The 72,089-nt window shown below is 54.9% G+C and overlaps 2 protein-coding genes across 2 annotated transcripts; both read right to left on the bottom strand.

Annotated features, from left to right (window-relative positions):
• Nucleotides 1–1,212: 1,212 nt before the first annotated feature.
• On the bottom strand, nt 1,213–14,265 carry WDR53 (WD repeat domain 53). The gene is made up of 6 exons (XM_032978565.2): nt 14,137–14,265; nt 10,719–11,029; nt 9,240–9,659; nt 5,178–5,543; nt 4,526–4,778; nt 1,213–2,520 (listed from the first exon to the last, which is right to left on the bottom strand). Exons 1-6 carry the CDS (start codon nt 14,138–14,140, stop codon nt 2,333–2,335), a joined length of 1,542 nt encoding a protein of 513 aa, XP_032834456.2. The 5' UTR covers nt 14,141–14,265; the 3' UTR covers nt 1,213–2,332.
• A 6,565-nt stretch (nt 14,266–20,830) lies between these two features.
• Nucleotides 20,831–66,371, bottom strand: IFT80 (intraflagellar transport 80; the record flags this gene model as incomplete). The annotated part of the gene is made up of 18 exons (XM_076054724.1): nt 20,831–20,971; nt 21,718–21,886; nt 24,185–24,357; nt 25,590–25,679; nt 26,922–27,093; nt 31,812–31,959; nt 32,893–33,049; nt 38,095–38,159; nt 40,768–40,949; nt 43,561–43,635; nt 45,803–45,921; nt 46,086–46,268; nt 47,021–47,158; nt 47,942–48,031; nt 49,248–49,357; nt 63,087–63,155; nt 64,050–64,160; nt 65,831–66,371. Coding segments are annotated over 18 exons (2,733 nt in total), but the record flags the coding sequence as incomplete, so codon positions are not given.
• Nucleotides 66,372–72,089: the final 5,718 nt, after the last annotated feature.

Below are 72,089 nucleotides of genomic sequence, written 5' to 3'. Positions count from 1 at the left end.
TAGCTCAGTGGGTCAAATAAAGCACAAAAACGCGTTGGATTTTGCGACCAATATCATCTATAACAGTTTTTTTGTTACATCGCGTAAACATATACATGTGTCGTTAAGCCCGCCGCCACCTGTACTTAAGACTGTAAATGTTGTGGATTTGCTCTCTAAAACACAACCGGTGTGTGCTTTAATTGGTGTAACGACGATTTGACACGCTTCTCTTGAGATGGCACTTCATTGAAGACACGTTGGCACTTGACATCAGGCGGAGACCCCCACTGCAACAGCCCCGAGTCTCCTGCACATCTCCCTTATGTTCCGACCGAGGCCACGCCCCCCTTCTCGATCATTCTCGCTGACTCTGTGATGCTCGCTCCACCGGCAGACCCCACCGTCCTCTTCCGTCACCTGACCGCGCTCCCTTCTCGAACATTCCCGTGGCCACCAGTCCCTTCGCACTCACAACTGACTCCCCTGTCATCACCTCCCGCGGCCACTAGTGCATTCGTACTCACAAATGACACCCCGATCATTACCTCCCATGGCCACTAGTGCATTCGTACTGTAGGCTGACTCCCCTATCATTACCTCCCATAGCCACCAGTCCCTTCGCACTCACAACTGACTCCCCTGTCATCACCTCCCGTGGCCACTAGTGCATTCGTACTCACAAATGATACCCCGCTCATTACCTCCCGTCGCCACTAGTGCATTCGTACTGTAGGCTGACTCCCCTATCATTACCTCCCATAGCCACCAGTCCCTTCGCACTCACAACTGACTCCCCTGTCATTACCTCCCGTGGCCACTAGTGCATCCGTACTGTAGGCTGACTCCCCTATCATTACCTCCCCGTGGCCACTAGTGCATTCGTACTGTAGGTTGACTCCCCTATCATCACCTCCCGTGGCCACTAGTGCATTCGTACTATAGGCTGACTCCCCTATCATCACCTCCCATGGCCACTAGTGCATCCGTACTCTAGTCTGACCTCCCTGTCATTACCTCCCGTGGCCACTAGTTCCCTCACACCGCATGCAGGCTCCATTGTCATTACACTAGTAACAAATTGGCATAACCTGTTTAGGTGACAAACCTTACTAATTGGTGGTGTCGGGTGGTGGTAGGTTTAATGGCACAACTTTTATATCCACGCGATCTAACCCGAAACATATCCATACCCATATCCATATCATGGAAGAAAAAAATAGTTTCCAGCACTTTTGTTCCGTCGCACGCAAAACTTTATTTACGGGCCGTGTCGGGCGGTGGAGGGGTCCACGGCACAAACATCGTACTTGCGTGGCGGTGATCCACCACAAAAAGGGAGGAAATTCCAATTAGGGAAAACGCCAGATGGGTCGCGAAAGCCCCACGCCGTGTCCGACAATTAGCGCCCGCACGGTAAGAAACATCCACAGCGATGGTGGTGGTGGTGGCAGTGGTGGTGGTAGTAGTGGTGGCGGTGGTGGTAGTAGTGGTTGTGGTGGCAATGATGGTGGCGGTGGTGACGGTGGTGGTAGTGGTGGCAGTGGTGGTGGTAGTAGTGGTGGCGGTGGTGGTGGTAGTAGTGGTGGCGATGGCAATGATAGTGGCGGTGGTGACGGTGGTGGTAGTGTTGGCTGTGGCAGTGTTGGCGATGTTGTTGGTGGTGGTGGCAGTGGTGTTGAAGGCAGTGTTGGCAGTGGTGGTGGTAGTAGTGGTGGCGGTGGCAATGATGGTGGCGGTGGTGGTAGTGTTGGCTGTGGCAGTGTTGGCGATGTTGGTGGTGGTGGTGGCAGTGGTGATGGTAGTAGTGGTAGCGGTGGTGTTGGTAGTAGTGGTGGCGGTGGCAATGATAGTGGCGGTGGTGACGGTGGTGGCAGTGTGGGCTGTGGCAGTGTTGGCGATGTTGTTGGTGGTGGTGGTGGCGGCAGTGATATTGGTGGTGGCAGTGGCGGCGGTGGTAGTGTTGGTGGTGGTGATGTGGTGGTGGTGACTGGGGAGACAAAGGCGGCCGGGTGTCTCTGTTGACTACCCACCCCCTCGTGTGCCAAAGTGCCGGCCTTCATAGGCACTGTTGCTACTCACGAGCAGCGCTTGCCCCAACAGTCTGTTGAGGGCACACGGGGGGGGAGGGGATCTTCGTCTTTGGTGGCAGCGGTGGTGGTGGCTCCGTGAAATCTCCGGCAGAGGTGTTGAAGGGGGGTGGTCGGGAGGGTGGGGATCAGGGGGTCGGGGTAAGTGTCCGTGTCTCCATGTCCACGTCTCCGTGTCGGCGTGTCCGTGTCTCCGCGTGTCCGTGTCTCCGCGTGTCCGTGTCTCCGTGTCCACGGCTCCGTGTCCGCGTGTCCACGTGTGATCACCCGCGCACCACGTACGCGGTGATCTCCTCCCCGCAGTCCGTCACCAGCACGGTGAGGCCCGAGGGGCCCCGGTGTGGGCCCCGCGGCAGCGTGGCCAGGCCGTTCACCTTGCCCCCGTGCGCCAGCGTCAGCAAGGGCCCGCGGCTCTCCACGGCCGCCGCGAGGACGCCAGCGGCCGCAGCCCCTGGTGGCGAGATGTTGACTACCTCACCCGGTGTGCAGGAGGTCGTGGGTTCGATCCCAGACCCTGATGATGCCTGCTGCTTGCTGTTGTATTATTTGGAGTCTGTGTCTCTCTCTATCATCATCATCACCACGGTGGCTAGGAAATGTTAACTACCTCACCCGGTGTGCAGGAGGTCGTGGGTTCGATCCCAGACCCTGGCGATGCCTGCTGATGTATATTTGGAGTCTGCGTAACTCTCTCATCATCATCACGGTGGTGACGAGATGTTGACTACCTCACCCGGTGTGCAGGAGGTCGTGTGTTCGATCCCGAACCCTGATGCCTACTGCTGCTGTTGTATTATTTGGAGTCTGCGTCTCTATCATCATCATCACCACGGTGGATAGGAGATGTTAACTACCTCGCCTGGTCTACAGGAGGTCGTGTGTTCGATCCCAGACCCTGGCGATGCCTGCTGCTGCTGCTGTATATTTGGAATCTGCGTCTCTCTCATCATCATCACCATCACGGTGGCGACGAGATGTTGACTACCTCGCCTGGTGTGCAGGGGGTCGTGGGTTCGTTTTCCGACCCGGACGCCTTTTGTATATTTGGAGTCTGCGTGTCTCCATCGCTCTCTCGTTGAGCTATCATTTCCGATAGCCAAGTCTACACAGCTAAGTGGGGCTTGCCTGGTAAAATAAAAAATGAATATTTTATAGCATAAACGCCCGGCCTGGTGAGGGAAGGTGGTACAGCAGGGTGTGTGGACTCATCTCTCTCTACTCTTTGGTTTGTTGCGGTTGCACCCGAATCAACAGCCGCATGGCTCACAGGGCTATCTCCATATATATAAAAGGCAAAGTTGTGATTGTGTGTGTCTGTTCAAAATGTTTAGCGTACTTCCTGACATGCAACAAACTTGAAATTTGCCATGTGGGTACTTTCCAGACTGTACACTGGGGGGGGAGCTCAATAATGCATATTTGTTTTGCACGGCAAGTGAGCTGTGACGTCAAATCTGTCACGTGACCCGCGCACGTGGAAGCGTAACGCATTGTAGTGTAGTGGTTAGCGTGCTGTCTGTGTGTATCTGTGTGTGTGTGTCTGTGTGTGTGTATCTGTGTGTGTGTATCTGTGTGTGTGTATCTGTGTGTGTGTATCTGTGTGTGTATCTGTGTGTGTGTCTGTGTGTGTGTCTGTGTGTGTATCTGTGTCTGTGTGTGTGTGTCTGTGTCTGTGTGTGTATCTGTGTCTGTATCTGTGTGTGTGTCTGTGTGTGTATGTGTCTGTGTGTGTGTCTGTGTGTGTGTGTCTGTGTGTGTGTATCTGTGTGTGTGTATCTGTGTGTGTGTCTATGTGTGTGTATCTGTGTGTGGGTATCTGTGTGTGTGTATCTGTGTGTGTGTATCTGTGTGTGTGTCTGTGTGTGTATGTGTGTATCTGTGTGTATGTATCTGTGTGTGTGTATGTGTGTCTGTGTGTGCGTATCTGTGTGTGTGTGTCTGTGTGTGCATATGTGTGTGTGTATCTGTGTGTGTGTGTATCTGTGTGTGTGTATCTGTGTGTGTGTGTGGGGAGCGGTAGTGTAGTGGTTAGCGCACTGCGCTATAAACCCGGCGACCCGAGTTCGATTCCCGCTCACGGCCACCACCGGTGACGATTATTTGAACCGATCCTGGGCCCTCCCCTAGGTCGACTCAGCCTCAAACGAGTAACTGGTGCGGTGTGTGAACATCGCCACTGGGGAGACAAAGGCGGCCGGGCGTGGTGAATCCAAGTCCCGGGCGAAGCCGGATAGTCAAGCTAGTACCTAATAAACTTGAAACTTGAACTTGATCTCCATCTGTTCCGTCTGTACGGGGATAGAGCCTTGCCCCCTAGCAATGCTCCCCACCCTCCCCCCATCCTGTACCCCCACCCTCCACCCCCACCACCCAACCTCCCCCCCACCACCCACCCTCCCCCCACCCTGTACCCCCACCACCCAACCTCACCCCCCCACCCTACCCCACCCCCTCACCTCTCTTGGTGCGCCGCCTCTCCTTGACCCTGCTCCCACAATGCCCCTGCGGGAGGACGCCGTCGCCCGCACCACCACCAGCACCACCACCAGCACCAGCACCACCACCACCACCAGCACCTCCACCACCACCACCAGCACCACCACCACCAGGACCCTCCCCCAGGTCCCAGAGGCAGACACGGCCGTCGTTTGCGCCCGACAGGAGACGCAGCGAGAGCCCAGCTGCAGAGACGTCGCTCACCAGGCACACCTGGGGGGGGGGTACACATGGGTGAGTGGTGGTGAGTGGTGGTGAGTGGTGGTGAGGTGTGGTGAGTGGTGGTGAAACACCTGGGGGGGGGTACACATCGATGAGTGGTGGTGAGTGGTGGTGAGTGGTGGTGAGGTGTGGGGGGGGGGGTGTTGGTCAGCGATGGTGATTGACAGTGAGCGGCGGAGGGAAGTCCGAGTCGGCTGGTGGATGAGGATCGGTGAGCAGTGGCGAGCCCCAGCATCGGTGAGTGTCGGCATCGGTGAGCGTCGGCATCGGTGAGTGTCGGCATCGGTGAGTGTCGGTATCGGTGAGCGTCGGCATCGGTGAGTGTCGGTATCGGTGAGTGTCGGCATCAGTTCGCGTCGGCTGGTGCCAGTGTTACCGGTGAGCACGTGCCTGCCCTACGGCGGAGGCGTGCGCCCCGGCGATCCTGGTGGTGGTCCACGCCCCCCCCCATCCCCTCCTCCCCCTCCTCCTCCTCCTCCGGCCGTCACCGCCACCGTCACCGGCACGGCCACCGGGAGGAGGGCGGAGAAGGTAGATGGAGCCGTCTCCGGCCCCACAGGCACACAGGGGCCCGGCGCCGCCGCCGCCGTCGGCCGTCACGGCCACGCAGTGCGCCAGCGGGGGGTTGACCAGCTGGCCGAGGGGACCGGTGGAAGAGGAGGCGGAGGAGGAGGAGGTGGAGGAGGCGGAGGAGGTGCAGCGTCCCAGGTCGACGCGCCAGCGCTCACGCAGGGAGCCCGCGTCCCAACAGGCCACCTGAGGGGCCACCGGTCGCACGTCAACGTCGTCATCGTCGTCATCGTCGTCATCGTCATCATCGTCAACGTCATCATCGTCGTCGTCATCATCAACGTCATCATTGTCAAGGTAATCATCGTCGTCAACGTAATCATCGTCATTGTTATCGTTGTCATCATCGTCATCGTTGTCATCATCATCGTCATCATCGTCATCATCGTCATCATCGTCGCCCTCACGTCACCCATTAGGGTGACTCTAACCCGAGATGCCGCTTGAGTACAAAGTCAAAGGTACCTCCTTGTAGGCTGTAACAGGCTGTAGGGGCAAGTGCTGCTGGCAACCAGCAGCGCCCATGAAGGCTAACGGAGGGGGTGGGTGTCCAGCACCACGCCCGGCCGCCTTTGTCTCCCCAGTGGTGATGTTTACACACCACACCAGGTACTCATTTTAGGTTAAGTCGACCTAAGGAAGGCACAAAACCGGCTCAAATAATCGTCACTGGTGTTGTCCCTGAGCGGAAATCGAACTCGCGTCACTGTGTTTTAGCCACCCGGAAGTCCGCTCGTTGTTGTGAGCATTGCTCCTCTGCCCTCCGTTATTGCTGGTGGCCGACTCCCTCCAACTACCCAGTAGCAGCATCCTTCAAGAGCCTCCTCCACAGAGGCCGATCTTGACACCGCTGGTACCAGTCATCGGCAAGTCCACTCAGCTCCACGTCCTCCTGTACCACATCACTCCATCTCTTCTCTAGCCCGTGCCGTGCCCGTTTAGCCCCCTCGAACCGGCCGAACAAAAGCTGTATAGGCATGCGGTGGCTGGGCATGCGGGCTACATGACCCAGCCAACGCAGCCTTGCCTGCCGGAGGAGCTCACCGATGGGAGCTTCTCACACAATCTAGGCAGGTTAAACCCAGGATGGATCGTAGACAGGCCAGCCTAAATGTTCCATTAGGGGGGTCCACGTTTCACAGGCATTAAAGAAGGGAGGGCATGACCGTAGCCGAGAAGACCCGAAGCTTCGTATGGAGCGACAGACCAGGAAGCTTCCACACAGCAGTGTTATGCAGCCCATGAAAAGCTAATGCCGCTCGACTTATTCGGAGTGAGCCCTTTGTTGTTAAACCGGAGCCGGTCATAAGCACACTGCCCAGATATAAAAAAAAAAAACTCTCCACTCTCTACACAACTGCCCCAACACCAATTGGGAATTGTGGGGTGGAGTATCCGATGGCACAAAATACCCAGGCAGGTGCTTAGTTTTCGAGCGGCTGATGGTAAGGCCCCATCTTTAAGTAGCACACTCCAGATTCAGCAGCAGTGTCTCCAACTCCTCCTCTGAGCAAAAATCACCAGATCTTTAGCAAACGTAACATAGTTGACCAATAGGGAGCCATCCCTTGACCGCAACCGGGCATCGATCAGCCTCCTATTGTATCTGTACCAAATGGAGATACCTCCGGTACAGTCATAGAAGGCTTCACAAAATATGTGGTGAAAAAAGAAAATAATGTGGGAGCCAGAGGACATCCCTGCCGCACCCAAAGGTGTACAGGGAATGGCTCTGACTCCCGGCCACGTAGTTTTTACCCGGGCCCGCTCACCATCATGAAGGTCCTTAATGATCGTGAGCAGAGGGTCAGGTACTCCGAAAGCACGAAGAACAACCCAGAGCCCAAGCCTACTGATGGTATCATAGGCCTTGACCAGGTCAAGAAAGCAGAGATGTAGGCCTTTTTGGAATTCCCTAAACCTCTGCTGTAACAGATGGACAGAAAATGTGGCATCTGTACAGGACCGCCCTTTCCTGAAACCGCATTGGGATTCTGCAATCCTCTCCTCAGCATGCCTAGCAAGGCGATGTTGAATAATCCTTGCCAGGACTTTTCCTGGCACACTGAGGAGTGAGATGCCCCTGTAGTTGTTACAGTCTGTGCGGTCCCCGTTCTTAAAGAGGGGGACCACCAGGGCATCCTTCCAATCCTGCGGAACCCGTCCAGTGGTCCAGACTGTTGTTATGATGTCATGTAGGTCAGTCTGTGCACAAACGCCACCCTCCCTCAGCATTTCGCTTGGGAGATTATCTCTGCCCGGTGCCTTTCCTGGTCTCAGACTCTGGATCACCTTCAGTACTTCCTCAACAGATGGCACCTCAGCCAGCCACTCACAGGCAGTGACTACTTCTTCCAATATTTGATGCACTACAGCCTCAGCAGGGTCATCCCTACTTTGCCCCATTATGTTTTCCAGGCTGAGGGATGTCCCCTCCCCCAAGAGCTCACAGAAATGCTCAGCAAATCTGCAAAACCTGTTCCTGGGGGTTGGAGATCGGATCACCGTTCTTTCCCCTAATGATGGTGATAGGTGTGGTGCTCAAGCTTATTTTTTGATGCCGTTAAAAAGTGAGGCAGACTCCATCTCCTCAGCAACCCACGACCACCACCCATCTTTGCAGCGCCTCACGGCTCTCCAAGCCTCTAATCGAAGGCTGCGGTAAGACTCCTCAATCTCTGATGTGGGATGCTGTAGACAGTGGAAGTGGGTCTGTAGATTTTTGTAAGCCAGCCTGATCACCTTCTCCGTCAGCCAGGATCTCTAGGGAGGTCTGGACCGTGTGCCCAAAGCAGCCATTGCAGGTACATAATCCACATTCCTAAACCTTGGCAATTTCCCCTCGGCATCAGGAAGAGTGCGGGACGATCCCAACCCCAGCTGGAAGCGATGATGAAATTCTCGCTTGCAACTTTCATCAGCTGAGACCAGGCCACTGTGGGTTTGAATGAGGTCCTGGGTGTACACCCACCACCGGAGTGGAAGAATGGCAGGCGCATCTTACAGATGACTAGTCGATGGTCAGAGGGCAGATCAGCTCAACAGTAGGTCCTGGTGTCAAGGACATGGGTCCACATCCGCTGTTCCCTTATTACATAGTCCAGCAGATGTTCTTGCTTGGACCCGGCGTGCATCCATGATGTTGTGTGGATGTGCCAATGCTTGAACAGCGTGTTGGTAATTACGAGCCCATGGGCTGCACAAAAGTCGAGCAGCCTCCTTTCGTTATAGAGCTGATCAGGCGCATGTTTTTCCAATCACTCCAGACCAGGTGCCAGCATCATGACCAACTCGGGCATTGAAGTCACCCAACAAACTGACTCTATCCCGAGGGGCCGCTTTAGCCAGCACCTGTGACAGGAGGTCATAGAAGGCATCTGACTCATCGGCTTTGCCTGCATCCCTCCACGGATGTTCGTCTTCGGTGGGGGCATAAGTAACCACGACCACCACTCCTCGCCTCCGGTTGATGGGAAGGCGAGCCCAAAGTAGCCTGGGGCTTACAGCTTCCCACACCTCACCGTCACGCTCCCACGCCCCCTCTTCCTTATTTTGTTCAGAAGAAGAGCCGCTCCCTGTTGTTTGCCCCGAGTATAGCACTGTCCACCACAAGCACACACACGCACACACACGCACACACATGCACACACACGCGCACACACACGCTCACACACGCACGCACACGCTCGCACACGCACGCTCACACACGCACACACACGCTCACACACGCACGCACACGCTCGCACACGCACGCACACACACGCACACACACGCTCACACACGCACGCACACGCACGCACACGCTCACACACGCTCATACACGCACGCTCACACACGCACGCACACGCACGCACACGCTCACACACGCTCACACACACACACCTGCATGTCCAGACCACAAGAGATGATGCTGTCTCTGTCGCCTCCTCTGTGACGGAGGAAACTGGCGTCCGAGCAGATGTTGCTGTGAGCCAGGACGGAGCGCTGCCACGCGTTGCCTCTCTCTACCTCCTCCACGTCCTCCTCCACCTCTTCGCCATTCTCTTCCTCCTCCTCCTCTTGTTGCTGCCGCCGCCACCCCCCATCTCCCCCGGGCCCCTCCCCGCTCGCCGCCCTGTCGAGGTCGACGACGCTGACCGCTCCGCGGTCGTCCCCGGCGACGAGGAGCCGCTCGTCCCAGCTCAGCGCCACCGAGTTCACCTCGTCCTCCTCGTCATCCTCATCGTCGCCCTCCCCTCCCCCTCCGAGCGGTCGTCGTCGCGGTCCGACGGCCGGGCGGCACAGCTCGTAGCGCGCCACGGGCTACGCACGGGCGGACGCGCGCCGGACATCGTCAGGACGATGTCCGTAAGCGGGCCACACCCCCAGTGGCAGCTGTCCCTGTGTGCCACAAAGTAGCTCAGCAACTGTGCCTGCCAGAGGACATCAGTCTGCTGCCAGGAGGGGGTGGCGACGACAGCCAGGGGGCAACGCCAGTGGCCGCTGCCCCTGCGCATCGCATCCATAACCACCACATCCAGCACCACAACCATCGCATCCATCACCACAACCATCGCATCCATCACCACCACATCCAGCACCACAACCATCGCATCCATCACATCCATATCCAGCACCACAACCATCACATCCATCACCACCACATCCAGCACCACAACCATCGCATCCATCACATCCATAACCACCACATCCAGCACCACAACCATCACATCCATCACAACCATAACCACCACATCCAGCACCACAACCATCGCATCCATCGCCACCATATCCACAACCATCACATCCACCACCACAACCATCACATCCATCACCACCATATCCACAACCATCACACCCACCACCACAACCATCACATCCACCACATCCAGCACCACAACCATCACATCCATCACCACCATATCCACAACCATCACACCCACCACCACAACCATCACATCCATCACACCCACGACCACAACCATCACATCCATAACCACCACATCCAGCACCACAACCATCACATCCATCACCACCATATCTACAACCATCACATCCAGCAGTACAACCATCGCATCCATCTGCCACCATATCCACAACCATCACATCCAGCACCACAACCATCACATCCATCACACCCACCACCACAACTATCACATCCATCACCACCATATCCACAACCATCACATCCATCACACCCAACCACAATCACCGCGCGCACCACATCCACCGCATCCACCACATCCACCACATCCACCACCACAACCACCATATCTACCATTACCACCACATCCACCGCCACCGCAATCATCGCGTACCACCACATCCACCACATCCATCGCCACCGCATCTACTACCACCGCAACCGCCGCCACCACTCACGCGGTTGATGTCGAGGCAGCGTGCGTCCAGCCGGGACACGCCGCCGCCATGCGCCGCAAACAGGGAGCGGCCGTCGCGCTCCGACACGGCCAAAGCCGTCACCGCGCCGCCACCCACCGCCAGGGAGGTCACCGCCACCGGCGAGCCCTCGGCGCTCCACAGGCACACGCGGCCGTCCTCGCCGCCGGACACCGCCGCCGCCACGCCGCCCCACGCGCCGCCGGCGTCACCGTCGCCGCCGGTGGCCGCCGTGGGGGTCACGCACAGCACCGCACCCACGTGGCCCCCGCTCCAGCGGCGGTAGCAATGCTCTTGTTGATCGGGATGGGTTTGGGGAGAGGTAAAGGAGTCATGGGTTAGGGGGTTCAAAGGTCACAAGGAGAGGCAGCAGGCTCACACGCAGACTCACACGTAGAGATCCACAGACTGAGAGAGCCACAGACTCACACAGAGAGCCACAGACTCACACAGAGACCCACAGACTCACACAGAGACCCACAGACTCACACAGAGACACACAGACTCACCCAGAGACCCACAGGGTCACAAAGAGACCCACAGACTCATCCAGAGACTCACAGGGTCAGAGACCCACAGACTCACACATAAACCTAAAGACTCACACAGAGACCCACAGACTCACACAGAGACCCACAGACTCACCCAGAGACCCACAGGGTCACACAGAGACCCACACAGAGAACTCCAGACTCACACAGAGACCCACAGACTCACACAGAGACCCACAGACTCACACAGAGTCCCACAGGCTCACGCAGAGACCCACAGACTCACACAGAGATCCACAGACTCACACAGAGACCCACAGACTCACCCAGAGACCCACAGGGTCACACAGAGACCCACAGACTCACACAGAGACCCAGACTCACACAGAGACCCGCAGACTCACACACAGAGACCCACAGACTCACACACAGAGACCCACTGACTCACACACAGAGACCCACAGACTCACACAGAGACCCACAGACTCACACACAGAGACACACAGACTCACACAGAGACCCACAGACTCACACAGAGACCCACAGACTCACACAGAGACCCGAACTCACACACAGAGACCCACAGACTCGCACAGAGACCCACAGACTCACACAGAGACCCACAGACTCACAAAGAGACCCACAGACACACACAGAGACCCACAGACTCACACAGAGACCCACAGACACAAACAGAGACCCACAGACTCACACAGAGACCCACAGACTCACACAGAGACCCACAGACTCACACATAAACACAGACTCACACAGAGACCCACAGACTCACACAGAGACTCACAGACTCACACAGAGACCCACAGACTCACACATAGACACACAGACTCACACAGAGACCCACAGACTCACACAGAGGCTCACAGACTCACAGAGACCCACAGACTCACACAGAGACCCACAGACTCACACAGAGACTCACAGACTTACACAGAGACCCACAGACTCACACAGAGACCCACAGACTCACAGGCTCACACACAGACCCACAGAATCACACAGAGACCCACAGACTCACACAGAGAGACCCACAGACTCACACACAGAGACCCACAGACTCACACAGAGACCCACAGACTCACACAGAGACCCACAGACTCACACAGAGACCCACAGACTCACACAGAGACCCACAGACACACACAGAGACCCACAGACACACACAGAGACCCACAGACTCACACAGAGACCCACAGACACACACAGAGACCCACAGACTCACACAGAGACCCACAGACTCACACAGAGACCCACAGACTCACACAGAGACCCAGAGACTCACACTGAGACCCACAGACTCACACAGAGACACACAGACTCACACAGAGACAGACAGATTCACACAGAGACACACAGACTCACCCAGAGACCCACAGGGTCACACAGAGACCCACAGACTCACACAGAGACCCACAGACTCACACAGAGTCCCACAGACTCACACAGAGACCCACAGACTCACACAGAGACCCAGACTCACACAGAGACCCGCAGACTCACACACAGAGACCCACAGACTCACACACAGAGACCCACAGACTCACACACAGAGACCCACAGACTCACACACAGAGACCCACAGACTCACACACAGAGACACACAGACTCACACAGAGACCCACAGACTCACACAGAGACCCACAGACTCACACAGAGACCCAGACTCACACACAGAGACCCACAGACTCGCACAGAGACCCACAGACTCACACAGAGACCCACAGACTCACAAAGAGACCCACAGACACACACAGAGACCCACAGACTCACACAGAGACCCACAGACACACACAGAGACCCACAGACTCACACAGAGACCCACAGACTCACACAGAGACCCACAGACTCACACATAAACACACAGACTCACACAGAGACCCACAGACTCACACAGACTCACAGACTCACACAGAGACCCACAGACTCACACATAGACACAGACTCAAACAGAGACCCACAGACTCACACAGAGACTCACAGACTCACAGAGACCCACAGACTCACACAGAGACCCACAGACTCACGCAGAGACTCACAGACTTACACAGAGACCCACAGACTCACACAGAGACCCACAGACTCACAGGCTCACACACAGACCCACAGACTCACACAGAGACCCACAGACTCACACAGAGAGACCCACAGACTCACACACACAGAGACCCACAGACTCACACAGAGACCCACAGACTCACACAGAGACCCACAGACTCACACAGAGACCCACAGACACACACAGAGACCCACAGACTCACACAGAGACCCACAGACTCACACAGAGACCCACAGACTCACACAGAGACCCACAGACTCACACACAGAGACCCACAGACTCACACAGAGACCCAGAGACCCACACAGAGACCCACAAACTCACACAGAGACCCACAGACTCACACAGAGACCCACAGACCCACACAGAGACCCACAGACTCACACAGAGACCCACAGACTCACACACAGAGACCCACAGACTCACACAGAGACCCACAGACCCACACAGAGACCCACAAACTCACACAGAGACCCACAGACTCACACAGAGACCCACAGACCCACACAGAGACCCACAAACTCACATAGAGACCCACAGACTCACACAGAGACCCACAGACTCACACGACTGCCACGCCCCGGGGCGTGAGGCCTTCATCCAGCAGTGGACTGATCATATACAGTAGGGAGTACAGTAGAAAGTGGCGTATAGTGTACAGTGCGGTAGGCGGAATAGCACAGTAGCTCGAGTACAGTGGGCAGTCATGTACTGTAGACAGTGGCGTGTACAGTACAATAAAGCGTGGTACGGGTGAGTAAAGTCGACAATATTGTACAGTTGACGGTACAGTAAGGGTATACAGTAGACGGTACAGTAATTGGAGGCCGCTCACCCATTGTTTGGTGCAGCGGCGGCGCGTGACGTCATCCGACTGCTTTCATGGTGCGCGTGACGTCACCCTGCGGAGTTAGTGAGCGCGTGACATCACCGAACTGCTAATGAAGCGCGTGACGTCGCTCAACTGCTTTTTGAAGTTTTTTTGTGGAAGGGCGTGACGTCACCCCACGAGTTCGTGGCTGCGCGACGTCACTTGACGGTGTAAGCGCGTTTGTGGGCGCGTGACGTCATCCTGCTACGTTTGTTGTGCACGTGACGTCATCCGACGGCTTTGCCTCCCCCAAGGGTCAGTCACCTGTTGCTGTGTGTGTAGTGAACATCGCCACTGGGGAGACAAAGGCGGTCGGGCGTGGTGCTGGTAGCCGCCCACCCCCTCGTAGCCTTCGTAGGTGCTGCTGCTACTCGCTACTCACAGCACTTGCCCCTACAGTCTGTTAGAGGCTACACGGGGGACCTTTGTCTGTGTCTACCTTCATAGATGCTGCTGCTACTCGCTAACAGCACTTGCCCCTGCAGTCTGTTAGAGGCTACACGGGGGACCTTTGTCTGTGTCTACCTTCACAGGCGCTGCTGCTACTCGCTACTCACAGCACTTGCCCCAGCAGTCTGTTAGAGGCTACACAGGGGATCTTTGTCTTTGGCCCAAATGTAAAGAACTCGTATAATTCCGTAGATTTTTCTGGCAGGAAAGGTGTTGGTGTTCTACATGTCAACATCAAAGGGCTTGTGAGTAAATTAAGTCAACTCAAACTAGAAGTGGCAAATCTTGACCCGGACATTTTTTGCCTAACAGAAACATTTCTCACTCCTGCCGTCAATGACTTGCAGATTACGATTGACAACTACAACCTTTTTCGGCTTGACCGAGGATCTAAAGGAGGTGGAATTGCCATCTATACTATTGCATGTTCACCAGCTCACTCCTTGTTTAAAAAAATGTTGCTTTGAATGTCTGGTTCTCAGAATAACTCTCCCAAATAATCAACAGATATTGGTAGTGTGCCGCTATCGACCGCCTTGTGGGAAGGATGTTGAAGCTGCATCTGCACTGAGAGAGGTTTTTGGGGGCCTCCCTAAAGGTGAAATAGTTTTAGTGGGTGATCTAAATTGGAATTGGCTAAACCCACCGGCCGTGGCCACAAATTTTGCAAATGAATTTAACCTGTTTCAATTATTAAATGTTCCCACAAGACCCAACCTAAAAAATCTGGGACAGTCATCTCTGCTTGATGTCCTATTGACAAATGCCCCTCACGATTTCGCACTGACTGGTGTTCTGGGTAGTAACCTTAGTGATCACTCTTTCATTTTTGGGGTGAGATCATCAGGCAGACCCAAAGCCCCCCCTAAATTGGTTGAGAAGCACTCTATGAGACACTTCAGCACCCAGGAATTTACTAATGATGTGCTTCACTCGGATATTGACAAGGTCTGTGATATCCCCAACCTGACTACGGCTTGGGAGACCTTCAGCTACACGTTTCTCCAAATTCTTAATAAACATGCTCCGTTGGTTAGATTTAAAACTAAAGGCAACCGCCCACCATGGTTTGATCCTTTGATTACAAAGCTCATGAAAACTAGGGACGAGGCTTGGGCATGTGCTCAGAAAAGTAATTTGGTCAATGACTGGCTAGAATACAGGATTTTAAGGAATAGATGCGTCAAAAAAATACGGCATGCAAAAAATGCCTACTTTTCCTCCACTCTCCTGGAATCACATGGAAATGCCAGGATTTTCTGGAAAACAATCAAATGTATCGAAAAGGCATCCAAAACAGACAATCTGCCCATTGAGCTTAACCGAAATTGGGAATAATTTTCAGATCTCAAAAAAATAGTTGACAATTTGAACCTTCATTTTTATGAAACTGGTAATCTTTTTGATGTATTGGGAGTCACCCCTGCTCATGCAAATTCCTACACCCCTGTCCAAACATTAAACGAATTTAGTTTCCAGCCAATAAACGAAAGTAATGTTCTGAAACAACTGTCCTATCTCAAAGGGTCCTCCTCTACCGGAGCAGATAGTATTCCCGTCTTTGCTCTACTAACTGTTGGTCACCTAATATACCAACCTATTGCCCATATTTTCAACCTGTCCATCAAAGAAGCATCAGTTCCTCTAGAATGGAAACATTCCTATGTCCGTCCTCTTCACAAAGGGGGCCCTAAAGATGATCCAAATAACTACTGACCTATCTCAATTTTATCCCCGTTGATGAAAATTTTAGAAAAATTATTGAACTACCAAATTAGCAGTTTCCTGTCCAACAATCTACTACATCTAAACAATCTGGGTTCTGAAAAAAATACAGCACCACATCTGCTGCATTAGACTCTCTGAATCACATTTAACAGTAGCCTTGATAATAAGCAGTACTGTGCCTGTCTTTTTCTTGACCTGTCCAAAGCTTTTAATACAGTAGGCCACAACACCCTGCTTAGTAAACTAAGTTGCCTCGGTTTTTCCAAAAACGCAGTAAAATGATTACAAAATTACCTCTTTTTTCGCACCCAAACTGTATTCACAAATGGTTGGAGGTCAAACATTGTTAAGATAACAAAAGGGGTCCCACAGGGTTCCATCCTCGGCCCCCTCTTATTCTCTCTTTATGTCAATGACTTGGGCACTGACCTGGATCATTCCAGGGTAAATCTTTTTGCAGATGACACGATACTGATTACTGCTGGCCGCTCTCCAGATGACGTGATTGCTAAGCTCCAGGGTGATTTTAACAAACTACAACATCAGCTAGTTGCTCTTAAACTAGTCCTGAATACCTCCAAAACCAAGGTGCTATGCTTCTCACCAGGACTAAAGCAGAAAGTTATTTTTCCCTAATTACATTCCTTAAATAATTATCAAATAGAGCAAGTCAAGATCTATAAGTATATTGGGGTCATCCTGGATTAAAAACTGAATTTTGAAGATCACATTGATGCTATTGGTAAAAAGACAAAAATAAAAATTGGTTTTCTGTATCGACACAAGCACTGCTTCCCCCCTATGTTCCGTTTGGAATTGGTAAAAGCTACCATACTGCCTCTACTTGATTACTATGATATCGTGTATAAATCAGCCCCAAGTAATGTACTTTAGAAGCTTGATTCCATCTATCACTCGGCCTTAAGATTTACATTGAACTGCCCATATAGGACTCACCACTGTGATCTCTACATTGGGTCAAACTTAACATCTCAATGTTCGACGGCTTCTGCACCAGATCTTATTTATTCGCGATGTACTTACAAAAAAATCCGCAGACTACCTGCTGGATCTCCTCTGTTTCAAAGAACAAATTTGACCTCAGGTCTTCGCTCATTTACCAGCTTCACATTCCCTATTGCCGTACAAAAACTGGAGGAAGGGCCTTTGCTATTGATGCCCCCAGGGTCTGGAATGCTATTGCCAATGAACTGCAACTTGAATCGCTACCAATGAGATCTTCTCTCAAAACTGCTCTAGAGGAGTTGTACACCCCTAGCTGCCACTGCTATTCATTGGCGTAAAATAAAATAAAATGTTTCGCTCCGGATGACGCTGCAAAGTATTATCTGTATTTTGATTTAGCGTGCTGATCTTAAAGGTGCATTGAAAAATGTGATACTCCGACTGATGCTTCTGTTGTTGTGGAGTAACTCATGCAGCCAGCTATGGCTCTAGGGTTTGGTGTTACATGTTATTTTTGTAGTTTATTGTAAAAAATTCGGTCACAGTTCCTATGATTACTGTTACATTGCAATTATGGCTTTATTTTTTGGTGATTTTGTAAACGTTTTTTGGTTTGGCCATGTTTTTGTTTATTGTAGTACGGAGTTAGACTGATGGCCTTAATCTAAGTTGTCTTGTGGTTGTTGTTGTTGTTGTTTGACTTGCATCCCACTGGGATTTTTGCACACAGCGTTGGTGTACGGTGCTTTTTTCAGGAATATTTTGCTGTTTTTTTCATGGATTTTCTGTTTGCACAGTCACACAAAGTCACTTTAAGATGTTTTTGTTTGTTGCGGTTGCACCCGATTCAAGAGCCGAATGGCTCACAGGGCAATACCAAATAAATAAACTGAAACTCTACGTGGACTGTACTACAGCGTGGTCCAGATATCTTGTGACACCTAACATTTCTTCCCTAGACCCCCCCTCTGTGCGGCCAAACAAAATCTGTTGAGGCCACGCGGTGGGCGGGGCCATCGAAGCATCATCATTTCTCGTCGTCGTGTTACATGACACACTCAATAACTTCAACCCACAGTCCACAACTCCCTCGTTGCCAAGCTGAGTGACTGTCTGCTGGTGACTTCCCACAGAGTCGTACCGTTCAATTTGACCACGAAGGAACGACGATATTGATTCTGTGCAACGATTTCCTTAACAACAATCACTAAAGTTGGATTAATCAAGGCGCAACAAAGATTTGAATCCAATGATGCCTGCGTTTGTCTTTGTTTGCGTGCGAGGGCCTGGTAAACCCCCTCCACCTGGCACTTGTTCTACGAAGCATCACGGTGGAAGCCCTACAATGAGCTCCTGCAAGAGACCCCAGGGGCACAGGTGGTTATAACCCCTTCTGGACAAACTCCATCTGGCAAAGCCAGACTCAACCACCGCCCCCCCCCCACTCTTGGGGTTCCTCCAAGAACAGAAGACTTACTTCGATTGGCCACGTGGAATGTTCAAACTCCCGTTGCAGAGGAGAGGCTGCCACTCCTCTGTCGGGAGATGGACCTTTGCTGTGGAATACAGGCGGTAAGGTGGACCGGTTCTGGCTCCAGCCACCCATGAGGAGTGGACAGTTCTCCACTCGGTGCAGGGAACTACCAAACAACAGGGAATTAATCTTCTTTTGATTAAAATAATGAAGGGGGGTGTGGGAGCGTGGTAGTGAGGTCTGGGAAGCTGTGAGTCCCAGGCTACTGTGGGCTCTCCTTCCCATCAACAAGAGGCGAGGAATGGTGGTGGTGGTGGTTGCTTACGACCCCCCACTGAAGATGAACATCAGTGGAGGGATGCAGGCAAGGCTGATGAGTCAGAGGCCTTCTATGACCTCCTGTCCCCGGTGCTAGCCAAAGCGACCCCTCGGGATAGAGTCATCCTGTTGGGTTACTTTAATGCCCGGGTGGGAAGGCGTCCGCCAGATCAGCTCAATAACAATGGGAGGCTGCTGGACTTCTGTGCAGCCCATGGGCTTGTAATCACCAACATGCTGTTCCGGCATCGGCGCATCCACAAATTGTAGATGCATTCGAGGTCCAACCATGGACATCTGCTGGACTGGTGATGCACCAGCGGATGCGGGACCATGTCCTTCACATCAGGACCGACCGTGTATCTGATCTGCCCACCTCCGATTAGCACGGTTGCCTACGTATAGTATGAAAGATCGGCTTGGCATCTGTAAGATGCGCCTGCCATTCTTCCGCTCCGGTGGTGGGTGTCCATCTAGGACCCCATTCAAGCACACACTAGCCTGGTCTCAGTTGAGGATAGTTGCAAGTAGGAATTTCAACATTGCTTTCAGCTGGAGTTGAGGGGAAATGGGTGAGGTTGAGGACTGTGGCTCACGCAGTTGCAATGGCTGCTTTGGGTACGCGGTCCAGACCTCCCCAGAGACCCTGGCTGACAGAGGAGGTGTTCCGGCTAGTTGAGAGAAAATGACAAGCTCACTCCCGTCGTCTGCAGCATCCAACGTCGGAGAATGAGGCCTTTGCTCCGAGGTTCGGAGAGCCGTGCGACACTCATCACTCATTGATACCAGTGATGATCACCTTCATCCATTGAAACCACAGAGTGAGGTTTACCACTGCTCACCACACCAGCACACAGAGAGAGGACACGGGATACGGCGAGACCCCCAAAGCCACGTGAGTTTAATTTCACACAGGTGTCTGGTGGTGATGGTGGTGATGGTGATAATGGTGGTGGTGAAGGTGGTGATAATAACAGATGGTGCTGATGACATTGATGATGATAACGGTGGAAATTGTGGCGAGGATGATGGCAATGACGGCGGTTATAATGATGGTGGTGGTGATGGTGAGAATGGTGGTGATGGAGGTGATGGTGATGGTCACGGTGGTGGTGGTGATGATGGTGGTGGTGGTGATGATGGTGGTGGTGATGATGGTGGTGGTGATGATGGTGGTGGTGATGATGGTGGTGGTGATGAGGATGGTGGTGATGAGGATGGTGGTGATGAGGATGGTGGTGATGATGGTGATGATGATGAGGATGATGATGATGAGGATGGTGATGATGATGCATCTCCAGTGATGAGGGCTCGAGTATTTCCGTGGGTGTCCGCGCTCACGTGTCCCCACGTGCCCCCCGTGTCCCCCCGTGTCCCCCCGTGTCCCCCCGTGTCCCCCCCCCCATGTCCCCCCGTGTCCCCCCGTGTCCACCCCCATGTCCCCCCGTGTCCCCCCGTGTCCCCAACGTGTCCCCGCGTGTCCCCGCGTGTCCCCCCGTGTCCCCAACGTGTCCCCCCGTGTCCCAACATCTCCCACTGTGTTCCCCGTGGGTCCCGACGTGTCCCCCCCCATTTTCCTGTATGTTCCCACGTGCCATCCTGTATCTCCCCACTGTGTCCCCCCCACCCCCCACCCCCGTGTGTCTCCCCGTGTCCCCCCCACCCCCCCCCCGCGTGTCTCCCCGTGTTTCCCCCCCACCCCACCCCCCCCGCTCCGCGGCGCTATCTTTGCACCGCGTGTCCCCCTCTGGCTCCCTGCGTCGTCACCGTCGACGTCGCCGCCGCCGCCGCCACCCCCCTCTCCTTCTCCTTCTGCAGCTCCAGCTCGATCTTGGCCTCCACCTTCTCCCAGTCCACCTCCACCTCCAGAGACAAAGAACCCCCACACCCCAGCGTGCGTGGACTTTAGCAAACTGTCGAGACCGAATGCTGTTCGTGGCGAGAAGCAGAAGCAGCAGCAGCAGCAGCAAAGCCTACGAAGGCCCGGCAAAAGTGGCACACGACAGGGGGGGTGGGTGGCCAACACCACACCACGCCTGGCCAACCTTGTCCAATGATTCACGACACACCGCACCAGGTACTCATTTGAGGCCGAGCCGAGCTCAGAGAGAGACCCCCCCAGCACCGCTTCGGGTAATCGCTAGCACCGGTGTTGGTGCTGGCCCTGAGCGGGAATCGAACTCGGGTAGGCCGGTTCGTAGCGCAGTGCGCTAACCGCTCCACTAAAGCTCCACACATACACGCAAAATATACCCCCCCGTGTAGCCTTCACAGACTGTTGGGGGCGAGTGCTCTCAGCGAGCAGCACCTGTGAAGGCCGGCACGGCACACGAGGGGGTGGGTGGCCAAGAGGAGGAGGGGCAGAGAGGAGGAGGGGCAGAGAGGAGGAGGGGGAGGGGCAGGGAGGAGGAGGGGCAGAGAGGAGGAGGGGCAGAGAGGAGGAGGGGGTGGGGCAGAGAGGAGGAGGGGGAGGGGCAGAGAGGAGGAGGGGGAGGGGCAGAGAGGAGGAGGGGGAGGGGCAGAGAGGAGGAGGAGGGGGAGGGGCATAGAGGATGAGGGGCAGCGATGAGGAGGCACAGGGCAGGGGCAGTGATGCTTAGGGGCAGCACCTGGCGTGCGTACTGCAGGAAGCGTGGTCGCGTCTCCTCCACCACCGCCTGCTGCTGCTGGCCCTGCTGCTGCTGCTGCTGGCGCTGCTGCAGCTGCTGCAGGTGACGCTGGCGGAAGGCCAGCACCGAGTCCACGTGGGTCTTGTGCTTCACGGCAAGCTCCAGAGCCCTGCACACCACAAGGCGATCCAGAGTCTGAGACCAGGAAAGGCAGCGGGCAGAGATGATCTCCCAAGCGAATGCTGAGGGAGGGTGGCGTTTGTCCACAGACTGCCATACATGACATCATAACAACAGTCTGGACCACGGGACGGGTTCCGCAGGATTGGAAGAATGCCCTGGTGGTCCCCCTCTTTAGGAAGGGGGACCGCACAGACTGTAACAACTACAGGGGCATCTCACTCCTCAGTGTGCCGGGAAAGGCCCTGGCAAGGATTATTCAACATCGCCTTGCCAGGCACGCTGAGGAGAGGCTTGCGGAGCCCCAATGCGGTTTCAGGAAAGGGCGGTCCTGCACAGATGCCATATTTTCTGTCCGTCTGCTACAGCAGAGGTGTAGGGAATTCCAGCAAGACCTACATCTCTGCTTTATTGACCTGGTCAAGGCCTATGATACCATCCGTAGGCCTGGGCTCTGGGTTGTTCTTCGTGCTTTTGGAGTACCTGACCCTCTGCTCACGATCATTAAGGAACTTTATGATGGTGAGCGGTCCCGGGTAAAACTACGTGGCCGGGAGTCAGAGCCATTCCCTGTACACCTTGGGGTGCGACAGGGATGTCCTCTGGCTCCCACATTATTTAACATCTACTTTGACCACGTAGTTCGTGAAGCCTTCAATAGCTGTACCGGGGGAATCTCCATATGGTACAGACATAATGGGAGTCTGATCGATGCCCGGGTGTGTCAAGGGATGGCTCCCTATTGCTCAACCACCTTATGTATGCTGATGATTTGGTAATAGCTGCTCATTCAGAGGAGGAGTTGGAGACGCTGCTGCTGAGACTGGAGCGTGCCACTAGGAGATGGGGCCTTACCATCAGCCCCACCAAAACTAAGCACCTGCCTGGGTATTTTGTACCATCGGACACTCCACCCCCACAACTCCCAATCGGTGATGGGGCAGTTGTGGAGAGAGTGGAGAGTTTCCCATACCTGGGAAGTGTGCTTATGACCGGCTCCAGTTTAACAGCAGAGGTCTCACTCCGAATCAGTCGAGCGGCAATATCTTTTCATCGGTTGCGTAACGCTGTGTGGAAGCTACCTGGTCTGTCGCTCCGCACTAAGCTTCAGGTCTTCTCGGCCACGGTCATTCCCTCCCTTCTCTACGCTTGCGAAACGTGGACCCCCCTAATGGAACATCTTCGCCGGTTAGAAACATTTAGGCTGGCCTGCCTACGATCCATCCTGGGTTTAACCAGACTGGATTGTGTGAGGAGCTCACAAATCCTTGAAAGATCTGGGCAAGGTCCCATCAGTGAGCTCCTCCGGCAGGCAAGGCTGCGATGGCTGGGTCATGTAGCCCGCATATCCAGCCACCGCATGCCGAAACAGCTTTTGTTCGGCCGGATCGAGGGGGCTAAACGGGCGTGGAACAGGCTAGAGAAGAGATGGAGTGACGTGGTACACGAGGACGTGGAGCTGAGTGGACTTGCCGATGAATGGTACCAGCGGTGTCAAGATCGGCCTCTGTGGAGGAGGCTCGTGAAGGACGCTACTGGGCAGTTGGAGGTAGTCGCCCTCCAACAACAACGGAGGGCGGAGGAGCGACGCTCACAACAACGAGCGGAGCGCCGGGTGGCTAAAGCACAGCAGGTTGGCACAGTAGGGGGCACAGGTGGTGCATCAGCCAGTCATCTCAGTCAGTCGACCCGTGGCACCTGGGTCTGCCCCGTGACCTCCTGCCAGCGGGCGTTCGACACTCCACGTGGCCTCAAGGTGCACATGGCCTGGCACAAGCGTCGTGGTGACGTCACCGCCACTTAGTGGTGAATGGAAGTTGTTGTTGTTGTAAGGTCTATGGGTGTAGTTGTGTGTGTGTGTGAGTGTCTGTAAGGTCTATGGGTGTAGTTGTCTGTGTGTGTGTCTGTAAGGTCTATGTGAGTGTAGTTGTCTGTGTGTGTGTGTGAGTGAGTCACTCACCTGTCCCAGCTGTAGAGGTCTATGTGAGTGTAGTTGTCTGTGTGTGTGTGTGTGAGCGAGTCACTCACCTGTCCCAGCTGTAGAGATCTATTTGAGTGTAGTTGTCTGCGTGTGTGTAAGGTCTATGTGGGTGTAGTTGTCTGTGTGTGTGTGTGTGTCTGTAAGGTCTATGTGAGTGTAGTTGTCTGTGTGTGTGTGTGTGAGTGAGTCACTCACCTATCCCAGCTGTAGAGGTCTATGTGGGTGTAGTTGTCTGTGTGTGTGTGTGAGTGTCTGTAAGGTCTATGTGAGTGTAGTTATCTGTGTGTGTGTGAGTGAGTCACTCACCTGTCCCAGCTGTAGAGGTCTATATGGGTGCGGATTGCCCGGTACGTCAGACCGCCCTGCAGGAGGATGCCCTCGGCCTGGTGAACGTCGCCGCTGAGCAGCGCCAGCGCCGCCCACCGGCTCTCCGGCACCGGCAGCTCCCGGGCGGCCCTCACGTGCGCCACGCGGTCCACCTGACCCCGCAACACCACCAATAAGTGGCGACGTCACCGCTGCGCTTGTGCCAGGCCATGTGCGCTCTGGCAGCAGGTTCACGGGGCAGACGCAGGTGCCGTGGGTTGACCGACTGAGACGACCGGCCGATGCGCCCCCTACTGTGCCCCCTACTGTGCCAATTCGCTGTGCTTTAGCCGGGTACACACACGTACACACAAAGACAAAGACCCCCCATATAGCCTTAACGGACTGTTGGGGCAAGTGCTGTTAGTGAGCACCTATGAAGGCCCGCACGGCACACGAGGAAGGTGGGTGGCCAACACCACCCCCGGCCGCCTTTGTCTCCCAAGTGGCGATGTTTACACACCGCACCAGGTACTCATTTGAGGCTGAGTCGACGTCCACACACCGCTACGTACACACACCCCTACGTCCACACACCCCTACGTCCACACACCCCTACGTACACATACCCCTATGTAAACACACCTCTACGTACACACACCCCTACGTACACACACTCGTACACACACCCCTACGTACACACACCCCTACGTACACACACTCGTACACACACCCCTACGTACACACACACGTACACACACCCCTACGTACACACACCCCTACATACACACACGTACACACACCCCTACGTACACACACTCATACACACACCCCTACGTACACACACTCGTACACACACCCCTACGTACACACACTCGTACACACACCCCTACGTCCACACACCCCTACGTACACACACCCCTACGTCCACACACCCCTACGTCCACACACCCCTACGTACACACACCCCTACGTAAACACACCCCTACGTAAACACACCCCTACGTATACACACCCCTACGTACACACACTCGTACACACACCCCTACGTACACACACCCCTACGTACACACACTCGTACAGACACCCCTACGTACACACACACGTACACACACCCCTACGTACACACACTCATACACACCCCCCTACGTACACACACTCATACACACACCCCTACGTACACACACTCGTACACACACCCCTACGTCCACACACCCCTACGTACACACACCCCTACGTACACACACCCCTACGTACACACACTCATACACACACCCCTACGTACACACACTCGTACACACACCCCTACGTACACACACCCCTATGTACACACACTCGTACACACACTCTCACACACACCCCTACGTACACACACCCCTACGTACACACACTCGTACACACACACCTCCCCGATGGCGGCGTAGGCTGCTTCCGCCGTCTCGAGCTCCCTGCTGCGCACGGCCAGCGCGGCGAGGCAGGCCCACAGCGCGGGGTCCTGGAGCACGCGGCATGGCACCACGGCACAACGGCACCGCACGAGAGAGGAGCGTCACCACGTGTGGGCCTGTGGCACTCTTGGTGTGCGAGACTGTGGGTCTCTGTGTGTGAGTCTGTGGGTCTCTGTGTGAGTCTCTGTGTGAGTCTGTGGGTCTCTGTGTGAGTCTCTGTGTGAAAGTCTGTGGGGCTCTGTGTGAGTCTGTGGGGCTCTGTGTCTGAGTCTGTGGGTCTCTGTGTGAATATGTAGGTCTCTGTGTGAGTCTTTGGGTCTCTGTGTGAATCTGTGTGTCTCTGTGTGAGTCTGTGGGTCTCTGTGTGAGTCTTTGGGTCTCTGTGTGAGTCTGTGGGTCTCTGTGTGTGAGTCTGTGGGTCTCTGTGTGAGTCTGTGGGCCTCTGTGTGAGTCTGTGGCTCTCTTGGTGTGCGAGTCTGTGGGTCTCTGTGTGAGTCTGTGTGTCTCTCTGTGTGAGTCTGTGGGTCTCTGTGTGAGTCTATGTGTCTCTCTGTGTGAGTCTGTGGATCTCTGTGTGAGTCTGTGGATCTCTGTGTGAGTCTGTGGGTCTCTGTGTGTCTCTGTGTGAGTCTATGGCAGGGGTCGGCAACCTGTGGCTCGCGAACCAGATGTGGCTCTTTTGATGACTGCATCTGGCTCGCAAATAAATCTTCGCTGACATTTCTTTAGTTGTATTCGGTGTTAAAAAATATGATATGGCTCTCACGGAAATGTATTTTAAAATATGTGGCTTTCATGGCCCTCTCAGCCAAAAAGGTTCCCGCCCCTGGTCTATGGGTTTCTGTGTGAGTCTGTGGGTGTCTGTGTGAGTGTGTGGGTCTCTGTGTGAGTCTGTGGGTTTCTGTGCGAGTCTGTGGGTCTCTGTGTGAATCTGTGCGTCTCTGTGTGAGTCTGTGGGTTTCTGTGTGAGTCTGGAGGAGGTAGGAGGAGAGAGGAGGAGCAGCAGGAGGAGGAGCAGGAGGAGCAGGAGGTGGAGCAGGAAGAGCCGGAGGTGAAGCAGCAGAAGGAGGAGGAGCAGCAGGAGGTGGTGGAGCAGCAGGAGGAGCAGGAGGAGCAGCAGGAGGAGGAGCAGGAGGTGGAGCAGGAGGAGCAGCAGGAGGAGGAGTAGGAGGAGCAGCAGGAGGAGCAGCAGAAGGAGGAGGTGGAGCAGCAGCAGGAGGTGGTGGAGCAGCAGGAGCAGGAGGAGGACCAGCAGCAGGAGGAGCAGCAGGAGGTGGCGTGCCCCTCACCTTGACGAAGCGGCAGAGGCGCAGGGCGTGGTCCCAGCGCTGAGCCGCGACGAGGCCGTGCAGGGCACCGGGGTACGGCGACACCGGCACGGAGAGCAGCGCCCCGTCCGCTCGGCGCACGCTCACGCGCGCGCCCAGGAACGAGAGCACGCGCGGACACTTGCCCAGCTCCCTACACGCGGGCACAAAGACAAAGATCCCCCGTGTAGCCTTAACAGACTGTAGGGGCAAGCGCTGTTAGCGAGCAGCACCTGTGAAGGCCGGTAACGGCACACGAGGGGGTGGGTGGCTAGCGCCACGCCCGACCGCCTTTGTCTCCCCGGTGGCGATGTTTACACGCCGCACCAGGTACTCATTTGAGGCTGAGTCGACCTAGGGGAGGGCCCGGGACCGGTTCAGATAATCGTCACCGGTGCCGTGAGCGGGAATCGAACCCGGATACGCACACGTACACACACGCACGTACACACACGCACGCACATGTACACACACGCACGCACACGTACACATGCGCACAACAACAACCGCCATTCGTCACTAAGTGGCGGTGACGTCACCACGACGCTTGTTCCAGGCCATGTGCACCTTGAGGCCACGTGAAGTGTCGAACGCCCGCGGGCAGGAGGTCACGGGGCAGACCCAGGTGCCACGGGTCGACTGACTGAGATGACTGAGATGACTGGCTGATGCACCACCTGTGCCCCCTACTGTGCCAACCTGCTGTGCTTTAGCCACCCGGCGCTCCGTTCATTGTTGTGAGCGTCGCTCCTCTGCCCTCCGTTGTTGTTGGAGGGCGACTGCCTCCAACTGCCCAGTGGCGTCCTTCACGAGCCTCCTCCACAGAGGCCGATCTTGACACCGCTGGTACCAGTCATCGGCAAGTCCACTCAGCTACACGTCCTCCTGTACCACGTCACTCCAACTCTTCTCTAGCCCATGCCGCGCCCGTTTAGCCCCCTCGATCTGGCCGAACAAAAGCTGTTTCGGCATGCGGTGGCTGGGCATGCGGGCTACATGACCCAGCCAACGCAGCCTTGCCTGCCGGCGGAGCTCACCGATGGGACCTTGCCCAGATCTTTCAAGGATTTGTGAGCTCCTCACACAATCCAGCCTGGTTAAACCCAGGATGGATCGTAGGCAGGCCAGCCTAAATGTTTCAAACCGGCGAAGATGCTCCATTAAGGGGGTCCACGTTTCGCAAGCGTAGAGAAGGGAGGGAATGACCGTGGCCGAGAAGACCTGAAGCTTAGTGCGGAACGACAGACCAGGTAGCTTCCACACAGCGTTACGCAACCGATGAAAAGATATTGCCGCTCGACTGATTCGGAGTGAGACCTCTGCTGTTAAACTGGAGCCGGTCATTAGCACACTTCCCAGGTATGGGAAACTCTCCACTCTCTCCACAACTGCCCCATCACCGATTGGGAGTTGCAGCGCCTCACGGCTCTCCGAACCTCCGAGCGAAGGCTGCGGTAAGCCTCCTCATTCTCTGACGTGGGATTCTGTAGCCGATGACAGTGGGCCTGTCGCTTTTTCTCAACCATCCTGAACACCTCCTCTGTCAGTCAGGGTCTCTGGGGAGGTCTGGACAGCAAACCCAAAGCAGCCATTGCAGCTGCATGAGTCACAGTCCTAAACCTCGCCCATTTACCCTCGACATCAGGAGGAGTGGGGGACGATGCCAACCCCAGCCGCAAGCGATGATGAAATTTTCGCTTGCAACTTTCATCAGATAACTGAGACCAGGCCACTTTAGGTTGGAATGGGGTCCTGGGTGTACACCCACCACTGGAGTGGAAGAATGGCAGGCGCATCTTACAGATGACTAGTCGATGGTCAGAGGGCAGATCAGCTCCACGGTAGGTCCTGGTGTCAAGGACATGGGCTCGCATCCGCTGGTCCATCACTATGTAGTCCAGCAGATGTTCTTGCTTGGACCCGGCATGCATCCGTGATGTTGTGTGGATGCGCCGATGCCGGAACAGCGTGTTGGTAATTACAAGCCCATAGGCTGCACAAAAATCTAGCAGCCTCCTACCGTTGTTATTGAGCTGATCTGGCCCATGCCCTCCAATCACTCCAGACCAGGTGCCAGCATCATGACCAACTCGGGCATTGAAGTCACCCAACAAGATGACTCTATCCCGAGGGGCCACTTTAGCCAGCACCTGTGACAGGAGGTCATAGAAGGCATCTGACTCATCGGCTTTGCCTGCATCCCTCCACGGATGTTCGTCTTCGGTGGGGGCATAAGTAACCACGACCACTACTCCTCGCCTCCGGTTGATGGGAAGGCGAGCCCAAAGTAGCCTGGGGCTTACAGCTTCCCACACCTCACCGCCACGCTCCCAAGCCCCCTTCATTCTTTTGTTCAAAAGAAGAGCCACACCCTGTTGTTTGGCAGTCTGCTGCCCCGAGTAGAGGACTGTCCACCCCTCATCGTGGCAGGAGCCAGAACCGGTCCACCGAACCTCCTGAATGCCACAGAGATCCAGGCGGTACCGGTCCAGCTCCTGACAGAGCAGTGGCAGCCTCTCCTCCGCAGTGAGCGTCCGAACATTCCACGTGGCCATCCGTAGTGGCTTTTCGTTGTTTCTGGAGGAGCCCCAAGGGTAGAGATTCAATCTCCTGGCTCCGCCAAATGGAATTTGGCCAGGAGACGTCATAGACGCCTGTCCCCCCGGGGCCTCCGGCACAAGCTTATTAGTTACATATTTAAATCGTGGTTTAGTGGTAATTTATTGAAGGTGGAGGGGTTACCAGCCCCTCACACACACACAGACGTACACACGCACGCACACGTACACACACGCACACACACACACGTACACACACGTACACACACGTAAACACATGTACACACACGCACGCACATGTACACTCACGCACGCACACGTACACACACGCACCACACACGTACACTCACGCACGCACACACACGCATACACACGTACACTCACGCATGCACACGTACTAACACTCACACACACGTACACACACGTACACACACGCACACTCATGCACGCACACGTACACTCACGCACGCACACGTACACACATGCACGCACACGTACCCTCACACACGCACACGTACACTCACACACGCACACGTACACACACGACACACACGCACACACACGTACACTCACGCACACACATGTACACTCACGCACGCACACGTACACACACGCACACGTACTAACACTCACAAAGATCCCCCATATAGCCTTAACAGACTGTAGGGGCAAGTGCTGTTAGTGAGCACCTATGAAGGCCGGAACGGTACACGAGGGGGTGGGTGGCCAGCACCACGCCCGACCGCCTTTGTCTCTCTAGTGGCAATGTTTGCACACCGCACCACGTACTCATTTGAGGCTGAGTCGACCTAGGGGAGGCCCGGGACCGGTTCAGATAATCGTCACTGGTGTTGGCCGTGAGCGGGAATCGAACCCGGGTCGCCAGGTTCATAGCGCAGCGCGCTAACCGCTACACTATCGCTCCCCACACTCACACACACGTACACACACACGCACACAAACGCACGCATACAGATTCGCAGAGGGAGAGAGAAAGGTGATGCAGAGAGACACAAAGAAAGAGATACAGGGACGACTGTTGCCACTACTGCAACCACTACTCCTGCAGATACTACTACCTTCACTACTACTACTGCTACTACCACCACTGCTAATACCACTAGCTAATGCTACTACCACTACTGCTACTACCACCGCTACCACTACTACCACCGCGACTGCTGCTACTGCCACTACTATTACCGCTATTACCACCACTACTACTACCACTACTACTACTGCTACTACCACTAGCTAATGCTACTACCACTACTACTACCACTGCTACTACCACTACTACTACCACTACTACTACCACTACTACTACCACTACTCCTGCTGCTACTACTACCTTCACTACTACTACTGCTACTACCACCACTGCTACTACCACTAGCTAATGCTACTACCACTAGTGCTACTACCACCGCTACCACTACTACCAGCGCGACTGCTGCTACTGCCACTACTATTACCGCTATTACCACCACTACTAATACCACTACTACTACTACCACTACTACTACCACTACTCCTGCTGCTACTACTACCTTCACTACTACTACTGCTACTTCCACCACTGCTACTACCACTAGCTAATGCTACTACCACTAGTGCTACTACCACCGCTACCACTACTACCAGCGCGACTGCTGCTACTGCCACTACTATTACCGCTATTACCACCACTACTACTACCACTACTACTACTGCTACTACCACTAGCTAATGCTACTACCACTACTACTACCACTACTAGTACCGCTACTACAACCACCGCTACTACTACCACTAATATTACCATTATTACCACCGCTATTACTACCACCACTACTTCCACCACTACAACTACTACCACTACCACCGCTACTACTACCACTACTACCACGGCTACTACTGCCGCTACTACTACCGCCACTACTACCGCCACTACTACCACCACTACTACCGCCACTACCGCTACTACTACCACTACTACTACCACCACTACCACTACTACTACCACTACTACCACTACTACTACCACTACTGCTACCACTACTACCACCACCACTACTACTACCACTACTACTGCTACTACTACCACTAACTCCTACCATTACTACTACCAATACTACCACTACTACTACCACTACTACTACTAACTACTACCACTACCACCACTACTACTACTACCAACACTACCACTACTACTACCACTACTACTAACTACTACCACTACTACTACCACTACTACCACTACTACTACCACTACTACTACCACCACTACTACCGCTACCACTGCTGCTGGTGGCGGCTGCGGTGAGGTTCTCACGGCGCGTCGCGTTGTCTCACGGTGGCCGGCGCCAGGCCCGGGTCGGCGAAGGCGGCCGCCGGGCACAGCCAGAGGGAGAGGCGGCCGTCGCCGACGCCGCACAGCACCGGGGCCGTGCCGTGCCATGCCACGCACTGCGCCGAGCCGCCTGGTGGTGATGGCAAATGTTTGTTGGGTTAGGTCGCGTTGAAGTCCTCTGCTTGCCTTCTTTGGTTCTTTCGGTGAAGTCACGTGGAATGAGAATAAAATAATAAATTGATGAAATAAAACAACACGATAAAATTCTCACGACGTTTCGGCCACAACACAAGTGGCCTTAATAAAGTATTAAAGCTTTCGTGACTGCATAAAATTACTCATAGTTTTTTTTCCGTAAAGTCACGTATGTAGAAATACAATAAAATTATGTTAAAACAAAAAACAATCACGACGTTTCGATCACACCTGATGAAGATCACTTGCGTTGTGATCGAAACGTCGTGAGAATTTTATCGCGTTATTTTATTTTATCAATTTATTATTTTATTCTCATTCCACGTGGCTTCACCGAAAGAACCAAAGAAGATGAATCCTTGCAGTCACGAAAGCTTTAAGTCCTCTAGTTGCGTCACGAAGACCTCCACATCGTAAGTCAAAAACACCGTAAGTCCAAGATGGCCCTGGCCCTGCCCAGGAGTCTTAAAGAATGGTGATGTTATATTCTTGGTTCTTTCGGTAAAGTCACGTTGAAGGGAAACAATACTCACCTACCCACTCACCTACCTGCCCATCCACCCACTCACCTACCCACTCACACTCTCACCCACCCACTCACCCACCCACCCACTCACCCATCCACTCACCTACACCCTCTCACCCACCGACTCACTGACCCATCACCTATCCACCCACCCACCCTCTCACCCACCCACTCACCTACCCACCCTCTCACCCACCCACTCATCCACCCACCCACTCACTCACTCACCCACCACCTATCCACCCACCCACTTACCTACCCACTCACCTACCCACCTATCCACCCACCCAGCACCCCCCTCTCTCTTCCAGCCCACCCCCACCCCCGTGCGGCCCTCCGCACCGATCTTGATGGGCGGCCTCCCCTCCCTGGCGCCGCGCGTGTGCACCACGAACACGTCCTGCGCCCGGTCCAGCAGCGCCAGCAGCCGCCCAGTGCCACCGCCGCCACTACCACTGCCGCCAACGCTGGCATCCAGCGCCACCTGCACCACCTCTAGCTGGAGGGGGGTGGGAGGGGAGGTGGGGGGAGGAAGCGTCTAGTCAGAGGGACACCGTCTAGACAGAGAGACACTGTCTAGACAGAGAGGCACCGTCTAGTCAGAGAGGTACTGTCTAGACAGAGAGACACCGTCTAGACAGAGGGGTACTGTCTAGACAGAGAGGTACCGTCTAGACAGAGAGACACCGTTTGGACAGAAAGACACCGTCTAGACAGAGAGGCACCGTCTAGACAGAGGGGTACTGTCTAGACAGAGAGACACTGTCTAGACAGAGAGGCACCGTCTAGACAGAGGGGCACCATCTAGACAGAGAGACACCGTCTAGACAGAGAGGCACCGTCTAGACAGAGGGGTACCGTCTAGACAGAGGGGTAGTGTCTAGACAGAGAGACACTATCTAGACAGAGAGGTACCGTCTAGACAGAGAGACACCGTCTAGACAGAGAGACACCGTCTAGACAGAGAAGTACTGTCTAGACAGAGAGACACCGTCTAGACAGAGAGACACTGTCTAGACAGAGAGGTACTGTCTAGACAAAGAGGTACCGTCTAGACAGAGAGACACCGTCTAGACAGAGAGACACCGTCTAGACAGAGAGACACTGTCTAGATAGAGAGACACCGTCTAGACAGAGAGGTACCGTCTAGACAGAGAGGTACTGTCTAGACAGAGAGGAACCGTCTAGACAGAGAGGTACTGTCTAGACAGAGAGACACTGTCTAGAGAGAGAGACACCGTCTAGACAAAGGGACACCGTCTAGACAGAGAGACACCGTCTAGACAGAGAGGTACCGTCTAGACAGAGGGACACCGCCTAGACAGAGAGACACCGTCTAGACAGAGAGGTACTGTCTAGACAGAGAGACACCGTCTAGACAGAGGGACACCGTCTAGACAGAGAGGCACTATCTAGACAGAGGGACACCGTCTAGACAGAGAGACACCGTCTAGACAGAGAGACACCGTCTAGACAGAGAGGTGCCGTCTAGACAGAGAGGTACCGTCTAGACAGAGAGGTACTGTCTAGACAGAGAGGTACTGTCTAGACAGAGAGACACCGTTTAGACAGAGAGACACCGTCTAGACAGAGAGGTACCGTCTAGACAGAGAGGCACCGTCTAGACAGAGGGGTACTGTCTAGACAGAGAGGTACCGTCTAGACAGAGAGGCACCATCTAGACAGAGAGGTACTGTCTAGACAGAGGGGCACAGTCTAGACAGAGAGGTACCGTCTAGACAGAGAGGCACCGTCTAGACAGAGAGACACCGTCTAGACAGAGAGACACCGTCTAGACAGAGGGACACCGTCTAGACAGAGAGGTACCGTCTAGACAGAGAGACACCGTCTAGTCAGAGAGGTACCGTCCAGACAGAGGGACACCGTCTAGACAGAGTGGTACCGTCTAGACAGAGAGACACCGTCTAGACAGAGAGACACCGTCTAGACAGAGAGGTACTGTCTAGACAGAGAGACACCGTCTAGACAGAGAGGTACCGTCTAGACAGATAGGTACCGTCTAGACAGAGAGACACCGTCTAGACAGAGAGGTACCGTCTAGACAGAGAGACACCATCTAGACAGAGAGGTACCGTCTAGACAGAGAGACAAGGTCTAGACACAGAGACACCGTCTAGACAGAGAGGCACCGTCTAGACAGAGAGGTACCGTCTAGACAGAGAGGTATCGTCTAGACAGAGAGACACCGTCCAGACAGAGAGACACCGTCTAAACAGAGGGACACCGTCTAGACAGAGAGGCACTGTCTAGACAGAGAGGCACCGTCTAGACAGAGAGGTACTGTCTAGACAGAGAGGCACCGTCTAGACAGAGAGGTACCATCTAGACAGAGAGGCACTGTCTAGACAGAGAGGTACCGTCTAGACAGAGAGGTACTGTCTAGACAGAGAGGCACTGTCTAGACAGAGAGACACTGTCTAGACAGAGAGACACCGTCTAGACAGAGAGACACCGTCTAGACAGAGGGACACCGTCTAGACAGAGAGGTACCGTCTAGACAGAGAGACACCGTCTAGTCAGAGAGGTACCATCCAGACAGAGGGACACCGTCTAGACAGAGTGGTACCGTCTAGACAGAGAGACACCGTCTAGACAGAGAGACACCGTCTAGACAGAGAGGTACTGTCTAGACAGAGAGACACCGTCTAGACAGAGAGGTACCGTCTAGACAGATAGGTACCGTCTAGACAGAGAGACACCGTCTAGACAGAGAGGTACCGTCTAGACAGAGAGACACCATCTAGACAGAGAGGTACCGTCTAGACAGAGAGACAAGGTCTAGACACAGAGACACCGTCTAGACAGAGAGGCACCGTCTAGACAGAGAGGTACCGTCTAGACAGAGAGGTATCGTCTAGACAGAGAGACACCGTCCAGACAGAGAGACACCGTCTAAACAGAGGGACACCGTCTAGACAGAGAGGCACTGTCTAGACAGAGAGGCACCGTCTAGACAGAGAGGTACTGTCTAGACAGAGAGGCACCATCTAGACAGAGAGGTAACATCTAGACAGAGAGGCACTGTCTAGACAGAGAGGTACCGTCTAGACAGAGAGGTACTGTCTAGACAGAGAGGCACTGTCTAGACAGAGAGACACCGTCTAGACAGAGAGACACCGTCTAGACAGAGAGACACCGTCTAGACAGAGAGGCACCATCTAGACAGAGAGGTACCGTCTAGACAGAGAGGCACCGTCTAGACAGAGAGGTACCGTCTAGACAGAGAGGTATCGTCTAGACAGAGAGACACCGTCCAGACAGAGAGACACCGTCTAAACAGAGGGACACCGTCTAGACAGAGAGGCACTGTCTAGACAGAGAGGCACCGTCTAGACAGAGAGGTACTGTCTAGACAGAGAGGCACCATCTAGACAGAGAGGTACCATCTAGACAGAGAGGCACCATCTAGACAGAGAGGTACCATCTAGACAGAGAGGCACTGTCTAGACAGAGAGGTACCGTCTAGACAGAGAGGTACTGTCTAGACAGAGAGGCACTGTCTAGACAGAGAGACACCGTCTAGACAGAGAGACACCGTCTAGACAGAGAGACACCGTCTAGACAGAGAGGCACCATCTAGACAGAGAGGTACCGTCTAGACAGAGAGGCACCGTCTAGACAGAGAGGTACCGTCTAGACAGAGAGGCACCGTCTAGACAGAGAGGTACCGTCTAGACAGAGAGACACCGTCTAGACAGAGAAGCACCGTCTAGACAGAGAGGTACTGTCTAGACAGAGGGGCACCGTCTAGACAGAGAGGCACTGTCTAGATAGAGAGACACTGTCTAGACAGAGAGGTACCGTCTAGACAGAGAGGCACCGTCTAGACAGAGAGGTACTGTCTAGACAGAGAGGCACTGTCTAGACAGAGAGGCACCGTCTAGACAGAGAGACACCGTCTAGACAGAGAGGTACCGTCTAGACAGAGGGGTACCGTTTAGACAGAGAGGTACTGTCTAGACAGAGAGGCACTGTCTAGACAGAGAGGTACCATCTAGACAGAGAGACACCATCTAGACAGAGGGGTACCGTTTAGACAGAGAGGTACTGTCTAGACAGAGAGACACCGTCTAGACAGAGAGGTACCGTCTAGACAGATAGGTACCGTCTAGACAGAGAGACACCGTCTAGACAGAGAGGTACCGTCTAGACAGAGAGACACCATCTAGACAGAGAGGTACCGTCTAGACAGAGAGACAAGGTCTAGACACAGAGACACCGTCTAGACAGAGAGGCACCGTCTAGACAGAGAGGTACCGTCTAGACAGAGAGGTATCGTCTAGACAGAGAGACACCGTCCAGACAGAGAGACACCGTCTAAACAGAGGGACACCGTCTAGACAGAGAGGCACTGTCTAGACAGAGAGGCACCGTCTAGACAGAGAGGTACTGTCTAGACAGAGAGGCACCGTCTAGACAGAGAGGTACCATCTAGACAGAGAGGCACTGTCTAGACAGAGAGGTACCGTCTAGACAGAGAGGTACTGTCTAGACAGAGAGGCACTGTCTAGACAGAGAGACACCGTCTAGACAGAGAGACACCGTCTAGACAGAGAGACACCGTCTAGACAGAGAGGCACCATCTAGACAGAGAGGTACCGTCTAGACAGAGAGGCACCGTCTAGACAGAGAGGTACCGTCTAGACAGAGAGGCACCGTCTAGACAGAGAGGTACCGTCTAGACAGAGAGACACCGTCTAGACAGAGAAGCACCGTCTAGACAGAGAGGTACTGTCTAGACAGAGGGGCACCGTCTAGACAGAGAGGCACTGTCTAGATAGAGAGACACTGTCTAGACAGAGAGGTACCGTCTAGACAGAGAGGCACCGTCTAGACAGAGAGGTACTGTCTAGACAGAGAGGCACTGTCTAGACAGAGAGGCACCGTCTAGACAGAGAGACACCGTCTAGACAGAGAGGTACCGTCTAGACAGAGGGGTACCGTTTAGACAGAGAGGTACTGTCTAGACAGAGAGGCACTGTCTAGACAGAGAGGTACCATCTAGACAGAGAGACACCATCTAGACAGAGAGGTACTGTCTAGGCAGAGAGGTACCGTATAGACAGAGAGGTACCGTCTAGACAGAGAGGTACCATCTAGACAGAGAGGCACTGTCTAGACAGAGAGGTACCGTCTAGACAGAGAGACACCGTCTAGACAGAGAGGTACCATCTAGACAGAGGGGTACCGTCTAGACAGAGAGGTACTGTCTAGACAGAGAGAAACCGTCTAGTCAGAGAGGTACTGTCTAGACAGAGGGGTACCGTCTAGACAGAGAGGTACTGTCTAGACAGAGAGGCACTGTCTAGACAGAGAGGTACCGTCTAGACAGAGCGGTAACGTCTAGACAGAGGGGCACTGTCTAGACAGAGAGGTACCATCTAGACAGAGAGGTACTGTCTAGACAGAGAGGTACCGTCTAGACAGAGAGGTACCGTCTAGACAGAGGGGCACTGTCTAGACAGAGGGACACCGTCTAGACAGAGAGGCACCGTCTAGTTAGTGTTAGTGAACCCTCCTCACCTTGTGCGTGAGTGGCGTCCCGTCTCCCACCGGCTTCCCGCTCAGAGCCTCAAAGAGCAGCACCACTGCTCAAGACAAAAAGACAAAGCACCCCAATGTAGCCTCTAACAGACTGCTGCGTGCAAGTGCTGTTAGCCAGCACCTATGAAGGCCAGCACTGTACACGATAATGGTCACTGGAGTTGGTCGTGAGCGGGAATTGAACTCAGGTCGCAAACTAGCCGGTTGGTAGCGCAGTGCGCTAACACACACACACACACTGGGGCATGCACACACACTGAGGCATGCACACAAAGAAAAAGATTCCCCGTATAGCCTTAACAGACTGTAGGGGCAAGTGCTGTTAGCGAGCACCTATGAAGGCCGGAAAGGTACACGAGGGGGTGGGTGGCCAGCACCACGCCCGGCCGCCTTTGTCTCCCCAGTGGCAATGTTTACACACCGCACCAGGTACTCATTTGAGGCTGAGTCGACCTAGGGGAGGCCCGGGACCGGTTCAGATAATCGCCACTGATGTTGGCCGTGAGCGGGAATCGAACCCGGGTCGCCGGGTTCGTAGCGCAGCGCGCTAACCGCTACACCACCGCTCCCCACTCACTGTGACACACACTCATTCACACGCACTCACTCCCATTCTCCCACACACGCGTGCACCCACACGCGCACACACTCACTTTCACACGAAAAACAAAGATCCCCCGTGTAGCCTTAACAGACTGTAGAGGCAAGTGCAGTCAAGGAATGACATCACCTATGAAGGCTACCGGCACTGTGGCACGCGAGGGGGTGGGTGGCCAGCACCATGCCCGAACGCCTTTGTCTCCCCCAGTGATGATGTTTACGACACACCACACTGTACCAGGTACGCATTTGAGGCCGAGTCGACCTAGGATAGGCCCAGGACCGGTTCAGATAACGCCATCGCTGGTGTAGGTGGTGTCCGGGAGCGCACAAATTGTAACAACTACAGGGGCATCTCTCTGCTCAGTGTGCCGGGCAAGGTCCTGGCACGGATTATTCAACACCGCCTTGCCAGGCACGCTCGGGAGAGGCTTGCGGAACCCCAATGTGGATGCCACATTCTTTGTCCGTGTAGGGAATCCAACAAGACCTACATCTCTGCTTTTTTGACCTGGTCAAGGCCTATGATACCATCAGTAGGCCTGGGCTCTGGGTTGTTCTTCGTGCTTTTGGAGTACCTGACACTCTGCTCACGATCATTAAGGACCTTCATGATGGTGAGCGGGCCCGGGTAAAACTACGTGGCCGGGAGTCAGAGCCATTCCCTGTACACCTTGGGGTGCGACAGGGATGTCCTCTGGCTCCCATATTATTTAACATCTATTTCAACCACGTAGTTCGTGAAGCATTCAATAGCTGTACCGGGAGAATCCCCATGTGGTACAGATATAATGGGAGGCTGATCGATGCACGGGTGCGGTCAAGGGATGGCTCCCGATTGGTCAACCATGTTCTGTATGCCGGTGATCTGGTGATTGCTGCTCACTCAGGGAAGGAGTTGGAGGTGCTGCTGCTAAACCTGAATTTTGACACTAAGAGATGGGGCCTTACCATCAGCCCCACCAAAACTAAGCACCTGCCTGGGTATTTTGTACCATCGGACACTCCACCCCCAAAACTCCCAATTGGTGATGGGGCAGTTGTGGAGAGAGTGGAGAGTTTCCCATACCTGGGCAGTGTGCTTATGACCGGCTCCAGGTTAACAGCAGAGGTCTCACTCCGAATCAGTTGAGCGGCAATATCTTTTCATCGGTTGCATAACGCTGTGTGGAAGCTACCTGGTCTGTCGCTCCGCACTAAGCTTCAGGTCTTCTCGGCCACGGTCATTCCCTCCCTTCTCTACGCTTGCGAAACGTGGACCCCCTTAATGGAGCATCTTCGCCGGTTGGAAACATTTAGGCTGGCCTGCCTACGATCCATCCTGGGTTTAACCAGACTGGATTGTGTGAGGAGCTCACAAATCCTTGAAAGATCTGGGCAGGGTCCCATCGGTGAGCTCCTCCGGCAGGCAAGGCTGCGATGGCTGGGTCATGTAGCCCGCATGCCCAGCCACCGCATGCCGAAACAGCTTTTGTTTGGCCGGATTGAGGGGGCTAAGCGGGCGCGGCACGGGCTAGAGAAGAGATGGAGTGATGTGGTACAGGAGGACGTGGAGCTGAGTGGACTTGCCGATGACTGGTACCAGCGGTGTCAAGATCGGCCTCTGTGGAGGAGGCTCGTGAAGGATGCTACTGGGCAGTTGGAGGCAGTCGCCCTCCAACAACAACGGAGGGCGGAGGAGCGACGCTCAGAACAACGAGCGGAGCGCCGGGTGGCTAAAGCACAGCAGGTTGGCACAGTAGGGGGCACAGGTGGTGCATCAGCCAGTCATTTCAGTCAGTCGACCCGTGGCACCTGGGTCTGCCCCGTGACCTCCTGCCAGCGGGCGTTCGACACTTCACGTGGCCTCAGGGTGCACATAGCCTGGCACAAGCGTCGTGGTGACGTCACCGCCACTTAGTGGCGAATGGCGGTTGTTGTTGTTGTTGTTGTATGTGTGTATGTGTGTATGTGTGTGTATGTGTGTGTGTATGTGTGTATGTGTGTGTGTATGTGTGTATGTGTGTATGTATGTGTGTGTGTATGTGTGTATGTATGTGTGTGTGTGCACACCTCTGGTGTCACCGGGATCTCGCACGGCGATGGTGTCGTCGCTCAGTGCCAGCGTGCGCTCCTCCAGCAGCTCGGCGCGCAGGCCGGCGCCCCGCACCACGGCCACGGCACGCCCCTCGTACGACGAGACCAGCAGCACCGCACCGCCACCGCCACCGCCGGCCTGCACCAGCACAAAGTGCCTAGGGGTAGTAGCCGAGACACACACACGGCGGTCACCACGGCATGCCACGTCAGCTCATCCATCCCTCCCTCCATCTCTCCCTGCCTGCCTCATTGTTTTAAAATTACAGAACACAACCACTATTACTATCCCTATACAGAACACAAGCCCTATTACTATCCCTATACAGAACACAACCACTATCACTATCCCTATACAGAACACCAACCCCTATCACTATCCCTATACAGAACACAACCACTATCACTATCCCTATATGGAACACAACCACTATCACTATCCCTATATGGAACACCAACCCCTATCACTATCTCTATACAGAACACCAACCCCTATCACTATCCCTATACAGAACACAACCACTAATACTATCCCTATACAGAACACAACCCCTAATACTATCCCTATACAGAACACAACCACTATCACTATCCCTATACAGAACACAACCACTATTACTATCCCTATACAGAACACAGCCCCTATCACTATCCCTATACAGAACACCAACCACTATTACTATCCCTATACAGAACACAACCACTATTACTATCCCTATACAGAACACCAACCACTATTACTATCCCTATACAGAACACCAACCACTATTACTATCCCTATACAGAACAAAACCCCTATCACTATCCCTATACAGAACACAACCACTATTACTATCCCTATACAGAACACAACCACTATCACTATCCCTATACAGAACACAGCCCCTATTACTATCCCTAGACAGAACACAACCACTATCACTATCCCTATACAGAAGACAACCACTATTACTATCCCTATACAGAACACAGCCCCTATCACTATCCCTATACAGAACACAACCCCTAATACTATCCCTATACAGAACACCAACCCCTATCACTATCCCTATACAGAACACAGCCCCTATCACTATCCCTATACAGAACACAACCCCTAATACTATCCCTATCACTATCCCTATACAGAACACAACCACTATCACTATCCCTATACAGAACACAACCACTATCACTATCCCTATACGGAACACAACCACTATCACTATCCCTATACGGAACACCAACCCCTATCACTATCTCTATACAGAACACCAACCCCTATCACTATCCCTATACAGAACACAACTACTATCACTATCCCTATACAGAACACAACCACTATTACTATCCCTATACAGAACACAGCCCCTATCACTATCCCTATACAGAACACCAACCACTATTACTATCCCTATACAGAACACAACCCCTAATACTATCCCTATACAGAACACAGCCCCTATCACTATCCCTATACAGAACACAACCACTATTACTATCCCTATACAGAACACAACCACTATCACTATCCCTATACGGAACACCAACCCCTATCACTATCTCTATACAGAACACCAACCCCTATCACTATCCCTATACAGAACACAACTACTATCACTATCCCTAAACAGAACACAACCACTATTACTATCCCTATACAGAACACAGCCCCTATCACTATCCCTATACAGAACACCAACCACTATTACTATCCCTATACAGAACACAACCCCTAATACTATCCCTATACAGAACACAGCCCCTATCACTATCCCTATACAGAACACAACCACTAATACTATCCCTATACAGAACACAACCCCTAATACTATCCCTATACAGAACACAACCACTATCACTATCCCTATACAGAACACAGCCCCTATTACTATCCCTATACAGAACACAACCACTATTACTATCCCTATACAGAACACAACCACTATTACTATCCCTATACAGAACACAACCACTATTACTATCCCTATACAGAACACCAACCCCTATCACTATCCCTATACAGAACACAGCCCCTATCACTATCCCTATACAGAACACAACCCCTAATACTATCCCTATACAGAACACCAACCCCTATCACTATACCTATACAGAACACAACCCCTATTACTATCCCTATACAGAACACAACCACTATCCCCATACAGAACACAACCCTATCACTATCCCTATACAGAATACAACCCCTATTGCTATCCCTATACAGAACACAACCACTATCACAAACCCTATACAGAACACAACCACTATTGCGGCAGTGTAGCGGTTATATTCCTGCTCATGGCCAACACCAGTGACAATTATCTGAACTGGTCATGGGCCTCCCCAAGGTCGACCCAGCCTTAAATAGGTACCTGGTGCAGTGTGTGTATGTGTGTGTATGTGTGTGTATGTGTGTGTATGTGTGTGTGTATGTGTGTGTATGTGTGTATGTATGTGTGTATGTGTGTATGCGTGTGTATGCGTGTGTATGTATGCGTGTGTATGTGTGTGTGTATGCGGGTGAATGTGTATGTGTGTGTATGTATGTGTGTGTGTATGTGTGTATGTATGTGTATGTGTGTGTATGCGGGTGTATGTGTATGTGTGTGTGTATGTATGTGTGTGTATGTGTGTGTGTATGTATGTGTGTATGTGTATATATGTGTGTGTATGTGTGTATGTGTGTGTGTATGTGTGTGTATGTGTGTGTATGTGTGTGTGTATGCGTGTGTATGCGTGTGTATGTGTGTGTATGCGTGTGTGTGCTCGCTTGAGAAAACTCACTTCTGCGCCTGCACGATGAGGCTCACGCTGCCCTCCTTCAGGTCAAAGATGATCGGCGTGTTCCAGTTTTTAATGCTGAAACAACACACACGTACACACACACGTACACACACACGTTCACACACACACACGTATACACACACACGCGTACACACACGCGTGTTCACACACACGCGTTCACACACACACACATGTGTACACATACACACGCGTAAACACACACACGTACACACACACACACGTATATACACACACACACGCAGACACACACACCCGTACACACACATGCGCGTTCACACACACGCGTTCACACACACACACGTATACACACACACGCGTACACACACACACGCGTTCACACAGACACACGCGTACACACACACACGTACACACATACACACACACGCGTTCACACACACACGTATACTCAGACACACGTACACACATGCATACTCACACACACACACGCGTACACACACACGCGTACACACACGCGTACACACACACGCGTACACATACACGCGTACACACACACATGCGTTCACACACACACGTATACACACACACGCGTACACACACACGTATACACACACACGCAGACACACACGGGTACACACACACGCGTACACACACACGCGTACACACACGCGTACGCACACACACGTAGACGCACACACGCGTACACACACACGCGTACACACACACGCGCACACACAGACGCGCACACACACACGTACACACACACGCGCGTTCGCACACACGCGCGTTCGCACACACACACGCGTTCACACACACGCGTACACACACACGCGTACACACACACGCGTACACACACACGCGTTCACACACACACACATATACACACACACGCGTACACACACACACGTATACACACACACGCAGACACACACACGCATACACACACACGCGTACACACACACGCGTACACACACACGCGTACACACACACACGCGTACACACACACGCGTACACATACAGGCGCACACACAGACGCGCACCCACACGCGCGTTCGCACACACACACGCGTTCACACACACACACACGCGTTCACACACACACACACACACACGCGTTCACACACACACACGTGTACACACATACACGCGTTCGCACACACACACGCGTTCACACACACACACGCGTTCACACACACACACGCGTTCGCGCACACACACACGCGTTCACACACACACGCGTTCACACACACACACACACACACGCGTACACACACGCACGCGCGTTCGCACACACACGCGTACACAGACACACGCGCGTTCGCAGACACACGCGTTCGCACACACACACGCGTTCGCACACACACACAAGTGTTTGCACATACACACGCGTTCGCACACACACACACACGTTCGCACACACACACGCGTTCACACACACACGCAGACACACACGCGTACATACACACGCGTACACACACACACGTAGACGCACACACGCATACACACACACGCGTACACACACACGCGCACACACAGACGCGCACACACACACGTACACACACACGCGCGTTCGCACACACACGCGCGTTCGCACACACACACGCGTACACACACACGCATTCACACACACACGCGTTCGCACACACACACACGCGTTCACACACACACGCATTCGCACACACACACACACGCGTTCGCACACACACACGCGCGTTCGCACACACACGCGCGTTCGCACACACACACGCGTACACACACACGCGTTCACACACACACGCGTTCGCACACACACACGTGTTCACACACACACGCATTCGCACACACACACACACGCGTTCGCACACACACACACGCGTTCGCACACACACACAAGTGTTCGCACATACACACGCGTTCACACACACACACGCGTTCACACACACACGCGTTCGCACACACACGCGTACACACACACACGCGTTCACACACACACACACGCGTACACACACACACGCGTTCACACACACACGCGTTCACACACACACACGCGTTCACACGTCCATACTTTCACACACACGCATTTATTCACAAACACAAGTTCACACACACACACCCACGTGTTCACACACACACACACCCACGTGTTCACATACACACACACGTGTTCACACACACACACACCCACGTGTTCACACACACACACACCCACGTGTTCACACACACACACACGTGTTCACACACACACACACCCACGTGTTCACACACACACAGTGGGAGACACCACCTGTAGACGTAGCACTGGGCGCAGGTGGCCACGACGAGGTGACCGTGGCCCAGCGAGGCCCTGATGACGCGGTCGCGAAACTCCAACGTGTCCACAGCGTCGTCCAGGACGTTGCGAACCTACGGGACAAAGGCGGCCCGCAGAGCCTTCAACAGCGCCTCGCTGCTCGCCTGCCCCACCGCTCACCTGCCCCACCGCTCACCTGCCCCGCCGCTCACCTGCTCCACCGCTCACCTGCCCACCCGCCCCCTCCCCCCAACCGCTCACCTGCCCCACCGCTCACCTGCATGGTGCGCCTCTTGGTGAGCGTCACCTCCAGGTGGGCCCACTCCCAGCGGCGCTCCAGCAGGTGAGCGAAGACGACGCGGCCGGAGCCGCACGCGGCCCCGACCTGCGTGCCGTCGTGCGACCACGCCAGCCCCAGCGGGCTGCCCACGCCAGGCAGCTTCTCCAGGCAGTGTGACCACTGCGGGGGGGGGGGGGCAACACGTGTGTCGTGTGTGTGTGTGTGTCGTGTGTGTGTGTGTCGTGTGTGTCGTGTGTATGTCGTGTGTCGCGTGTGTGTGTGTCGTGTGTGTGTGTGTGTCGTGTGTGTGTGTGTGTGTGTGTCGTGTGTGTGTAGTGTGTGTGTCGTGTGTGTGTAGTGTGTGTCGTGTGTGTGTCGTGTGTGTGTGTGTTTCGTGTGTGTGTGTGTATCGTGTGTGTGTGTGTGTCGTGTGTGTGTGTGTCGTGTGTGCGTGTGTCGTGTGTGTGTGTGTGTCGTGTGTGTGTGTGTGTCGTGTGTGTGTGTGTGTCGTGTGTGTGTCGTGTGTGTGTGTGTTTCGTGTGTGTGTGTGTTTCGTGTGTGTGTGTGTATCGTGTGTGTGTGTGTGTCGTGTGTGTGTGTGTCGTGTGTGTGTGTGTGTCGTGTGTGTGTGTGTGTCGTGTGTGTGTTTTGTGTGTCGTGTGTGTGTCGTGTGTGTGTCGTGTGTGTGTGTCGTGTGCGTCAGTCTCACGACCACACACAGACCGCAGCGCTATCCACCAGAGCACTGACACCCACACTCCCACTAACCCCTCCTCAGCCCCTCCTCACCCCCACCTCACCCCCAGCTCACCCCCACCTCACCCCCACCTCACCCCCACCTCACTCCCTCCTCACCCCCTCCTCACCCCCTCCTCACCCCCTCCTCACCCCCTCCTCACCCCCTCCTCACCCCCACCTCTCCCCCTCCTCACCCCGGCCCTGTCACACAGGCGCAGGGTGTCGAAGGCCCCGACGAGGAAGAGTGATCCGTCGGGGGCCCACGCCACAGCCGTCACAGGGTGCTCGTGGGACAGCGAGGAGTAGAGGGGGCAGCCGTAGCTGTCCCACACCTACACGAGGAGGGAGACACGGGGTCACGGGGGCGGGTCACGGGGGGGTCACAGGGTGCTCGTGGGACAGCGAGGAGTAGAGGGGGCAGCCGTAGCTGTCCCACACCTACACGAGGAGGGAGACACGGGGTCACGGGGGGGTCACGGGGGGGTCACAGGGTGCTCGTGGGACAGCGAGGAGTAGAGGGGGCAGCCGTAGCTGTCCCACACCTACACGAGGAGGGAGACACGGGGTCACGGGGTCACGGGGGGGTCACAGGGTGCTCGTGTGGCAGCGAGGAGTAGAGGGGGCAGCCGTAGCCGTCCCACACCTACAAGGAGGGAGACACGGGGTCACGCGGGGGGTCACGGGGTCACGGGGGGGTCACAGGGTGCTCGTGGGGCAGCGAGTAGTAGAGGGGGCAGCCGTAGCCGTCCCACACCTACACGAGGAGGGAGACACGGGGTCACGGGGTCACGGGGGGGGGTCACGGGGGGGTCACAGGGTGCTCGTGGGGCAGCGAGGAGTAGAGGGGGCAGCCGTAGCCATCCCACACCTACAAGGAGTGAGACACGGGGTCACGGGGTCACGGGGGGTCACAGGGTCTCGGAGACACGGGGATACAGGGTCACGGGGTCACGGGGGGTCACAGGGTCTCGGAGACACGGGGTCACGGGGGGGTCACGGGGGGACACAGGGTCTCAGAGACACGGGTTCACGGGGACACGGAGACACGGGGTCACGGGGACACGTGGTGATGGGGACACGGGGGTCAGGCGGGTCATGGGGTCACAGGGAGGCACCTTGTAGCGGCAGTCCTCCCCGCCAGACACCACGAGGCCGTTCACCGCGTTCCAGTCCACCTTGAGAACCAGCCCCTCGTGGGCCTTCCACTGTACGCACACAGACAGAGGTGCCCCGTGTAGCCTCGACAGACTGTCAGGGCAAGTGGCAGCAGCTATGAAGGGTTACACACTCTCACTCACTCACTGTGACACTCACTCACTCACTATGACACTCACTCACAATCACTCACTGTGACATACACAACAACAACCGCCATTCGCCACTTAGTGGCGGTGATGTCACCACAACGCTTGTGCCAGGCTATGTGCACCCTGAGGCCACGTGAAGTGTCGAACGCCCGCTGGCAGGAGGTCACGGGGCAGACCCAGGTGCCACGGGTCGACTGACTGAGATGACTGGCTGATGCACCACCTGTGCCCCCTACTGTGCCAACCTGCTGTGCTTTAGCCACCCGGCGCTCCGCTCATTGTTCTGAGCGTCGCTCCTCCGCCCTCCGTTGTTGTTGGAGGGCGACTGCCTCCAACTGCCCAGTAGCATCCTTCACGAGCCTCCTCCACAGAGGCCGATCTTGACACCGCTGGTACCGGTCATCGGCAAGTCCACTCAGCTCCACGTCCTCCTGTAGCACATCACTCCATCTCTTCTCTAGCCCGTGCCGCGCCCGCTTAGCCCCCTCAATCCGGCCGAGCAAAAGCTGTTTCGGCATGCGGTGGCTGGGCATGCGGGCTACATGACCCAGCTATCGCAGCCTTGCCCGCCGGAGGAGCTCACCGATGGGACCTTGCCCAGATCTTTCAAGGATTTGTGAGCTCCTCACACAATCGAGTCTGGTTAAACCCAGGATGGATCGTAGGCAGGCCAGCCTAAATGTTTCTAACCGGCGAAGATGTTCCATTATACACACACACACTCACATAAGTCACACAGAGACACACTCATTCACACTGACTCACTCGCACACTCACTCTCACATACTCACAGTCACTCACAAACACTGTCACACTCTCTCCCACACAATCTCATACTCTCCCACACTCTCACACACATACTCACTGACTGACTCACTCACACACACACACAAGGTCACACAGAGACACATTCACTAACACACTCACAGTTACTTGCATTCACTCACACACTGACACTCTCTCTCCCACAATCTCTCCCCCACACTCTCCCCCCACACTCTCCCTCCACACTCTCCTCCCACATTCTCCCCCCACACACTCTCCCCCACACTCCACCCCCCACACTCTCCCCCCACACTCTCCCCACACACTCTCCCCCCACACACTCACTCACCTGCAGAGCCCTGGCTCCGGGCTGCAGGGGTTTCACCACGAGGTGACGCCCGGCCGTGTGCAGCACTCGGTCCGAGTCCGGGGACCAGCACGCTGAGTACACGGGGCTCCCTGCCGACGCACCCACAAAGGCCCCCCAAGTGAACTTCACCACGCCCACAAAGTCCCCTCCACGTGGACTTCACCACGCCCACAAAGTCTCCACCACGTGGACTTCACCACGCCCACAAAGTCCCCCCAAGTGAACTTCACCACGCCCACAAAGTCCCCACCACGTGGACTTCACCACGCCCACAAAGTCCCCACCACGTGAACTTCACCACGCCCACAAAGTCCCCACCACGTGGACTTCACCACGCCCACAAAGTCCCTCCAAGTGAACTTCACCACGCCCACAAAGTCCCCTCCACGTGGACTTCACCACACCCACAAAGTCCCTCCAAGTGAACTTCACCACGCCCACAAAGTCCCCACCACGTGAACTTCACCACGCCCACAAAGTCCCTCCAAGTGAACTTCACCACGCCCACAAAGTCCCCTCCATGTGGACTTCACCATGCCCACAAAGTCCCCTCCACGTGGACTTCACCACACCCACAAAGTCCCCCCAAGTGAACTTCACCACGCCCACAAAGTCCCCACCACGTGGACTTCACCACGCCCACAAAGTCCCCACCACGTGAACTTCACCACGCCCACAAAGTCCCCACCACGTGGACTTCACCACGCCCACAAAGTCCCTCCAAGTGAACTTCACCACGCCCACAAAGTCCCCTCCACGTGGACTTCACCACACCCACAAAGTCCCTCCAAGTGAACTTCACCACGCCCACAAAGTCCCCACCACGTGAACTTCACCACGCCCACAAAGTCCCTCCAAGTGAACTTCACCACGCCCACAAAGTCCCCTCCATGTGGACTTCACCATGCCCACAAAGTCCCCTCCACGTGGACTTCACCACACCCACAAAGTCCCTCCAAGTGGACTTCACCACGCCCACAAAGTCCCCACCACGTGGACTTCACCACGCCCACAAAGTCCCCCCAAGTGAACTTCACCACGCCCACAAAGTCCCCACCACATGAACTTCACCACGCCCACAAAGTCCCCTCCACGTGGACTTCACCACGCCCACAAAGTCCCTCCAATTGAACTTCACCACGCCCACAAAGTCCCCACCACAAGAACTTCACCACGCCCACAAAGTCCCCACCACGTGGACTTCACCACACCCACAAAGTCCCCACCACGTGAACTTCACCACGCCCACAAAGTCCCCCCACGTGGACTTCACCACGCCCACAAAGTCCCCACCACGTGGACTTCACCACACCCACAAAGTCCCCCCCACGTGAACTTCACCACACCCACAAAGTCCCCTCCACGTGGACTTCACCACGCCCACAAAGTCCCCTCCACGTGAACTTCACCACACCCACAAAGTCCCCCCAAGTGAACTTCACCACGCCCACAAAGTCCCCTCCACGTGAACTTCACCACACCCACAAAGTCCCCCCAAGTGAACTTCACCACGCTCACAAAGTCCCCTCCACGTGAACTTCACCACGCTCACAAAGTCCCCCCCACGTGGACTTCACCACGCCCACAAAGTCCCCACCACGTGGACTTCACCAAACCCACAAAGTCCCCACCACGTGGACTTCACCACACCCACAAAGTCCCCACCACGTGGACTTCACCACACCCACAAAGTCCCCACCACATGGACTTCACCACGCCCACAAAGTCCCCTCCACATGGATTTCACCACACCCACAAAGTCCCTCCAAGTGAACTTCACCACGCCCACAAAGTCCCCAACCATGTGAACTTCACCACACCCACAAAGTCCCCACCACGTGGACTTCACCACACCCACAAAGTCCCCACCACATGGACTTCACCACGCCCACAAAGTCCCTCCAAGTGAACTTCACTACGCCCACAAAGTCCCCTCCACGAGGACTTCACCACACCCACAAAGTCCCCTCCACGTGGACTTCACCACGCCCACAAAGTCCCCACCAAGTGGACTTCACCACGCCCACAAAGTCCCTCCAAGTGAACTTCACCACGCCCACAAAGTCCCTCCAAGTGAACTTCACCACGCCCACAAAGTCCCCTCCACGTGGACTTCACCACGCCCACAAAGTCCCCTCCACGTGGACTTCACCACGCCCACAAAGTCCCCACCACGTGGACTTCACGCCCACAAAGTCCCCCCAAGTGAACTTCACCACGCCCACAAAGTCCCCACCACGTGGACTTCACCACACCCACAAAGTCCCCACCACGTGGACTTCACCACGCCCACAAAGTCCCTCCAAGTGAACTTCACCACGCCCACAAAGTCCCCTCCACGTGGACTTCACCACGCCCACAAAGTCCCCACCACGTGGACTTCACCACGCCCACAAAGTCCCCACCACGTGGACTTCACCACACCCACAAAGTCCCCCCAAGTGAACTTCACCACGCCCACAAAGTCCCCACCACGTGGACTTCACCACGCCCACAAAATCCCCACCACGTGGACTTCACCACGCCCACAAAGTCCCTCCAAGTGAACTTCACCAAGCCCACAAAGTCCCCTCCACGTGGACTTCACCACACCCACAAAGTCCCTCCAAGTGAACTTCACCACGCCCACAAAGTCCCCACCACGTGAACTTCACCACGCCCACAAAGTCCCTCCAAGTGAACTTCACCACGCCCACAAAGTCCCTCCAAGGGAACTTCACCACGCCCACAAAGTCCCCTCCACGTGGACTTCACCACGCCCACAAAGTCCCCTCCACGTGGACTTCACCACGCCCACAAAGTCCCCACCACGTGGACTTCACGCCCACAAAGTCCCCCCAAGTGAACTTCACCACGCCCACAAAGTCCCCACCACGTGGACTTCACCACACCCACAAAGTCCCCACCACGTGGACTTCACCACGCCCACAAAGTCCCTCCAAGTGAACTTCACCACGCCCACAAAGTCCCCTCCACGTGGACTTCACCACGCCCACAAAGTCCCCTCCACGTGGACTTCACCACGCCCACAAAGTCTCCTCCACGTGGACTTCACCACGCCCACAAAGTCCCCACCACGTGGACTTCACGCCCACAAAGTCCCCCCAAGTGAACTTCGCCACGCCCACAAAGTCCCCACCACGTGGACTTCACCACACCCACAAAGTCCCCACCACGTGGACTTCACCACGCCCACAAAGTCCCCACCACGTGGACTTCACCACACCCACAAAGTCCCCCCAAGTGAACTTCACCACGCCCACAAAGTCCCCACCACGTGGACTTCACCACGCCCACAAAATCCCCACCACGTGGACTTCACCACGCCCACAAAGTCCCTCCAAGTGAACTTCACCAAGCCCACAAAGTCCCCTCCACGTGGACTTCGCCACGCCCACAAAGTCCCCACCACGTGGACTTCACCACACCCACAAAGTCCCCACCACGTGGACTTCACCACGCCCACAAAGTCCCTCCAAGTGAACTTCACCACGCCCACAAAGTCCCTCCAAGTGAACTTCACCACGCCCACAAAGTCCCCTCCACGTGGACTTCACCACGCCCACAAAGTCCCCTCCACGTGGACTTCACCACGCCCACAAAGTCCCCACCACGTGGACTTCACGCCCACAAAGTCCCCCCAAGTGAACTTCACCACGCCCACAAAGTCCCCACCACGTGGACTTCACCACACCCACAAAGTCCCCACCACGTGGACTTCACCACGCCCACAAAGTCCCTCCGAGTGAACTTCACCACGCCCACAAAGTCCCCTCCACGTGGACTTCACCACGCCCACAAAGTCCCCACCACGTGGACTTCACCACGCCCACAAAGTCCCCACCACATGGACTTCACCACGCCCACAAAGTCCCCTCCACATGGATTTCACCACACCCACAAAGTCCCTCCAAGTGAACTTCACCACGCCCACAAAGTCCCCACCACGTGAACTTCACCACACCCACAAAGTCCCCACCACGTGGACTTCACCACACCCACAAAGTCCCCACCACATGGACTTCACCACGCCCACAAAGTCCCTCCAAGTGAACTTCACTACGCCCACAAAGTCCCCTCCACGAGGACTTCATCACACCCACAAAGTCCCCTCCACGTGGACTTCACCACGCCCACAAAGTCCCCACCAAGTGGACTTCACCACGCCCACAAAGTCCCTCCAAGTGAACTTCACCACGCCCACAAAGTCCCTCCAAGTGAACTTCACCACGCCCACAAAGTCCCCTCCACGTGGACTTCACCACGCCCACAAAGTCCCCTCCACGTGGACTTCACCACGCCCACAAAGTCCCCACCACGTGGACTTCACGCCCACAAAGTCCCCCCAAGTGAACTTCACCACGCCCACAAAGTCCCCACCACGTGGACTTCACCACACCCACAAAGTCCCCACCACGTGGACTTCACCACGCCCACAAAGTCCCTCCAAGTGAACTTCACCACGCCCACAAAGCCCCCTCCACGTGGACTTCACCACGCCCACAAAGTCCCCACCACGTGGACTTCACCACGCCCACAAAGTCCCCACCACGTGGACTTCACCACACCCACAAAGTCCCCCCAAGTGAACTTCACCACGCCCACAAAGTCCCCACCACGTGGACTTCACCACGCCCACAAAATCTCCACCACGTGGACTTCACCACGCCCACAAAGTCCCTCCAAGTGAAATTCACCAAGCCCACAAAGTCCCCTCCACGTGGACTTCACCACACCCACAAAGTCCCTCCAAGTGAACTTCACCACGCCCACAAAGTCCCCACCACGTGAACTTCACCACGCCCACAAAGTCCCTCCAAGTGAACTTCACCACGCCCACAAAGTCCCTCCAAGTGAACTTCACCACGCCCACAAAGTCCCCTCCACGTGGACTTCACCACGCCCACAAAGTCCCCTCCACGTGGACTTCACCACGCCCACAAAGTCCCCACCACGTGGACTTCACGCCCACAAAGTCCCCCCAAGTGAACTTCACCACGCCCACAAAGTCCCCACCACGTGGACTTCACCAAACCCACAAAGTCCCCACCACGTGGACTTCACCACGCCCACAAAGTCCCTCCAAGTGAACTTCACCACGCCCACAAAGTCCCCTCCACGTGGACTTCACCACGCCCACAAAGTCCCCTCCACGTGGACTTCACCACGCCCACAAAGTCCCCTCCACGTGGACTTCACCACGCCCACAAAGTCCCCACCACGTGGACTTCACGCCCACAAAGTCACCCCAAGTGAACTTCGCCACGCCCACAAAGTCCCCACCACGTGGACTTCACCACACCCACAAAGTCCCCACCACGTGGACTTCACCACGCCCACAAAGTCCCCACCACGTGGACTTCACCACACCCACAAAGTCCCCCCAAGTGAACTTCACTACGCCCACAAAGTCCCCACCACGTGGACTTCACCACGCCCACAAAATCCCCACCACGTGGACTTCACCACGCCCACAAAGTCCCTCCAAGTGAACTTCACCAAGCCCACAAAGTCCCCTCCACGTGGACTTCACCACACCCACAAAGTCCCTCCAAGTGAACTTCACCACGCCCACAAAGTCCCCACCACGTGAACTTCACCACGCCCACAAAGTCCCTCCAAGTGAACTTCACCACGCCCACAAAGTCCCCTCCACGTGGACTTCACCATGCCCACAAAGTCCCCTCCACGTGGACTTCACCACACCCACAAAGTCCCTCCAAGTGGACTTCACCACGCCCACAAAGTCCCCACCACGTGGACTTCACCACGCCCACAAAGTCCCCCCAAGTGAACTTCACCACGCCCACAAAGTCCCCACCACATGAACTTCACCACGCCCACAAAGTCCCCTCCACGTGGACTTCACCACACCCACAAAGTCCCCACCACGTGAACTTCACCACGCCCACAAAGTCCCCCCACGTGGACTTCACCACGCCCACAAAGTCCCCACCACGTGGACTTCACCACACCCACAAAGTCCCCCCCACGTGAACTTCACCACACCCACAAAGTCCCCTCCACGTGGACTTCACCACGCCCACAAAGTCCCCTCCACGTGAACTTCACCACACCCACAAAGTCCCCCCAAGTGAACTTCACCACGCCCACAAAGTCCCCTCCACGTGAACTTCACCACACCCACAAAGTCCCCCCAAGTGAACTTCACCACGCTCACAAAGTCCCCTCCACGTGAACTTCACCACGCTCACAAAGTCCCCCCCACGTGGACTTCACCACGCCCACAAAGTCCCCACCACGTGGACTTCACCACACCCACAAAGTCCCCACCACGTGGACTTCACCACACCCACAAAGTCCCCACCACGTGGACTTCACCACACCCACAAAGTCCCCACCACATGGACTTCACCACGCCCACAAAGTCCCCTCCACATGGATTTCACCACACCCACAAAGTCCCTCCAAGTGAACTTCACCACGCCCACAAAGTCCCCACCACGTGAACTTCACCACACCCACAAAGTCCACAACCACGTGGACTTCACCACACCCACAAAGTCCCCACCACATGGACTTCACCACGCCCACAAAGTCCCTCCAAGTGAACTTCACTACGCCCACAAAGTCCCCTCCACGAGGACTTCACCACACCCACAAAGTCCCCTCCACGTGGACTTCACCACGCCCACAAAGTCCCCACCAAGTGGACTTCACCACACCCACAAAGTCCCTCCAAGTGAACTTCACCACGCCCACAAAGTCCCTCCAAGTGAACTTCACCACGCCCACAAAGTCCCCTCCACGTGGACTTCACCACGCCCACAAAGTCCCCACCACGTGGACTTCACGCCCACAAAGTCCCCCCAAGTGAACTTCACCACGCCCACAAAGTCCCCACCACGTGGACTTCACCACACCCACAAAGTCCCCACCACGTGGACTTCACCACACCCACAAAGTCCCCACCAAGTGGACTTCACCACGCCCACAAAGTCCCTCCAAGTGAACTTCACCACGCCCACAAAGTCCCTCCAAGTGAACTTCACCACGCCCACAAAGTCCCCTCCACGTGGACTTCACCACGCCCACAAAGTCCCCTCCACGTGGACTTCACCACGCCCACAAAGTCCCCACCACGTGGACTTCACGCCCACAAAGTCCCCTCAAGTGAACTTCACCACGCCCACAAAGTCCCCACCACGTGGACTTCACCACACCCACAAAGTCCCCACCACGTGGACTTCACCACGCCCACAAAGTCCCTCCAAGTGAACTTCACCAGGCCCACAAAGTCCCCTCCACGTGGACTTCACCACGCCCACAAAGTCCCCACCACGTGAACTTCACCACGCCCACAAAGTCCCCACCACGTGGACTTCACCACACCCACAAAGTCCCCACCACGTGGACTTCACCACGCCCACAAAGTCCCTCCAAGTGAACTTCACCACGCCCACAAAGTCCCCTCCACGTGGACTTCACCACGCCCACAAAGTCCCCTCCACGTGGACTTCACCACGCCCACAAAGTCTCCTCCACGTGGACTTCACCACGCCCACAAAGTCCCCACCACGTGGACTTCACGCCCACAAAGTCCCCCCAAGTGAACTTCGCCACGCCCACAAAGTCCCCACCACGTGGACTTCACCACACCCACAAAGTCCCCACCACGTGGACTTCACCACGCCCACAAAGTCCCCACCACGTGGACTTCACCACACCCACAAAGTCCCCCCAAGTGAACTTCACCACGCCCACAAAGTCCCCACCACGTGGACTTCACCACGCCCACAAAATCCCCACCACGTGGACTTCACCACGCCCACAAAGTCCCTCCAAGTGAACTTCACCAAGCCCACAAAGTCCCCTCCACGTGGACTTCGCCACGCCCACAAAGTCCCCACCACGTGGACTTCACCACACCCACAAAGTCCCCACCACGTGGACTTCACCACGCCCACAAAGTCCCTCCAAGTGAACTTCACCACGCCCACAAAGTCCCTCCAAGTGAACTTCACCACGCCCACAAAGTCCCCTCCACGTGGACTTCACCACGCCCACAAAGTCCCCTCCACGTGGACTTCACCACGCCCACAAAGTCCCCACCACGTGGACTTCACGCCCACAAAGTCCCCCCAAGTGAACTTCACCACGCCCACAAAGTCCCCACCACGTGGACTTCACCACACCCACAAAGTCCCCACCACGTGGACTTCACCACGCCCACAAAGTCCCTCCGAGTGAACTTCACCACGCCCACAAAGTCCCCTCCACGTGGACTTCACCACGCCCACAAAGTCCCCACCACGTGGACTTCACCACGCCCACAAAGTCCCCACCACATGGACTTCACCACGCCCACAAAGTCCCCTCCACATGGATTTCACCACACCCACAAAGTCCCTCCAAGTGAACTTCACCACGCCCACAAAGTCCCCACCACGTGAACTTCACCACACCCACAAAGTCCCCACCACGTGGACTTCACCACACCCACAAAGTCCCCACCACATGGACTTCACCACGCCCACAAAGTCCCTCCAAGTGAACTTCACTACGCCCACAAAGTCCCCTCCACGAGGACTTCACCACACCCACAAAGTCCCCTCCACGTAGACTTCACCACGCCCACAAAGTCCCCACCAAGTGGACTTCACCACGCCCACAAAGTCCCTCCAAGTGAACTTCACCACGCCCACAAAGTCCCTCCAAGTGAACTTCACCACGCCCACAAAGTCCCCTCCACGTGGACTTCACCACGCCCCACAAAGTCCCCTCCACGTGGACTTCACCACGCCCACAAAGTCCCCACCACGTGGACTTCACGCCCACAAAGTCCCCCCAAGTGAACTTCACCACGCCCACAAAGTCCCCACCACGTGGACTTCACCACACCCACAAAGTCCCCACCACGTGGACTTCACCACGCCCACAAAGTCCCTCCAAGTGAACTTCACCACGCCCACAAAGCCCCCTCCACGTGGACTTCACCACGCCCACAAAGTCCCCACCACGTGGACTTCACCACGCCCACAATGTCCCCACCACGTGGACTTCACCACACCCACAAAGTCCCCCCAAGTGAACTTCACCACGCCCACAAAGTCCCCACCACGTGGACTTCACCACGCCCACAAAATCCCCACCACGTGGACTTCACCACGCCCACAAAGTCCCTCCAAGTGAAATTCACCAAGCCCACAAAGTCCCCTCCACGTGGACTTCACCACACCCACAAAGTCCCTCCAAGTGAACTTCACCACGCCCACAAAGTCCCCACCACGTGAACTTCACCACGCCCACAAAGTCCCTCCAAGTGAACTTCACCACGCCCACAAAGTCCCTCCAAGTGAACTTCACCACGCCCACAAAGTCCCCTCCACGTGGACTTCACCACGCCCACAAAGTCCCCTCCACGTGGACTTCACCACGCCCACAAAGTCCCCACCACGTGGACTTCACGCCCACAAAGTCCCCCCAAGTGAACTTCACCACGCCCACAAAGTCCCCACCACGTGGACTTCACCACACCCACAAAGTCCCCACCACGTGGACTTCACCACGCCCACAAAGTCCCTCCAAGTGAACTTCACCACGCCCACAAAGTCCCCTCCACGTGGACTTCACCACGCCCACAAAGTCCCCTCCACGTGGACTTCACCACGCCCACAAAGTCCCCTCCACGTGGACTTCACCACGCCCACAAAGTCCCCACCACGTGGACTTCACGCCCACAAAGTCACCCCAAGTGAACTTCGCCACGCCCACAAAGTCCCCACCACGTGGACTTCACCACACCCACAAAGTCCCCACCACGTGGACTTCACCACGCCCACAAAGTCCCCACCACGTGGACTTCACCACACCCACAAAGTCCCCCCAAGTGAACTTCACCACGCCCACAAAGTCCCCACCACGTGGACTTCACCACGCCCACAAAATCCCCACCACGTGGACTTCACCACGCCCACAAAGTCCCTCCAAGTGAACTTCACCAAGCCCACAAAGTCCCCTCCACGTGGACTTCACCACACCCACAAAGTCCCTCCAAGTGAACTTCACCACGCCCACAAAGTCCCCACCACGTGAACTTCACCACGCCCACAAAGTCCCTCCAAGTGAACTTCACCACGCTCACAAAGTCCCCTCCACGTGGACTTCACCATGCCCACAAAGTCCCCTCCACGTGGACTTCACCACACCCACAAAGTCCCTCCAAGTGGACTTCACCACGCCCACAAAGTCCCCACCACGTGGACTTCACCACGCCCACAAAGTCCCCCCAAGTGAACTTCACCACGCCCACAAAGTCCCCACCACATGAACTTCACCACGCCCACAAAGTCCCCTCCACGTGGACTTCACCACGCCCACAAAGTCCCTCCAATTGAACTTCACCACGCCCACAAAGTCCCCACCACATGAACTTCACCACGCCCACAAAGTCCCCACCACGTGGGCTTCACCACACCCACAAAGTCCCCACCACGTGAACTTCACCACGCCCACAAAGTCCCCCCACGTGGACTTCACCACGCCCACAAAGTCCCCACCACGTGGACTTCACCACACCCACAAAGTCCCCCCCACGTGAACTTCACCACACCCACAAAGTCCCCTCCACATGGACTTCACCACGCCCACAAAGTCCCCTCCACGTGAACTTCACCACACCCACAAAGTCCCCCCAAGTGAACTTCACCACGCCCACAAAGTCCCCTCCACGTGAACTTCACCACACCCACAAAGTCCCCCCAAGTGAACTTCACCACGCTCACAAAGTCCCCTCCACGTGAACTTCACCACGCTCACAAAGTCCCCCCCACGTGGACTTCACCACGCCCACAAAGTCCCCACCACGTGGACTTCACCACACCCACAAAGTCCCCACCACGTGGACTTCACCACACCCACAAAGTCCCCACCACGTGGACTTCACCACACCCACAAAGTCCCCACCACATGGACTTCACCACGCCCACAAAGTCCCCTCCACATGGATTTCACCACACCCACAAAGTCCCTCCAAGTGAACTTCACCACGCCCACAAAGTCCCCACCACGTGAACTTCACCACACCCACAAAGTCCCCACCACGTGGACTTCACCACACCCACAAAGTCCCCACCACATGGACTTCACCACGCCCACAATGTCCCTCCAAGTGAACTTCACTACGCCCACAAAGTCCCCTCCACGAGGACTTCACCACACCCACAAAGTCCCCTCCACGTGGACTTCACCACGCCCACAAAGTCCCCACCAAGTGGACTTCACCACACCCACAAAGTCCCTCCAAGTGAACTTCACCACGCCCACAAAGTCCCTCCAAGTGAACTTCACCACGCCCACAAAGTCCCCTCCACGTGGACTTCACCACGCCCACAAAGTCCCCTCCACGTGGACTTCACCACGCCCACAAAGTCCCCACCACGTGGACTTCACGCCCACAAAGTCCCCCCAAGTGAACTTCACCACGCCCACAAAGTCCCCACCACGTGGACTTCACCACACCCACAAAGTCCCCACCACGTGGACTTCACCACACCCACAAAGTCCCCACCAAGTGGACTTCACCACGCCCACAAAGTCCCTCCAAGTGAACTTCACCACGCCCACAAAGTCCCTCCAAGTGAACTTCACCACGCCCACAAAGTCCCCTCCACGAGGACTTCACCACGCCCACAAAGTCCCCTCCACGTGGACTTCACCACGCCCACAAAGTCCCCACCACGTGGACTTCACGCCCACAAAGTCCCCTCAAGTGAACTTCACCACGCCCACAAAGTCCCCACCACGTGGACTTCACCACACCCACAAAGTCCCCACCACGTGGACTTCACCACGCCCACAAAGTCCCTCCAAGTGAACTTCACCACGCCCACAAAGTCCCCTCCACGTGGACTTCACCACGCCCACAAAGTCCCCACCACGTGGACTTCACCACGCCCACAAAGTCCCCACCATGTGGACTTCACCACACCCACAAAGTCCCTCCACGTGGACTTCACCACGCCCACAAAGTCCCACCAAGTGGACTTCACCACGCCCACAAAGTCCCCACCACGTGGACTTCACCACGCCCACAAAGTCCCCTCCACGTGGACTTCACCACGCCCAGAAAGTCCCCTCCACGTGGACTTCACTACGCCCACAAAGTCTCCTCCACGTGGACTTCACACACCCACAAAGTCCCCTCCACGTGGACTTCACCACGCCCACAAAGTCCCCACCACGTGAACTTCACCACGCCCACAAAGTCCCCTCCACGTGGACTTCACCACACCCACAAAGTCCCCTCCACGTGGACTTCACCACGCCCACAAAGTCCCCACCACGTGGACTTCACCACGCCCACAAAGTCCCCACCACGTGGACTTCACCACACCCACAAAGTCCCTCCACGTGGACTTCACCACGCCCACAAAGTCCCACCAAGTGGACTTCACCACGCCCACAAAGTCCCCACCACGTGGACTTCACCACGCCCACAAAGTCCCCTCCACGTGGACTTCACCACGCCCAGAAAGTCCCCTCCACGTGGACTTCACTACGCCCACAAAGTCTCCTCCACGTGGACTTCACCACACCCACAAAGTTCCCTCCACGTGGACTTCACCACGCCCACAAAGTCCCCACCACGTGAACTTCACCACGCCCACAAAGTCCCCTCCACGTGGACTTCACCACACCCACAAAGTCCCCTCCACGTGGACTTCACCACACCCACAAAGTCCCCTCCAAGTGAACTTCACCACGCCCACAAAGTCCCCTCCACGTGAACTTCACCGCACCACTCCTTGCCGAGGGCCGAGTCCACGGAGAGGGGGCGCCGCCGCGGTGGGCGAGGAGATGTCTTGCAACCTCGCCCGGTACGTTAGCCACCCGTAAGTCCCATTAGTCTCTCCGTCCATCCCGTTAGTCTCATTAGTCTCATCGTCCATCCCGCAAGTCCCATTAGTCTCATCGTCCATCCCGTTAGTCTCATCAGTCTCATCGTCCATCCCGTAAGTCCCATTAGTCTCATCGTCCATCCCGTTAGTCTCATCAGTCTCATCGTCCATCCCGTAAGTCTCCGTTAGTCTCATCGTCCATCCCGTTAGTCTAATCAGTCTCATCGTCCATCCCGTTAGTATCATCAGTTTCATCGTCCATCCCGTAAGTCTCATCAGTCTCATCGTCCATCCCGTAAGTCTCATCAGTCTCATCGTCCATCCCGTTAGTCTCATTAGTCTCATTAGTCTCATCGTCCATCCCGTTAGTCTCATCCACACAGTCAGTCTCATCCACTAAACGCTGCACCACCGCTCCCCACAAGACCGTACACACACACACACACTACAAAGTGTCCTAACCGCTGCACCACCGCTCCCCACACACTACACACACTACAAAGTGTGCTAACCGCTGCACCACCGCTCTCCACACACTACTCAAATTACAAAGTGTGCTAACCGCTGCACCACCGCTCCACATACACTACACACACTACAAAGTGTGCTAACCGCTGCACCACCGCTCCCCACACACTACACACACTACAAAGCGTGCTAACCGCTGCACCACCGCTCCCCACACACTACACACACTACAAAGCGCGGTAACCGCTGCACCACCATTCCCCACAAGACCGTACACACTACACACACACTACACACACTACAAAGCGCGCTAACCGCTGCACCACCGCTCCGCACACACTACACACACTACAAAGCGTGCTAACCGCTGCACCACCGCTCCCCACGTGACCGTACACACACACACGCCGCACACACCACAACACGCACGCGACGGATGAGTGCCGATGGTCAATCCGTGTTGTGTCCGAGTGGAGCGGGCGAGGCTTACCCTGCTGCACCAGCGTGGAGCGCAGCATGCCACTGCGAGACCAGATCTTGACGAGGCCATCCTCCCCGGCTGTGGGGAGACGTGTACACGTCAGTGAGCAAGCGTCGCTGCGGTGCACGCGCACGGGCGGAGGGGTGTACGGGTGCGCAGGCTCACGCAGAAGCTCGCAGAGGCTCGCGGGCCCAAGCAGAGAACCACAGACTCGCGCAGATACTCACACAGAGAACCACAGACTCACGCAGATACTCATGCAGAGAACCACAGACTCACACAGAGACCCACAGACTCACACAGAGACCCACACAGACTCACACAGAGACCCACAGACTCACACAGAGACCCACAGACTCACACAGAGACCCACAGACTCACACAGAGACCCACAGACTCACACAGAGACCCACACAGACTCACACAGAGACCCACAGACTCACACAGAGACCCACAGACTCACACAGAGCCCCACAGACTCACACAGAGACCCACACAGAGACCCACAGACTCACACAAAGACCCACAGACTCACACAGAGACCCACAGACTCACACAGAGACCCGCAGACTCACACAGAGACCCACAGACTCACACAGAGACCCACAGACTCACACAGAGACCCACAGACGCACACAGAGACCCACAGACTCACACAGAGACCCACAGACTCACACAGAGACTCACACAGAGACCCACAGACTCACACAGAGACCCGCAGACTCACACAGAGACCCACAGACTCACACAGAGACCCACAGACTCACACAGAGACCCACAGACTCACACAGAGACCCACAGACTCACACAGAGACCCACAGACTCACACAGAGACTCACACAGAGACCCACAGACTCACACAGAGACCCGCAGACTCACACAGAGACCCACAGACTCACACAGAGACCCACAGACTCACACAGAGACCTTCTCTGCCCTGTACGTTGCGCTGTCCCATGCTGCCCTTCTCACCGGTGGCGAGCGCGGTGCCGTCCCCGCTCCATCGTGCGGCCAGCACGGCTCCACGGTGAGCCTCCACGCTGCGCTCCACGCGGCCCACACGTGACACCAGGTGGAGACGTCCTGGGGGCACCACGCACACAGCTCCACAACCACCACCACCACTCACGTCCACCACCACCACGTTCACCACCACCACTCACGTTCATCACCACCACCACGTTCACCACCACCACGTTCACCACCACCACGCACGTCCACCACCACCACAACTACGCACCCAGCTCCGCCACCACTCACGTCCACCACCCACACACTCACCCTCTTCACCCCCACACTCACCCCCACACACTCACCCTCCTCACCCCCACACTCACCCCCACACACTCACCCTCCTCACCCCCACACTCACCCCCACACACTCACCCCCACACACTCACCCTCCTCACCCCCACACTCACCCCCACACACTCACCCACACACACTCACCCCACACACTCACCCACACACACTCACCCCAACACACTCACCCCAACACACTCACCCCCACACACTCACCCCACACTCACCCACACACTCACCCCCCACACACTCACCCCCACACACTCACCCCCACACACTCACCCCCACACACTCACCCCCACACACTCACCCCACACTCACCCACACACTCACCCCCACACACTCACCAACACACACCACTCACCCCCACACACTCACCCCCACACACTCACCCCCACACACTCACCCCCACACACTCACCCCCACACACTCACCCAACACACTCACCCCCACACACTCACCCCGCACACTCACCCCCACACACTCACCCCCACACTCACCCCCACACTCACCCCCACACACTCACCCCCACACACTCACCACCACACACTCACCACAACACACTCACCCACACACTCACCCCACACACTCACCACCCCACAAACTCACCCCCACACTCACCCCCACACACTCACCCCAACACATTCACCCCCACACACTCACCCACACACTCACCCCCAACACACTCACCCCCTACACACTCACCACCACACACACTCACCACCACACACTCACCCCAACACACTCACCACCCCCACACACTCACCCCCCCCAACACACTCACCCCCAACACACTCACCCTCAGCGCTAGCGATCACCACACACTCACCCCCAACACACTCACCACCCCACACACTCACCACCCCACACACTCACCCCAACACACTCACCACCCCACACACTCACCACCCCACACACTCACCCCAACACACTCACCATCCCCACACACTCACCACCCCACTCACCCCCAACACACTCACCCTCAGCGCTAGCGATCACCACACACTCACCCCCAACACACTCACCCCCACACACTCACCACCACACACTCACCCCCACACACTCACCACCACACACTCACCCCCAACACACTCACCCCCACACACTCACCCCAACACACTCACCCTCAGCGCTAGCGATCACCACACACTCACCCCCAACACACTCACCCCCACACACTCACCACCACACACTCACCACCACACACTCACCCCCACACACTCACCCCAACACACTCACCCTCAGCGCTAGCGATCACCACACACTCACCACCACACACTCACCCCCAACACACCCCCCCCAACACACACACCCCCCCCAACACACTCACCCCCAACACACTCACCCTCAGCGCTAGCGATCACCACACACTCACCACCACACACTCACCCCCAACACACCCCCCCCAACACACACACCCCCCCCAACACACTCACCCCCAACACACTCACCCTCAGCGCTAGCGATCACCAGCGCCTCCCCCTGCTGCTGCTGCTGCTTCTTGCCGCCGCCGCCGCCGGCCGCCCGCGGCTGGCAGTGCGCGTCAGTGGGGTGGCTCCCCTCCGGTAGCCCCCAGCGCAGGGGCTCGGGGTCCCCCCCGAGATCCCCGCGCTCCGGGGCCCCCGCGGCGCGCGGCCCCCGGCGCCAGCGCAGGGCGGCGCCGTCGTCGCCGCAGGAGAAGGCCTCGTCGCTAGACGGCAGCCAGGCGATGCAGCACGCCGGACCCACGTGTGCAGCGTCGTCAAGGGGGCCGGGTCCGTCGGCAACAACGTCGGCGTCGCGCGGCGTACCATCGCGGCGCTCCGCGAGGCGAGTCCACGATTGGGCGATAAGTAAGCGGCCACGGGTCGCCCGCAGAATTGCGCGCAGTCGCGCGCGCACAGAGTGCGCGACTTCCCGGAAGGCATCGACAGCTTCAGCGAGCGCGATGGCGATCACACGGCAACGCGGTTCGCAATTAGTGAGTACAGAATTTTTTTCACCTACGTGACTTTACCCAATAGAACCAAAGAGTATGGATCCTAGCAGTCACGAAAGCTTCAAATCTAGAAAAGTATTTGATCCCCTGCTGATTTTGTACGTTTGCCCGCTGACGAAGGAATGATCGGTCTATAATATTAATGGTAGGTTTATTTGAAGAGTGAGAGACAGAATAACAACAAGAAAAAATCCAGAAAAACGCATGTCAAAAATGTTGTGAATTGATTTTACATTTTCATGAGGGAAATAAGTATTTGACCCCCTCTCAATCGGAAAGATTTCTGGCTCCCAGGTGTCTTTTATACAGGTGACGAGCTGAGATCAGGAGCACACCTGTATAAAAGACACCCGTCCACAAAAGCAATCAATCAATCAGATTCCAAACTCTCCACCATGGCCAAGACCAAAGAGCTCTCCAAGGATGTCAGGGACAAGATTGTAGACCTACACAAGGCTGGAATGGGCTACAAGACCATTGCCAAGCAGCTTGGTGAGAAGGTGACAACAGTTGGTGCGATTATTCGCAAATGGAAGAAACACAAAAGAACTGTCAATCTCCCTCGGCCTGGGGCTCCATGCAAGATCTCACCTCGTGGAGTTGCAATGATTATGAAAACGGTGAGGAATCAGCCCAGAACTACACGGGAGGATCTTGTCAATGATCTCAAGGCAGCTGGGACCATAGTCACCAAGAAAACAATTGGTAACACACTACGCCGTGAAGGACTGAAATCCTGCAGCGCCCGCAAGGTCCCCCTGCTCAAGAAAGCACATATACATGCCCGTCTGAAGTTTGCCAATGAACATCTGAATGATTCAGAGGACAACTGGGTGAAAGTGTTGCGGTCAGATGACACCAAAATGGAGCTCTTTGGCATCAACTCAACTCGCCGTGTTTGGAGGAGGAGGAATGCTGCCTATGACCCCAAGAACACCATCCCCACCGTCAAACATGGAGGTGGAAACATTATGCTTTGGAAGTGTTTTTCTGCTAAGGGGAGAGGACAACTTCACCGCATCAAAGGGACGATGGACGGGGCCATGTACCGTCAAATATTGGGTGAGAACCTCCTTCCCTCAGCCAGGGCATTGAAAATGGGTCGTGGATGGGTATTCCAGCATGACAATGACCCAAAACACACGGCCAAGGCAACAAAGGAGTGGCTCAAGAAGAAGCACATTAAGGTCCTGGAGTGGCCTAGCCAGTCTCCAGACCTTAATCCCGTAGAAAATCTGTGGAGGTAGCTGATGGTTCGAGTTGCCAAACGTCAGCCTCGAAACCTTACTGACTTGGAGAAGATCTGCAAAGAGGAGTGGGACAAAATCCCTCCTGAGATGTGTGCAAACCTGGTGGCCAACTACAAGAAACGTCTGACCTCTGTGATTGCCAACAAGGGTTTTACCACCAAGTACTAAGTCATGTTTTGCAGAGGGGTCAAATACTTATTTCCCTCGTTAAAATGCAAATCAATTTATAACATTTTTGACATGCGTTTTTCTGGATTTTCTTGTTGTTATTGTCTCTCACTGTTCAAATAAACCTACCATTAACATTATAGACTGATCATTTCTTTGTCAGTGGGCAAACGTACAAAATCAGCAGGGGATCAAATACTTGTTTTCCCTCACTGTACTTACTAATAACTCCTCATCCTTTTTCATTGCCAGAGGGGCTGGCTCCCCCTACCTGAAAATCCTGGCTCCGCCATTGCTAACGAGGTGAATGAGACTAACGAGGTGAATGAGACTAACGAGGTGAATGAGACTAACGAGGTGAATGAGACTAACGGGGTGAATGAGACTAACGGGGTGAATGAGACTAACGACGTGAATGAGACTAACGAGGTGAGACTAACGAGGTGAATGAGACTAACGACGTGAATGAGACTAATGAGGTGAATGAGACTAACGACGTGAATGAGACTAACGGGGTGAATGAGACTAACGAGGTGAGACTAACGAGGTGAATGAGACTAACGGGGTGAATAAGACTAACGAGGTGAGACTAACGAGGTGAGTGAGACTAACGAGGTGAATGAGACTAACGAGGTGAATGAGACTAACGAGGTGATACTAACGAGGTGAGTGAGACTAACGAGGTAAACGAGACTAACGAGGTGAATGAGACTAACGAGGTGAGACTAACGAGGTGAATGAGACTAACGAGGTGAGACTAACGAGGTGAACGAGACTAACGAGGTGAGTGAGACTAACGAGGTGAATGAGACTAACGAGGTGAACGAGAATAACGAGGTGAATGAGACTAACGAGGTGAGACTAACGAGGTGAGTGAGACTAACGAGGAGAATGAGACTAACGAGGTGAATAAGACTAACGGGGTGAGACTAACGAGGTGAATGAGACTAACGAGGTGAATGAGACTAACGACGTGAATGAGACTAACGAGGTGAGACTAACGAGGTGAATGAGACTAACGAGGTGAATGAGACTAACGAGGCGAATGAGACTAACGAGGTGAATAAGACTAACGACGTGAATGAGACTAACGAGGTGAGACTAACGAGGTGAATGAGACTAACGAGGTGAATGAGACTAACGAGGAGAATGAGACTAACGGGGTGAATGAGACTAACGAGGTGAGACTAACGAGGTGAATGAGACTAACGAGGTGAATGAGACTAACAAGGAGAATGAGACTAACGAGGTGAATGAGACTAACGAGGTGAGACTAACGAGGTGAATGAGACTAACGGGGTGAATGAGACTAACGAGGTGAGACTAACGAGGTGAATGAGACTAACGGGGTGAATAAGACTAACGAGGTGAGACTAACGAGGTGAATGAGACTAACGAGGTGAATGAGACTAACGAGATGAATGAGACTAACGAGGTGAGACTAACGGGGTTAATGAGACTAACGAGGTGAATGAGACTAACGAGGTGAATGAGACTAACGAGGTGAGACTAACGAGGTGAATGAGACTAACGGGGTGAATAAGACTAACGAGGTGAGACTAACGAGGTGAATGAGACTAACGAGTTGAGATTAACGAGGTGAATGAGACTAACGAGGTGAGACTAAAGGGGTGAATGAGACTGACGAGGTGAATGAGACTAACGAGGTGAATGAGACTAACGAGGCGAGTGAGACTAACGAGGTGAATGAGACTAACGAGGTGAGACTAACGAGGTGAATGAGACTAACGAGGTGAGACTAACGAGGTGAATGAGACTAAGGAGGTGAATGAGACTAACGGGATGAATGAGACTAACGAGGTGAATGAGACTAACGAGGTGAGACTAACGAGGTGAGTGAGACTAACGAGGTGAACGAGACTAACGAGGTGAATGAGACTAACTAGGTGAGACTAACGAGGTGAATGAGACTAACGAGGTGAATGAGACTAACGAGGTGAGACTAACGAGGTGAACGAGACTAACGAGGTGAGTGAGACTAACGAGGTGAATGAGACTAACGAGGTGAACGAGAATAACGAGGTGAATGAGACTAACGAGGTGAGACTAACGAGGTGAGTGAGACTAACGAGGAGAATGAGACTAACGAGGTGAATAAGACTAACGGGGTGAGACTAACGAGGTGAATGAGACTAACGAGGTGAATGAGACTAACGACGTGAATGAGACTAACGAGGTGAGACTAACGAGGTGAATGAGACTAACGAGGTGAATGAGACTAACGAGGTGAATAAGACTAACGACGTGAATGAGACTAACGAGGTGAGACTAACGAGGTGAATGAACTAACGAGGTGAATGAGACTAACGAGGAGAATGAGACTAACGGGGTGAATGAGACTAACGAGGTGAGACTAACGAGGTGAATGAGACTAACGAGGTGAATGAGACTAACAAGGAGAATGAGACTAACGAGGTGAATGAGACTAACGAGGTGAGACTAACGAGGTGAATGAGACTAACGGGGTGAATGAGACTAACGAGGTGAGACTAACGAGGTGAATGAGACTAACGGGGTGAATAAGACTAACGAGGTGAGACTAACGAGGTGAATGAGACTAACGAGGTGAATGAGACTAACGAGGTGAGACTAACGAGGTGAATGAGACTAACGAGGTGAGACTAACGGGGTTAATGAGACTAACGAGGTGAATGAGACTAACGAGGTGAATGAGACTAACGAGGTGAGACTAACGAGGTGAATGAGACTAACGGGGTGAATAAGACTAACGAGGTGAGACTAACGAGGTGAATGAGACTAACGAGTTGAGATTAACGAGGTGAATGAGACTAACGAGGTGAGACTAACGGGGTGAATGAGACTAACGAGGTGAATGAGACTGACGAGGTGAATGAGACTAACGAGGCGAGTGAGACTAACGAGGTGAATGAGACTAACGAGGCGAATGAGACTAACGAGGCGAATGAGACTAACGAGGTGAATGAGACTAACGAGGTGAGACTAACGAGGTGAATGAGACTAACGAGGTGAGACTAACGAGGTGAGACTAACGAGGTGAATGAGACTAAGGAGGTGAATGAGACTAACGGGATGAATGAGACTAACGAGGTGAATGAGACTAACGAGGTGAATGAGACTAACGAGGTGAGACTAACGGGGTGAATGAGACTAACGAGGTGAATGAGACTAACGGGATGAATGAGACTAACGAGGTGAATGAGACTAACGAGGTGAGACTAACGAGGTGAACGAGACTAACGAGGTGAATGAGACTAACGAGGTGAGACTAACGAGGTGAATGAGACTAACGAGTTGAGACTAACGAGGTGAACGAGACTAACGAGGTGAGACTAACGAGGTGAATGAGACTAACGGGGTGAATGAAACTAACGAGGTGAATGAGACTAACGAGGCGAGACTAACGGGGTGAATGAGACTAACGAGGTGAGTGAGACTAACGAGGTGAGACTAACGAGGTGATACTAACGAGGTAAATGAGACTAACGAGGTGAATGAGACTAACTAGGGACCTGGCTACAAATGACAGCTCACCCAAGTGGTTTCATCATCATCATCGTCATCACGTGGACATTTATAGCAGCAAATTTTAAAGGTGGAGAGACAAAACAGCGAAACCCTGAGAAAAATCCACGCGACCACGGGGAGACAGAGAGGAAGACACGCAAACTCCAAATATACAGCAGGTGTCAGGGTCAGCATCGAACCCACGACCTCCTGTAGACCAGGCAAGGTGGTCAACATCTCCTAGCCAGCGTGATGATGATGATGAGAGAGACGCAGACTCCAAATCCACAGCAGCAGGCATCGTCAGGGTCTGGATCGAAACCACGACCTCCTGTAGACCAGGCAAGGTAGTCAACATCTCCTAGCCATCGTGATGATGATGAGAGAGAGACGCAGACTCCAAATATACAGCAGATGTCAAGTTCAGCATTGAACCCACGACCTCCTGCAGACCAGGCGAGGTAGTTAACATCTCCTAGCCACCGTGATGATGATGAGAGAGAAACGCAGACTCCAAATATACAGCAGCAGGCATCGTCAGGGTCTGGATCGAACCCACGACCTCCTGTAGACCAGGCGAGGTAGTTGACATCTCCTAGCCACCGTGATGATGATGAGAAAGAGACGCAGACTCCAGATATACAGCAGCAGGCATTGTCAGGGTCTAGATCGAAACCACGACCTCCTGTAGACCAGGCGAGGTAGTCAACATCCACCTAGCCACCGTGATGATGATGAGAGAGAGACGCAGACTCCAAATATACAGCAGCAGGCATTGTCAGGGTCTGGATCGAAACCACGACCTCC

This window comes from Petromyzon marinus, chromosome 67 (assembly GCF_048934315.1).
Source record: "Petromyzon marinus isolate PM22_M1 ecotype Great Lakes invasive population chromosome 67, UKy_Petmar_22M1.pri1.0, whole genome shotgun sequence".
Taxonomy (NCBI): domain Eukaryota; kingdom Metazoa; phylum Chordata; class Hyperoartia; order Petromyzontiformes; family Petromyzontidae; genus Petromyzon; species Petromyzon marinus.
The sequence above is the reverse complement of the archived record's forward strand: the minus strand, read 5'-3'. Positions and strand labels throughout refer to the sequence as shown.

What these genes read in the sequence shown, in the direction of transcription:
- WDR53 (XM_032978565.2), bottom strand. An exon ending in ACGCCTCCGCCGTAGGGCAG is followed by an intron (nt 4,779 to 5,177) that starts GCACGTGCTCAC and finishes CCCCCCCCCCAG; the next exon opens with GTGTGCCTGGTGAGCGACGT. An exon ending in GAGGCGGCGCACCAAGAGAG is followed by an intron (nt 2,521 to 4,525) that starts GTGAGGGGGTGG and finishes TCTCGCCACCAG; the next exon opens with GGGCTGCGGCCGCTGGCGTC.